This window comes from Spermophilus citellus (assembly GCF_964194105.1).
Source record: "Spermophilus citellus genome assembly, chromosome: 11".
In the NCBI taxonomy this organism is placed as follows: Eukaryota; Metazoa; Chordata; class Mammalia; order Rodentia; family Sciuridae; genus Spermophilus; species Spermophilus citellus.
The window spans coordinates 107,757,229-107,829,317 of record NC_138192.1 but is presented as its reverse complement, the minus strand read 5'-3'; positions in this window follow the sequence as shown (position 1 = coordinate 107,829,317).

Genomic DNA, 72,089 nt, shown 5'->3' with positions numbered 1-72,089 from the left:
CTCTGTAGTGGTCACTGTTTCCCAGTCGAAGGACATTCATTTTGCAGCAGAATTGGGGAATGGTGCTACTAAGATAATGATGTAGGTTGCTTTCCTGGTTATCTGAGATACAGTTAGAGAAAGAAAATGCTGGGTGACACCGAGGATACTAACACAGCTTCATTTGTTGAACAGTATACAAGTCACTTAAGACACATGTTATGTAAGATGTGTCAGTTACATGTTTATAGGTTTCAATGCTTCTTATCAAGACCCTTGAACAATAAAAGAATAATAATAAGATAGCTATCTGATAAATTATAGAGTCAAGATTATAATATAATCAAACAACCTTCTCCCTTAGTTCACCATCCTGTCCATTACAGTATATGAGGTCTTTGATTTACACAATTATTCTCCCAATAAAAATCAACTTCTACTTGTGCCCAGAAGCCTACTTTGTGCGGTGTTTCTTTTGGTGCTGGTAATGACCACTCACAGCAGAATCATTGAGGGTTCTTTCATAAAATGCAATTTTCTGATTTTTGTCCCAGACTTGAATTAGATGCTTTGGACTGAGGAGAGTGGTGGCCTGGACAAGTAAGTGTATTTTGACAGGTGTTCTCTGTGTCATTTCAGAGAGTCTTAGAAATACTTATAAAGAGGGATTATTTTGTAAAAGAAAGCAACATTTTAATAAAGCAAATAAACACTCTCTAGGTTTATTCTATAAAAATGAGGATTTTCAAACATCTGTAGCATGATGTGTTAGAAAATGGTGCATCAGTTCATTGGGCTGCATTTGTTTGGGGCCTGTCTCAGTGAGAACTGCCCTTCTACTACCTTCTGTGGGGTGACTTCAGGAGCCAACCATGTAGACACATGGGACCCCCTCCTGAAGGTGTTGTAGGATGTGCCTTCCCTGGATCTTATCTTAGAATAGACCTCTATGGTGATAACTGCGGATGTGGGTTTTTATTTTCTTTCTTTCTTTTTTAGTACCTGGTGCTTAAAACCTGAACCACATCCCCAACCCTCTTTTATATTCTATGTAGAGACGGGATCTCGCTGAGTCGTATAGGGGCTTTGCTAAGTTGCTGAAGCTGGCTTTGAACTCATGATCCTCCTGCCTTAGCCTCCCTAGCTGCTTGGATTACAGGGCATGTGCCATCGTACCTGGCTCTATTTTCTTGATTTCGATTCAGTCCTCTCCCTTGGACTTGACAGCTTGTGTATGGTGCTGAGATGGCCTCTGACAGAGCCCTCACCTGGACATAGGAACACCACTATGTAACCAAGACCAAAGGACCACTCTCTTTGGGGATTAAGATCACAGCTTGGGCCCCCCTCTCCCATGGCTTCAAGAGGAGCCAGTGACACCCTCTGTGTGTCAAGTCCTATTTGTTTCCTAAACCTCTGCCTCTCTCCACACTGCCACCTTTATGCCACTGAGCCTCATCTTTCAAGCAACAGTGACCTAAAGCTAGCTTGGAGGAAGCCCAACGTAAGACAGAGATCTTTAGGACCCATGTGTGCATTTGCCACTTTTGAACTAAGCTCAGTTTGAAGTCCAGACTTTATCAACTACACTAGAGGAAAGAATACATGTCACAGTTGGAGAATATGGGTTTTTCTATATTCTGAGAAAGTTATTCTAAAAATAACACCTCTGGGAGATCTAGCAGGAAAAAGCATGAGCAAAAGAGGAATTTTCAAAACGATTGTGAAAGCTCTTCCTGAAAATGTTCAGATACAGATTCCTGCTTATCTCCTTCCTCTGACCTGCAGGACCTCAGAGATGATGTGGTTGACTCAGGGAACAGGAAGGGAATTGCCATAAATCTGAGCTAATTTGGAAAGGGAAGGATGAAGCAGATACGCAGCAATCAATAGAGCCACGTTTTGTTTTGTGGTCAATGTTTACTGGCCTGCTTCTGGAATGTAATCCTGCTGCCTCCAAACATGGGCCTTCAGAGGTGAACTGAGTTCACAGAATGGCTCCCCATGTGGTTGGTATGCACTACTTCTCAATGCTCCACACTCCTTTCCAACTAGATAAGAGGCTTTAGAGGATTCTCTTCCTTGTCTTTGCCTTTCATTACTGTGTGATACCCAAGAAAGAAAGAAAAAAAAAAAAGTCTGATTTCTCTTTCTTTAGCGCATGTTTGCAGGACAGGATGTACAAATGCCACTTAATGTTTCCTTCCACTCCTGAAAATGCAAACAGGGAAACGAAACCACAATGAGAACAGGGACAGGATTGTTCCTTCACTGACCACGCTGAAGGAACGCTGCATTGCTTTGCCACAGAGGGGGAAGGAAGCAGAGCATGTGTTTCCTTGTCATGGAGAGGAGAGGGTATAAAAAATGCTTTGAAAGTGAGTGCACTAATTGATTGCTAATGACCGCACAGCACTAAATGTCTGGAATTTGGTTTAGATTCAGTATAATTTGACATTTGCCAACCATTATTAAATCCCTTTGATTCTCTCCCTGTGTTGCAGTGATGAGCAGCTGATTGCCTCTTGGGGATGAAGAATATAACTGGCCAGGCAGCCAGTCAATGGGGTGCCATCCTCACCCACCCCCTCCGCTTCCCCAGGCTGACTCCTGGTGGTGTTCCCCAAGCCTCAGTCTTCTCTATTCCCCTTTCCTGTCTCTGCAGCCTGTTACCTTTATTCTCTAAGCTCCATATCACTTGTGTCTTTGAAAGCAACAATATCTCCTCTATTCTATTGGTTTTCTGTAAATCGAAGTCCACATTGCTACAGAGAACAAAAACCTACTACAATTGTATCAAGATAAAAAAAAAGACTCAGAAACAAGATACAGAGGGACTTCATGAGACCCTACCATGGGAAAAATAGTCTCTGTGGGAATTTGAGTTATCAGGACCTCCCACTCTGTCTCATTTCTGTTTTGTTGTGTTCATTTGCTTTATATTTTCTTCTGCGAACTTCCTTACTTCCTCATCCATCACATATGGTCCAGTATAGCTTCCACCATAGCTAATCACAAGGAACTCCCTTAGGTCCATGCTCTAAAGACCTGTCAACTGTCTCCTCACAGAAACTGACATAGTCTCTGGGTTTCCATCCAATTCCCCATGAGAGAATTTCATTGGCCAGGCTCAGGTCTAGCTCATCATTGGCTGGATCAGCTGTTGCAAGACAGTAGAGCAAGGCATTCGTCCTGTTCATCCTTCCAGACCCCAGGGTTGGCCATAGGCAAAGAAGAAAGAATGGGCAACTCAGGTGAGCTTCGTTGGGGCAACGGGCAAGGGCCTTTCCCTTCATCTTTTGGGTCAGTTGTCTTTGAATATTCTATAGGGTCTTGCAGATAGTTCTCTTGTTTCTGTTGATAGTTTATAATTTATGCCAACACTTGCATTCACCCACTCACCTTAGAGAAACATTGATCTCTCCTTATCCATGCCTCTTCTTGCTGTATCTCCTTGCAAAAGAGCACTTTTCAAGACAGATCCATGAGACCCTAAAGAAAAGGTGCACAATGGTGAAAATATCATATGTTTTTAAATAATTCCATAAGTCAAGGATGGTCAAAAGGTCAAGGATGCTTTTCTTTATTGCTATGGGTGAGGCAGCATGGTGAACAGGCAGCAAGGATGGTGGGTGAGCGGTCAAGAATCATTTTCCTAGCTCTAGCTGTGCCTCTGCTGAGCTGTGTGTCCTTAGGCAGATTGCTTAGACTTTCTGAACTTTTCTACTACAGATGCAGAGAAGGGTATAGCTGAAGAGAGACACTGGGCCACATTTCCTTTTTCTTCTGTATCAGTTCTTTTAAATAGAACTTCCTCTTTCAGTTTAGAATAACTTCAAAACACATTCCAAGATAAATTATAAATTGTAAAAACACAAGGAAACAAGCAGACATTAGTTTGAATTGTCCACCATGTTTACTGTTTAGCCTCTATTAGCTCCTCAAAGATCATTGTAAGAATCACACTGGTTCACACACAGGAAACAATAGGTGATGGGCCCGACACATGCTACACGCTTTGTACTTGCCGCCTGTCATTGTTGCTGCTAATAGAAATTCTAATCATTTATGGGGAGGGTTTCAGAGACCCCCATCTAATCACAGTCCTTGGGAAATTGAACATGCTGCTCATGTTCACCCTAAGCCTGGGTCTGGTGGCCTCTGCTCTGGGCTTAAGGCAGGGAAGATGGTTGTGTGGATTCCAGTTGTGCATGCTGCCTGCTTTCCTGGACCCCCCCCCACCCCCACCCCAGGTGCCAAGGTCCCCACTCTTTGCAGAGCTGAGATACCCCTGAAGGGTGGGATCCTCAAGAGCCCCTGGGCGGTTGGATGTTTCGCACATGAAGCTTGCCCTCCCCAGGTTCCTTCCTGCTCTTTCTCCAGAGACCTCATCCCCGAAAAACTAATCAATGTGTTCTCAGAAAACAGAAGCCTGGTGGGAATGTTTGCCATTTTCTTTGCTAAGTGTTATTTGTTCCACACTGGAGGTCCGATTTCCTGCAATTCTTGGAGAGCACGGGGAGGAAGAAGGGCGAGCGAGCTGGAAACAGAGGGGGCCGTGATTCAGCGCCGCTCCCTTCCGTGGGGTCAGGGCTGCCCCGGCTCTTTTTGTGCAGGGAGGTCAGTGTCTCGGAGAATGTTCGTTAGATGATGTGAGCAGAAGAGTCAGCGTTTCCCCTCGGCCCCCGTGCTCCCTGGCAGCGTGGCTGGCTTTCGGGAGCCTCCGCTCACTGGGTCAGTTTCTCTGGCTGTGACAAGGAGACAATGCTTGCTTGTTGGACGATCTGAATTTCCTGCAAAAGAAAACGTCCTGTTAGTCCTGTTAGTATTATAGGAGGCTTCTGCCTGGGGGAAGTGGCGCTCAGTGAGAGGGGAAGAAAAGAGAGGGGGGGCTGAGAAAAGGGAGAAGCATCTCAGAGAATTTCAGAAGATCTTTCTGAGACATCCTGAGCGCTCCCCACCCTAAGAGGAACTTTTGTGAGTTCTTGAAAATCCATCACAAGTGGTAGCACTTACCCTGCTATAATGGTAGAGCTGATTTTAATTGATTTGGTTTGATGATTTGGATTTTTTTAATAATAGCTCTCATTGGTATAGAAGAAAATGAAAGCTATTGAGTGGTTTACCAGCGATAGGATAGGCTAATGGTGAAAGTGTCACCCCTTTAGCTATTGTTTTAAGAGCTGGACGAGATCTTTAACATATTATTTCATTTAATATCCACAACAAACCCCTGAGGTAGGAAAACTGATATTATCTAAGCCAAACTCCTTATCCCTTCTTTGTTTTTTGAATGAGGATCCTGAGGCCCAGGAAGATTGGCCTTAAGTAATAGAGCTGGAGCAAAAAGATTCCTATTAATTCTATTAATTAATAGAAATTATTTCTATTAATTCTGTTTCTCATCCATGTGCAGATTTTACCCTTCTGTGATGGGATATCCAAAGACTTGATCCACTTAATTTGATTCACTTAGTTTGGAAGTTTGCTCAAAAGGTGAGCCATACTACATGTTTGTAAGTTAGTGGTCCAGTTTTGACAGTTAGAACATAACTATGCTGTTATATTTGCTCTTTTTACAAAATGGGGGATTTTTGTTTAACATTGTATGACACAGGATTTGGGATAAGGATTAATTAATTCTCTAATTTAGTTAATGAGTATACAATGAGCTGAAGACTGTTAAACATTGGGGACTCAAAGATGCACAAGGCAATATATATTAGAACTGTGTATTTATATTTATTCATTTATTTTTGGTGGTGACAGAAGTTCAAACTGAAGTAGTATGTGCACAAAGGGGAATTCATTCTAAGGATCCTGGCATAGAATTAACTATAGGAATAATAGGGTATCTATATCTCAGCTGTTCTCCCCTCAGCTTTTTGTTTTATTTTTCTCTTTCTACAAACTCCCACTTCCTTTGCCCTCATGTCAGAAAAACATGGCTGCCAGGACCTTTGATGTTTATTGCTTCAGAACCAGAGACGAGTTCTTCTTCTTGTTTCTAATTCTGAAATCCCTAGAGAAGGCCACTGGCTGGCTGTGTTTGGACCAGGAGCTCATCCTATATCAGTTGGCTCTTGCCTGTGAGGAGGGCTCCTCTGCTTCAGTCCGGTGCCTCCTTCAGCCAGTCAGCATGCACAAGGTGTCAGATCACAGAGCCTACTGTGGGGGATCCTGTGAGAGCCACATGGGTGTAGGTGAGGATGAGACACCCCCAGGAAGGCTAGGCAGCTCCCCTTCTGGAGATCTCTGAACAGATCATGATACAATAACTTTAACTTGAGCTCCATTTCAGAAGTATATCATGTTGCTTGAAGAATACAGGAGAAAATGCCATGCATGGGCAGAGGAATCAAGGAGGTGGTTCAGAGAGAGTGAGGTTCAAGCTGGGTCTTGAAATATGAAAAATGCAACCATCGGTAAAGAGAAGGCAGAGGGAACAGCATAGAGGAGAATAAAGAGATGAGCTGAGAGAGGAGAAAGCAGTCAATACCCCTTTACCTACAGCCCACCCAGCTTCCCCATACTCTGGAAAGCAAACAGGATCCTGAAGCAGGAATACATAGATTCTATTATACATAGAATACACAGAAGCAGAATACATAGATTCTATGATGCCAAGCATTATTCAAGGTTGGGAAGAGATCTCAGAAAGCACAGGTGCCTGGGGAGGAGAGAATGAGCATCCAAAGGGAAAGCTGAAGAAGAGACTTTCCATGAGCAAAGCCCACAGAGGAGACAGGACTGCAGAGCTGGGGGAGGCCCAGTGGAGAGCACAGGGAGCAGAAAATAAGAGAGAAAACAAGGGAGAATTCCATAAAAGTGGAATTCACTGTGGCAGAGTTATAAATGTACAAAGCATACTTTTGTCAAATTCATTTCATATTTCTCTTTTTCTGTCCCTCCTGCTTCCTATTCGTTTCCCTTACTCCACTCCACTGATTTTCCATCTATTTTGTGAGATCTGTCTTTTCCCCCACCTTACTTTGCTCTAGCTTCTGCACATGAGAGACAACACTTGATCCTTGACTTTCTGAGTCTGGCTTATTTCACTTAGCATGATGTTCTCCAGTTCCATCCATTTACTGGCAAATGTCATAATTTTATTCTTTTTTATGACTAAGTAGGAAGAACTCCTTGTGTATATATGCCACATTCCCTTAATCTATTCATCTGTTGACATGCACTTAGGCTGATTTCATAGTTTGGCTATTGTGCATTGTGCTACTATAAACACTGATGTGCCAGTATCACTACAGTATGCCAATTTTAGTTCTTTTGGTTATATACCATGGAGTGGGATAAGTGGGTCATATGGTGGTTCCATGCTTAGTCTTTTGAGGACTCTCCATACTGTTTTCCAAAGTGGTTGTACTAATTCACAGTCCAACCAACAATGTATGAGTGTACCTTTTTTCCCTGTACCCTTGCCAGCATTTATTATTATTTGTATTCTTGATAATTGCCATCTAGAATGTTCTTATACACATTATCATTAAAAAAAAACTCCTATCCACCTGGTGCATTTCAATATGATAAAAAGATCAAAGGACTTGGAGCAGGAAACTTGAGTTTATGCCCTAACTTAAAAGAAGTGTGACTTTGGACAAGTCCTCATTTCTCATACCCACTGATTCTTCTTCTGAATGAAGATACTGGACACTTGTCATTTCTATCATGAGGGCCTTTGTGGGCTCCAGGTATGATGATGAATGTGAAAAGCTTTGCAAGCAGAAAAGCATCTTTTTGTGAGCAGTAAACTATATGAAATTTTATTTAATTTAGTTTCCTTCTGTACATGACCTCCCAGATTCATGTACTGTAAGACAACATAACAAAATAAAATTTATTATAGGGCATGGGGTTCCTTGACTGGCAGGGAGTCCTAGATTCTTGAGCCTCGGCCTTGTATGGCTCAAACTAATGCTTTTAAATAAATCTTTCTGCTAACATGGAAAGTTTGTTTATCTGTGTGGTCTAATATAGTAGCCACTGGTCATGGTGACTGTTCAGCAATTGAAATGTGTCTAATGTGACTGAGAAATATACTATGCACACATTTTTACTTTTGATTAATTTAAATGTAAATCTCATGCATGGCTAGCGGTTATTGGAGTGACCAGAAGAAATCCCCAAACTGTGTTTGCTCAGGGCTCTTGTCTACAAAATAAGGACCCATTAAGGTCTTTTCTGGCTCCATCTATGCTTCAACACATACAATTCAGAACTAGATAAGTCCATTTAGATACAATAAGGATTGACTCCCAAGCCAATTTTGAAATTTCTGAATCAAATATCATTCTAGACATTTTTAAAAAGTTCACAGTTTCTGTATCAACAAGAGGAAACACTTCAAAACAATTACAATAGTCTCAATAGTTAAAAAAACTAAGAAACATTCTCCTGGGGGTTGTATTTGGGTATGGAGTAGACTACTTGTTCCAGAGTTAATGTTCTCCCTTTCTCATTAAGAAAAATAGCTAGGGAAAAAAATACTTAGAGGTGAATAAATAAATGAATGCCTGCTGTGGGGATTGCTTTATAACGTGATAGTTTCCAGATCACGAGGGGCTTCCCTGATGAAGCTGCACTAATTTTGTCTCTTCACCTGAGGATTATGTTCCTATAACTGGGTTTTTAGAATGTAAGGTGAGATTTATAGAGAAATACAAAAAGAAGGTAATACAAATGATTGGGGGTGGGTGGGTATCAATAGAAAAGAAACCCCAGACGACCGAAAGAACTGGAGAAGAGAAACTGAAAGATGTGAGGAGCCTCTGAGGGCGGAGGGGAATGAAGGGGGAACTGAAACCAAGTAGATGGGAGAACAGATTGGGGTAGGCGGGGTGAGGATCAGAGAAGAGATTTCAGATCCATTTGTGAAAGACACCAGGAGCTAAGCTTGTCTGTGGGGGAAAAAATAAGGAACAAAAAAATGAGAAAGACCAGAACAAAATTACTCTGGAAAGAAAGATAGTGACAAGGTAGTGCAGACAAGGAGAGACATCCGTCTCCTCATTTAATTAAGAAATTATTAATGGAACAGACGGGCAGCCACAATGAGCCTTTGCTGATGAGATGCTACTAAAATTCGAAACAATAGCAGTGGAAGGCTGAAAAGTTATTGAGAACAAAAGTGGTAAGAATGCTAATGTAATTGATAATAACATTCTACTTAGCACAATGCTTAGGAATTAAAAAATCACACATTAAATAAGTTTAAATGACTCTGGTTATCATCCAATTATGGTTGTTTAAATAATGTAATAAAATTAATGCCAAAAAAAATTCCAAACCCTGAAACTTTTAAACAATTGTTCTCATGTTCTGAATTCTCCTTTTACATACTTGATGTTCAATCCTGAAGCCACATATTATGGGCACACATTTACCAAAAGGGGGTCAGAAGAAGATAAATGGAAAACTTAGCTTCTAAATGTTTTATTTGTTTTTCTCTATCCCTTATTCTTTCATAATCAGAAGAGCTAGCTTTTCTCCACAAATAGCCACTTTGTCTCCACTCCCCCCCCCAACCCCTGTCATCCCCCCACCAAACAGGATTCCTTGAGAAGACCTCCTGGTCCTCATCACAGTCTTATTAGGCTATACTTAAAATAGGTCATACAGGAGCTCAGTCAAGCAAGGCCACTTCACAAAAAGATGTCTGCACTGAGGAATTGAGAGAGAAGAGTCACAGACTTGTGGCCATGACCATGTTGCTACCTGATTGCAGGCGAAAAGGACAATATTTAGCACACCTGCCTCCTTTATGAACAGCCAGTCCTGAAATCCTTCTCACTCTGAGTAACAGCTTCTTAGTGGATGGGAAGAAAAAGACACAATTATTGATTCATTTGAAAATATCTTTATTCTTCTGGATATACATAAATGTTGTACATGATTTTAAAAAAAATACAGGAAAGGTTAAAACTCTTTGACCCCACAGAGACCAATACCTTAACAAATTTGGTGCATCTGTTTCCAGAAACTAACATATATATTATAAATGGGATCTTATCTATAGACTGTTCTGTAGAATCCATAAAACTTTGTGTGTTGTGGCTATATTTCCACATTAATATAACATACTTCACTCAATGAAAGTTACCTGTAATTGTAAGATTACATGCCCATATGAAGGAAAAATTGCTGCCAATTATAATTGGGAGACTTCTTTGATTATAAAACACTAATAGTTCATTTTTAAAGACATTAACAATAACAAAAAATGACAAATACAGTTTCCCCCATTAGTGGACATTTGGGTTGTTTTCAATAATTTCATGACTTCTTAACATGTGTCTTTGCACACTGTTCATATGACTTCCTCTGGCTAAATTGCTAGAAATAGAATGGATGGACTGCATATGTTAACTAGCTTGATTTAGTCATTCCCCCATGCATACATGCTGCAAAACAACATGTTGTGCATGATAAACATATAATTTTTATTTGTTGATTTCAAAATGAATTAATTTATTATTTCAAAGATTGATAGATAAAATAGATTGATCCTGTTTTACCAGGCACTACTGACTTCCACTCTTCCCAGTTCTGTTTCAGAATACACAGTTCAGGATGCTCCAGTGGCACAACTGGTTAGCATGTGGTACTTATACAGAACGTACTTCCACAGGCCCTCAACAACTGATGTATTATCTATTTCAGCCTAATCAGAACCTCAAATAAGAAAAGCCAAAGTCAAAGACATAGTCCTCATTTCCCAGTCATTATCATTCTTGTCTTTTGTCTTGCATTTCCAATATTCAAGAAATGTCAGAAATTTGAACTGGGGTGATGTCTATAGATAATTCTTTGGTAATGACTAAAGGCCAGATCTATTAATTTGCAGAGAGCTAGCATTAACAACAAGAATGTATTCACTGGTTGACTTTATCCTCCTTTATCTTTCTGCCAATTAAGGACAGGACCTTAGAATCATGAATGTTTGGATGTGACTTATATTAATAGCACTGGTAACTAGAAAGTAGATTTGGGCTACTTTTCTGAACTTTTATTCATTGAGTCTGAAATTGCTGAACTCACACTGTGCACCAGGTTGTGGGGACACAAAGATGGGCAACTGACAATTCCCCCCAAGGCATCTACAATTTAGTGGAGGAGGTGAGATACACTATAAATAGTGTATATGAGACACATATATAGTTATAAACAGCAGAAAGACAAGACCATTGATTTCATGAGACAGGATATGATTTAGTGTCAAATACACAGACATTAAGTCCAGAATTTGAATGCAATCTGGAGACAGAATGCCCTATCCCTCTGAAAAGTACTACGACCAGTGCTAATGTGCCGTGACCCTCTGGAAAGCACAAAGATGACACATGGTCAGTCCCTTTATGGGGAGCATCTGTGTGCTGTACTGTCCCTTAGGAGTGTACGGCACATCAATAAATGTTCAGTCTTTTTCCTGGAGCATCAGAAGCACAGCTGTACTAGCGACTTCTGTGTCTTGGAGTGGAGAGCAGGACCACTTGACTCCAGCTCCTTTTTAGGAGGAGTACCCTAAGGGCATGACATACAGTTCCAGGATGCCTGGAGCCCCTAACTCAGAGGCTGCTATGCTAAGAAGGTGGAAATTCACAGATCACTCTCTGGCCCAGTGGTGCAGGAACTAAAGTCCTGCCCATAAAGCAATCTTCTCAATTAATCACCAATTCAAGTTTGGGAACATGTGCTTCCCACATCAAATTTCATGAGAGAGACAGGGAGAGGGGTGGGGAGAGAGACAGGAGGACTATTTTATTTTGTAAAGTTGCTTCCGAAGCCAAATGCACATGGCTTTTGGGAAGCACCACATTTGTGGTCCTGCATCAGGGTTATGATTTAATAAGGATGGCAAGAAAAAAAAATGACTCACTTGCTCAGATTGAAAGAGCACAAATGCACCTGCCCCAGGCTCTCCTAACTTGGGCATATGTTGGTAAATGACATGCAGGCTGTGAACACATGGGTGGAGCCCCAGATGGGGAGGCAGGAAAGATAACTGGGTCACATCAGTGGATCTTAATCAGCACTGTGGACCAGAATACCCTAGGGCATTTCAGAATAGACACCAGTCCCAGATATACCCCAGACTTCCTGTCTCAGTTTCTAGGTGGGCGGGGCAATTGTTTTTCAAGAAATTCCACTGATGACTCAAACGTGTTCCTGTGCTTAAGAATCACTAAAATAGTTCATCTCTAGCCTGGAACTCTTGTTGGTCAAGAGAAAGCCAGGCAGCCTCCTGTATAGAAGCTTCTACCTAATGAAAACATGAAAAATCAAAATGGAACTTAAAAACCATTCAAATAGGTGAGCACATTGTGAATCCTGTTATCTGTATCTACATTTAACCTAATAACATTTATTATAAGATTGCAATGTACTTTAAGCTCACAAGATAATTAAAAGTCTTTATAAAAATAATACTCCTTGGAAACCATGGACAGTGGGATTCAAAAATGGAACCCAAGTTTAAGGTTGTGCAATGATGGCTTCCTTCAGTCTTGTGAGACTGAAGATACTACTTTGTTAGGCAACATAATTAAAGTATAAATCTGACCCTCTTCATTAATAGGAAGCACAGGCCTAATGACCATCTCCCCTCCCACTCACTGCTTCCATCCCCCAAGTGCCTTTGCCTTGAAAATTCTGGGTTTCAGCTGTAACCACCAACAATCCCTTGGATCTACTATTGGTAATAGCATTTCTGGGATGACTGCTTTAAACCCCAGGGGGAAATTGTTAATAATAATATTAATAAGAGCTGCAGACTTTTACTGTATTCTTGCCATGCTTCAGGCTCTATGTTAGGGACAGAAAATAGATTTTCTTCTCCATACCAGGGATCAGGCCCTGGTTCCCTCAACAGCCCACATGGGAATGGGGTCATGATTATGAGATATGGTTCTCTGGTATGCTTTCACAGAGTTTTGTCTATTTAGAGTACTCAAACACCACTCAGGGCCTAAGTTGGTGACACCAGACCCAATCTGAAGTCTTGAGGATCAGAAATACCTAGATCTGGAGACTCTAGTTAAAAGCAAACAGGAGCTTTGAAATGAAATGAGAACAAGAGGCTGGCAGGACCTGGCAGGTGTGCGGTTTGAAGAGTGAATCTGGCCCTGTGGGGCCAAATCTCCGCTGCGGCTCCTTTCCTTCCTTGCCACATCCTTGACCTTCCTTGGAGTCGAGCAATTATGTTCTCCTTGACTGATGTCACCTCTGTGCAAGTCGGTTTTCCATCTCTAGGACAAAATATCCCTCTGTGGACAGAGGTGCATCCCCATGTCCATTGGATTGCTCCACATACTTGCCAAGCCACTGGGGTACAATCTGGTTAGAGGAGGAAGGACATATTTTGGCTCATTGTTTCAGAAGTTTCAGTTAACTGATTCCATTGCTTTGGGTCTCAAGTGAGACAGGACATCATGGGAGAAAGACATGGTGGAGAGAAACTGCTCACAGGGCATCCAGGAGAGAGAGAGAGAGAGAGAGAAAGAGAGAGAGAGAGAGACCCTTCCAGGGCCTGCTCCCCAGTGACTTACTTCCTCCCACAAGTTTCCACCTCCTACAGTTTCCACTGCCTCCCAATAACGTCATCAAATATGAATCCCTCAGTTGATTGGTTCATTGATGAGGTCAGAGCCCTCATGATCAAGTCGTCTCTCTGAAGGCACCATCTCTGAACACTGCTGCATTGAGGACCAAATCTTCAACACAAAAGTCTTTGGGTGACATTCTAGATCCAAGCCATAACATGTCAGCAAAGAGTCCCTCTGTTGACAGAGATGCATCCCCATGTCCACTGGATTGCTCCCTCCTAATGCTCCTCTAGAAATGTTCACATCCCTTGTTTCTTCTATCTTATGCTTCATCAGAGTCCTCTCCACTGACACATACCCTCAAGGCCCCAGGTAAGAACAGTCTCCTCCTTGCTCATCAACTCTTTGTAGCTTCAGATGTCACTTTCAGTTTTTCTCTGCAATATCTGGGGAGGAGAGATCCAAAGGTTTCTCTGCTTACTGGCTCCACATACTTGCCATGCCACTGGGGTACAATCTGGTTTCTACTCCATTGTGCTCTCATGTCACCCTGACCTCAACACCACTAGCATCCCTGACCATAACCAACCAGATGGCAAAAGGAACAAGGGTTTTGAGGATCCGGAGTGGGCGATAGATCTAGGCCAGGTGGGAGAGGGAAACACATCATTTGGTTCAACTTCATTGGCTAGAATTTGGTCATGTGCCCTAATTGCAAAGGAGGTTGCATACTGTTATCTGGCTGTGTGCCCAGGAGGGTTTTAGTGAGCAATGAGTGGCCTCCTACTCTCCCTGTAATCTGTTTGCAAAGCCTTGAAGGAGATACTTTGTCCTCCTCTGATCTCCTTCCTTTGTCCTATCATTCACTGGCTCCTGTTGAGACTTCCTCTACGATACCACTCACCAAGTGGCCTCTCTTTCTCACCCTTGGTAGCATCACTTTAGCTCAGCCTTTCATCAGACAATTGTTATTGTCACCTAACTCATCTCCCCTTTCTTTTTTTTTTATAAAGAGAGAGTGAGAGAGGAGGGAGAGAGAGAGAGAGAGAGAGAGAGAGAGAGAGAGAGAGAGAGAGAGAGAGAGAATTTTTAATATTTATTTTTTAGTTCTCCGCGGACACAACATCTTTGTTGGTATGTGGTGCTGAGGATCGAACCCGGGCCGCATGCATGCCAGGCAAGCGCGCTACCGCTTGAGCCACATCCCCAGCCCCTCATCTCCCCTTTCTAATCTCTCATTTATTCAACAAACATTTATCAAGCGCTACACTCCAGGCAAGTTAGCAACCAGAGGGAAATGAGGAAATGGATAGATAGACCTTGCCCCAGAATTGTAATCTCATGAGGAACATAAATGATTAGATGGCTCTTATCACACTGCTGTTACCTGTGATGGGGAAGTGCAGCGAACAAGACAACAAGTGGGAAGCCACAAACTCCCTGACCACTCCACTTAAGCAGGACACATCCCTGCTGTCCTCCCTGCCCGCTCACTGCTCTTGGGATCACTACTCTATCTCATTTTCATCACAGTCCCTAACACCATCTGAAAATTTCATTTATATGTAGGTGTTTATTTGCTAGTTTGGGGAGCTCTCCAAAGGGCAGGGACCATGATTCTCATGCCAGCAGCATTGCCACAGGTCAGCAGTGCTGACATAGAGTAGGAAGGAATCTAGTCTGGGAGTTGGGTTAGGTCTCTGGAAGAAAGGATCTTTAGGTTGAAGCTGGAAAAATGCAGAGGGGTCAAGTTGGCTTGTGGTGCAGGGGAAGGAGGCGAGGTTGGAGGGCGGGGTTTCCTGTTCTAAAACAAGAGAGAATGCATGGCTGAAATTCAGTGCTGGGGAAGGCAGGAGCTGGAGCTGGCCCAGAGTTTGGACTTCCCTTTAAAACTAATAAAAAGTCACATGAAGATCCAATTAGTGTTTTCCACCTCCTGTCTGCTCTTTCTAGAATGATGAGCCAAGACCCGGATGGTGGACGAGAACATGAGAGAAAGCCTGGTGACCTTGGTTTCTCCATGTTTCTTTGACCACGTTTCTCCAGTTCAATTTGTACTTCTCTTCCAACTCAAATCTTACCTCTTCTTGGAGGCTTCCATGATTTATTTCTGCTCTAAACCATTGTTGAATCTACTATTTACATAATTTATTCCACATGGACACACCATTCTTTATTTTCTATGGCCCTTGCATTCATCCCCAGCCTTCCCTCAATTTCATTTCTTTCTTTTTTTTTTTTTTTTTTTTTTTGTACCAGGGATTGAATTCAGGGGAACTCAACCACTAAGCCACACCCCAGCCCTATTTTGTATTTTATTTTAGAGACAGGGTCTCACTGAGTTGCTTAGTGCCTCGCTATCACTAAGGCTAGCTTCAAACTTGCAACCCTCCTGCCTCAGCCTCCAGGGCCATTGGGATTACAGGCATGTACCACTGCGCCCAGCCTTCCCTCAATTTCTAGAACCTACAAGAAGTGACCCGCGTATTCTATTTCTTAAAAAATAAATGCTTATAGAAATGTAATTTGAACCCACTAAATTATACTAGGATGTTTGTCACCGATTATGACAGCATTCCCCGTGATACAGGAATCCTAAAAGAGGAAAAAGAGTTCTTTGGGGGAAGGGAAATGGTATTTCTGAAATTCTATCCCCTTAGGTTGTTCCAAAGTTCTAATATATGACCCACTGCTTTACCTCAATAAGACAAATCAATCTTGATGGAATTTCTGGCACCCTTGGAGAAAGAGTTTTAAGTTAAAGGAGATGCTGCCACCCTAAGGGCAACACCACCACAGAGTCCCTGAAATCAGCACCCTGGTACCTTTCTGAAGGTGAGTGTTACCCTCCTGCCTCAGGAACATTCAGATTCTGACAATCAGGTGCTCTAGCAGGTGGGAAGTGGCTTCTGGAGCAGGTGGCCCTTTGTCTGTGTCATTGATTGACAAGCTCATGGAGCAAGGTGGCAAGGGAATATGTTTTAATTCTAAGGGAGATCGGAGGACTGTCTGATTCTGAAAAGTCGATTTCTTCTGATCTGCAGCCTCTCTCTTCCTGTTTCCAACCTCCAAACTCGAGATAGCAAGGCCAGACTTTCAATGCAGAGAAGGAAGAGCTCTGGAGAACCCGGTGGGGTTGTTTTTTAAGTGCTTGTGCTGAGAGGGTCAAAGGAGGGAAGAGAATTATGTTTGGAAGAAGCTGAGTAATTGTCACCTGGGAAGCCAGTTATTCACAAACTGTAGGAAGTACAAATGGAAAAGCCCTTTAATATCAAGTCATGTCTCTCTGTGTCAGGGCAGAATATGCCAGTGATAATTGCTGCAGAGGGGAGACCCTTAATGTTAAAACATCATTGATTCCCCTTTCCTTTGTCTTTCAGACTATGCTATGTGTCTTCTATTTTCTCTACCTGCTATTTTTTTTCTTTTTAATAATAATTAAAATAGCAGGCCCTTATCTTTTATAGGTCTTACCTTTGGATGTTTTGCTTTTCTCATTTCACACCTCATTTTATTTATACTCACATGCCCCCTTTTCATAAAACCTGCATTCTCAATAGCTCTTATGATTGCAGTGTTAAATCATTGCAGCATTTGCTGGCTATGAGTATAAAAAGATGTGTGTGTATGAGGCTGCTCAGCACTAACACACGGGCCATTCACCAGTTTGTGCAAGAAGGTAAACAAGAATATCTTTCTTTCTTTTTTTTTTTTTTTTTGGTTTTCCCTTTTACATAGCCAAATTGAAAATGTGGTATCTGTTCGACACAGATCTAAACTGGAATTTAATTGGAAGGGTCACCAATCTCCCAATAATTTTTGGTTTTCAAACACAATTTTTGTGCACTCAGAAGAAAATAAAAAGGGCAGCTAAACAAGCAACATCAGAGTGGCTTAGAAGGAAGCAATAATTGGCCAATCTGCTGATTTTCTGAATTCTTTTCCTTTGCCCACATCTTTGGAAGGGATCGAAGGCAAGTAGTAAACAAAAGAAAACAGGAAAATCAAGGAATGTTTTACCAACCACAAACTGGGTAAGTTGCTCCTGGATAATAGAAAATGAACAGTTCTTTCTTTCCGGACACACCCTTGGGCCAAAGCAAAGGACCAAAGACATTCTGTCCCCTTCAAAGCAAGCTCAGAGCTTGCACGTTCTACTCTGCCTATTTCCCGGAGCCCAATGTGGCATGATAACGCTCAGCATGGCCATTTTGGACTTCATACTTGGCAGATTGTCATTTCTTTTGCTCAAAACCAGACCCTGAGAGGAACATGAACTTGATCCAAGCCATAAATCAAATTCTAATACAGGGTGAGAGTCTTAACCCCTCTCTTCCCAGCTCCCCCTCCTGTGGAGCATTCGCATGCTTCCAATACTATTGACATGATTCAGAGAGGAAACTGGGCTGTTATTTTTATCACTTGGTCCTGAAGGTAAAACGTTTGGCTCATTTGGTTCTTCTTTCTGACCCCCCTTCCCTCACCCCATATTTAGACATGGAGGGAGAAAGGCTAAGAAAGGAATGCTTAGACAAATCAGTCTGAAAACAAAACTTAGAAGAAAAGGGGGGGGGGGAAACAGAAAAAGAAAGGATTTTTAAAAGGCAGAAGAGAGGATGTAACTGGTGTCTAGACAATCTCCCTTTGTTTGCAAAACCCTCCCCTCCTCCTCTCAGGGCTGTTTCTTCCTTTGCTCTTATTAATTTTCTCTGCAGCTTATCTCTCAGCCCTTAGGTAAGGAAAGATCAGAGCTTGTGCACCTGCTCCAGAGGCTGCAGCTCTTGGCTCCTCTCAGCAGCTCAGGCCTGCAGGGCACTTGGGAACCCAGAGGCCAGCAGGCATCCCTGGCACTCAGGCTCCCTGGAAGAGCCTGAGAACCGTTTTCTCATCCCTTGCAAGCATCCTGAGGGAGATTAATTGTCATCCTCAGCTTTGAGCATTCATTCTTTCCCTTGTGTCCTTGAGATGTAGAAAATATCCATTTTAATGCTTCTGTGCAGAGGGAATGACCTTGAAAGTTTAGGGTAGGAAGTGGACAGTGTTATTAAAAAATGCACTGCTTGGGATCTTTAATGATGCCTCTGTGAAGTGGCTGTATCTTCCCAATGTGATTGTGGGTGGGTTGTCATCAAAATTTTCAGAGCCAGTATGACCCAAGAGTTAAAAGCTAGGGGCTTATAATGAACCTACTTTCAAAGCAATATGTTGACACTTGTCATCTGTCTAGCTGTGATCAATTTACTTAAACTGATTCAGACTCAGTTGCCTCATTTATAAAATGAGGGTGCTAATACTTAGCCCAGAATGTTTTGAGAGAATTAGATGAGCTAACATGAGCAACCTGCTTAGCATGCTATACTGGCTGCATGTAAGGACCCCCGGAAACTGTGGTTGAATAGTTGAGAGATGCTATTGTCCTTGTTTGGCTCTTAATAGTTTTAATTATTGCTGAAATGTCTTGAAATCTGAATAAAGATTTAATCCATACCTGTATCCGATGAAGGTTACCCAGAAACAAACAGAATAGGCTAGGATAAGGTCAAATCAGCAAAGTAAACCCCTCCAAGTATTCCAAATAGAGTAGAATGGATTGTGCAGGTGATGTAAGAGATAAGAAGCCACACAAGAAGTGATAAAGTGACCCAGACACTAATACCAACAGGGAGCTGCTGCCAACTTTGTCTGAAGAGATACAGGGAAAGGTGATGCTCCAGAGGCCAGAAGCCAGGGAGGGACTGTGAGAACCACAGACGAGACAGAATCATTGCTTAAACTGCCACCTAAAGCAGAAAGAGAGAATCACCTCCTTTCCTCCAGCCCCTGGGTCCTCTCCATTGCCTGAACCTAGCTGGCTGCCTGGTGACAAAGACAACTGGGAAATGTATGCAGGGAATCGATGTCTGTTGAATCAGGGGAGACAGGTTTCCACCTTGAAGGAGAATGAGTTCTTCATGGTTAGGAGGGAGAATGAGAAACTGCTGAATATGCTGAAAACAGCCATTGAGATCCAGCTTCCAGCTTTTCACTGGAGTGTCCAAAGATCCAGAAATGTGAAGCTAAGTGAATAGTGTATAATAAACAAATATGGGGTGTAGGATATCAGGAACTGACAATCCCACACTTTGGGGGGAAGCTCCTTTTCTTCTCCTTTTCCTGACTTATCCATAATCATCTGATTAACTCATCAAAAAAGTTCCATTATTATTTATTGATGTTGGTCATGTAAGTTATTGATCAAACCACTATTGACCATCGTGAGAGTAAATGACTTTGCCATATGGAAGGCCAAGACTGATTCTTTGGCATATTGAAGGGCACAAAGGGGAGAGAAAAATGATAGGTCTTTGCTTCCTGCAGAACTGCCTTCAAGTCCTTTTGCAAACATATTCATCTGAAGTAGGAGGGAGGGCAATAGATGAAGATTCAATCTGATGCATGTCGGAAATGCTTAACTAGCACCCTGGCCTCAGCTATCTGTCCTAGGCCATAACACTTGTTTCTCACCAAGTGCCAGGTTCTGGCTGTCTTCCCAGCACAGAATGGGCTCCCTCGCCATTTCATTACCAGAAATTACAATGATCATCTGCCTAACTTGGAATAGCATTATCTGAAACACAATTAGAAGTAAGCTGAAAGTCTAGGTGGCCTGGTAATGACTAATCAGAAATATCACTGCCTGGCATGTCACGAAAGTTCACATCTCAGGTTGTTTTCATTTTCAGAAGGACCTCAATTGCCCTTAACATGGCCGGAATGAACAAAGTCATTATCAACATCCTCAACTTGAAGAACACAGAAACCAGGGTCATCAGAACTGAAGACTCTGGTCACAAAATGTTTTGTAAGCCTCTGGAATATCAGAGTGATTTAATCTGGTCTGATTCCAAGTCTGAAATTCTCACCCAGTGGGAATTGGAAGAAAGGAATCTGAAGAATGGAACTCATCAGGGATGGAATGACACATGGTGATTTAGTGAGGGGGGCAGGACACATGCTCCAAGAGAAGCAAGCTAGGGGAACTTTCCTAGAGACACAAAGCACTAGAGTGTGACTCTATTGCACCTGAAGTAAGTGCAGAATAATCACCTCCATATGAGTAATGGGGACTGAGACGTGAGGTCACTGACTCTACCAAGACAAAGTCCTTTCTGTCTTGGGCAAAACCAATAAACCAAAAAAGAGACTGGACATTTGTATGCCACAATGGGAAAGAACGTTCCCGAGTATGTTATATGTGTTTAGTTTTACAGTATTGCAGCCACGTGTGATGGTGAGACTTTTGGTCCAAGTTTGGTTCAAGTTACCCCAAGAGGCTGAGAACTAAATGGTCAGACAGGAAATAGCTGCCACCTCTAATACCATTCAGAAGAGGATTAAGAACCTTGATCATCAGCGACCCAAGTCACTCCAGATTCTCTTTCTCAGGGCTCATTGGAAGAGTGGAAATAGCACTATCTAGCTGTTACCCATAGCAGCATCTGATGGGAACATTTCTGAAGTTGCTAAGGACAGCCATGGTGACTGGTGAGCAAAGCCATTCATGTGACCAGATCAGGGTAATGAATAATACAATGAAGGTTTATTTTGTATTGGCACTCCCTGTACATTAAATATAAGAGACATGTCCCCAAATGAATTGCAGTCCTTTCGACAATGATGCTCTAGGAAAAAAAGCAAATATTGACACTTCAATAATGTTTGCCCAGCAATCAGTGAGCTGTATACAGCACTCAGGGTATCTATGTTACTGGAATCAATTAGGAAAACGGAGAATTGATATCCTCCAATGAGAAATATATGGTAACTGCTGACATTACAGATAACGTTGGCTCTGAAAATCATTTCTGAAGTCATAGGCCTGCCAACACTGTCACCGGTGCTTAGGGAATCTGAGAACAGCTCTCGATTGAGTTCTGCTGCCCACATGCTCTTACCAGACATGTCCTCCAATATGCAGTTTCCATCTCCTGCAATGAATGCTTCCTATTCCTTCCTTCCTTCTTTCATTACATTTGGAGAGAACCTTGTGCTAGCACTATTTTAGGATGGACAGAGTTTCTGGGTTGGGGGCAAAAAAGGTAAAAAAGGTACAAAGTAAGATATTTTCATCTTACGATGAAAGAGGCATGTGAAGATTTGGGTAGCATGTCATCCAGAGGATCAATAAATCCAAAGTCCCTGAGGTATACAGTTGTCCCTTTCATATTCTAAGAGGAATATGTTCCAAAATCCCCAGTAGATTCCCAAAAATCACAGATAGCACTGAATCCTATATATGCTATGCTTCTCCTATGTATACATACTTACAGTAAGGTTCACTTTGTAAATTAGGCAAAGAAATTAACAATAATAATTAATAAAATAGAACATTATAAGAATATATTGTCAGATCTTGGCGGGCAGCAAGTAACTGAAGCCATAGAAAGGGGCCTCGGCTACGGAGGAGCCCCTGATATTCACTGCCTTCTCCTGGTGTGAGTGGCTGTTCTTCGGTCTCTGTTGTCTCTCAGACTGTCCTTTTCTTCCTCCCTTCCTTTCTTCCCTCTTTCCATTTTATTATTTATTTAGATGTATTATCAGAGATCATTTAAGGTGGTGTATGGCCATGAAGACTCTATACCTTGAAGAATTATCTCCCATTCAATGTTTGCTGTTTCTCTCTGTCTCTCTCCTCCCTCTCTCTCTCTCTCTCTCTCTCTCTCTCTCTCTCTCTCTCTCTCTCCTTTTTTCCTTCCCTCTCTCTTCCCAGAAGAGTTTTGACTTCCTTTATGGTTAGGAAGGACACATTCAAGCATCTTACATTTTCATGAATTTTCCAAAGTATCCACTATTACAAGGAGCAGGTAAGAGAGTTTGGTATAATAAATGTCAGCTCCAACTGAAATGCCTGTAGCTGGAGAACTTTGTTGATGTAAATTTGTCCACCAGAGATATTTTTTGGTTTATGTGTTTTTCATTGCTTTCCTGTTTGTTGTATATATTCAATCTATCTCCAAAAACCTAAAAATGTTTAATAACTTCTTGGCCTTAGATGTTGCAGACTTTTGTTGTTGTTGTTGTTGTTGAGCTGCCTTTGGGGTATCAATTCTCATCATATGAAGTAAATATTAATGTCTATTGATAAAGGCAGATAATTCACAAGTCGTTTTTAAGCAAGGGGTACAATATAGAATGCAGTCAGGCTGGGTATAGTTGAGAGATAAAGTTCATTAACTTCCCTTAATAAAGGATAATTCCAACAAACCAACCAATGATTTCTGTGGTGCTTGGGGAAAGCCCTAGTTCTTAGCTTTTTGGGCCAATGAAAATTTTATCCACCACCTCTTTTGAGAGAGAAAAGATGCTATGCCCTGATTGAGACAGAAGGGTGCATGTAAATACTTAGCCTATGAATTTCAGGACCACAGCTCTTGCCCACCCAACCTACAACCAATGCAGATAAAAAAGGGTTTTTATAGCAGGAACTAGTTCCATAGTGATAAGGTGGTTGCTAAGGATGTCATTATCACTCTGATTGCAGGAATTGGTGCATTAATTGGCATGACCTCATTGAGGTCCTCAGGGCTTACCTGTTCACAAATTATGAAGGAGACAAAAAGTTGATCTTTTTATAGTGTCAGGAGGCAGCACCTGTTGTTAACATTTGAAACAGGCTGGAACTCACAGCATTTATCTATCTGCCTGTTATCTTCTTTCACACTCTGCCCTTCTCTTGACTATATAGAATTAAGACTTATGACCTGTCCTTCCTAAACTTTTTTTTCCTTTTTTTTTTGGTCTGAAAATCAGCCATTAAACTGAAGAAGGCTCAAGGAAATGAACTGAAATGTCTCATAGGAAGAAAAATAGCACTATGAAGATGAAAAGAAAAAAAAAAGCCCAGGATAATGGAGATTGATTGCTCGATCCATCTATGGCCTCAAATAAAACTGATTGAATTTAACATGTTAGGTTACAGTTAAAAAGCTTAGTTGTTTCAGTTGGGGTAATATAGTTTCGGATTTTCATAGGCAGCCATTTATTTATTTTCGAATTTGTGAGTCATTTAGTCATTCCCTTGTGAGTGAGAATACATTTATTTTCCTACTCCCTGCTGTTAGGCGTTCTATTAATACCACACTAGTTGAAATAAATGGAGCAGTAGAAACTGGTGGTGAATTTGTTTTTCGGATTTTTTTTTGATATTGCTATTTTGGTAAGTCGGTTTTCCAACCCTTCCCCTTGGTTTAAATAGAGTTTTAACTTCTCACCCTCTCCTCTCTCGAGCTTCATATTTTATTGTTGCTTTTGCCTCAGTATTGACAGCATCAAGGCCATGTGAAGCCTTAGAACTCAAGAGAGCCATAGGAGAGAGCGAGTGACTGGTCACGTATTCCTAGTCAAGCAGTGGGTTTGTCAAAAAATTAGGGACAAAGTGGCAGTTCCCTCCTCCCTTTTGAACTGTGCCGAAAAGGGAAATCCAACCTGATAAATATGGGAATTGGCTCTATAGGTTATAAGGAAGTGACAAGGGTCGTATTTTCCAGAATCCTAAAAGTGGATTTTCCAATGTCCTTTATTGTGCTGAAGCACAATAAGATTTGCTCATGCGCCTTTGCCGTACAGCTGAGCAAAATATAATGCCCTTGTTATTCTGGGCAGCTAATTACTATCAGTGATTGTTGTTTGTAACCAATGTGATGAGGGATAAAGGCACATTTTGTGGGGAGGGGTGTGGGCTCCTAGTCTCCTGGCTTTGAACCACATCCAGCCCACTGAGGCTGATTCAACCGAGAGCGGCAGGAGGGCTCCTACCCAGACAGGGTCAGAAAAGTCCCAAAGGGGGATGGAAAACAAACACTGGGTCCACACTTCCCCTCGCTGGCAAAGGTCAGGTAAATAATCGAATCACTCACTTTTCTTCAGCTTTCATTTCATTGACTGTGCAGATGAGATTGGGGGAGGGGGATCCTGGAGAGAGGGTGGTAGCCAGTGGTCCATCCCTTGTCTTGGGGAGGGGGAGGGGGCCGGACAAGGACATCCCATTCTATTCCTCCTCTCACAGAAACCTCGAGAAGGAACAAAGAAAGAATGAAAGGAAGATAGGCATACTGGGTACGTGCATTCACACACACACACACACACACACACACACACACACACACACACATGCCACTTGCAATAGGGTGTCAATAAAAGCAAGGATTATTTATGCTTAGGCTTAAATACCAACCCAGAAGTATAATGTAGTAGGAGAGGAAAAAGAATGAAGGCAATCCCTTGCCTAGCTGAGGATTTGGTCATTCTCTAAGATCTTAAATTACCTCTATGCCTGAGATAAGTATGAGAGGACATCACTTGAAACTGACAAACAAGGACACTGAGTGAGTCTCAGAGAAAAAGAAAGGAACCCCCAAGGATGCTGATCAAATATCCAGCAAGGGAAAGATCAAATCTCAGGTCTGTGTCATGAGCTGATGCTCCTGAGACCACAGAGTCCTACACAGGTATCATCAGATAAAGGCAGAGCACACTAGAGGGAGGCTGGGAGCCCGGGCGCCCACATGGTCCCCCTCCATCTACTTCATGAAGAGGTTCGCATGGCCTAGATCTGGAACTCTCTCTGATTTCTTCCACTTGTTTTATGAAACCAATAAAGTCAAGTCAGTGAAACATTTTACTGGCAGTTCTGGGTGTGTTCTAATTGGTCTGTACTTGAAATTCCCGTTATTGCCAGGGAGAAAGCAACCGCTCTAATTCCCTGAAGATTACTTAGGGGTAGATTTATGAGGGGGAAACAGGAACAAGATTTGAGGCTCAACTTCCTAAAGCCATTTTCTTTGATACGGAGTGGGGGGAATTTTTGCCACTAATTTCCTGCCTTCATCCCTAAAAACATTTTTATGCTCATTTTTGTCAAAGAATGTATTAGAAATTCCCAAGGCACACCTTTCAGAGTCTATCTCTACCAAAGGTGAATCAGCATGGAAGGCCCGTAGCAATCATATCCTGCCTCTGTCCCCTGACCAGGCTGATTGCTGGCTGGGAGAACCAGTTCTAGTGTTTTCCTCACCCCATCCCCTCTCAAGGTTGGTTAATGAAATTGAAAAGGAACTCTCCTTGCCTCTGCTGCCCAGGGCCACGGTGACTTTGCATTATGCTGGGGACAATGAGGGTAGTGTTTGCTGGCTGTGTGTCTCACAGGCAAATGTCACTGAATACGTTTGGAAGGAGCATGCTTAGTTGGACACTATCAGGCTGCAGGAATCAAAATCAATTGGAAAATGAAGAAAGAGTGTAAAAGAGTTTTTGTTCTTAGTGTGCATGGTCTGGTCTCTGGTCCATTTTCAAATCTCAGCTACTGTAGATTTTGAATCTTGGTCAAGTTATTTAACTTCTTTTCTGTCTCAGTTTCTTCATCTGTAAAAATACAGTGTTAATAGCTAGTTTACAAGTTTATTTTGATGACAATTATATTGTGTGGGAAGCACTTCGCAGAGTTTGAAATATAATTAGTACTTAACAAACATTAATTTCAGAGCCTTCTTCCCAGCAATCTGGTATTTCAGTTGCCCCTATAGCTCTGTGATTTGAGGAATTTAACTAAGACCTCCTAGGTGGAGTCATCATGGTGAAGAAACATGGTTAAACTTTTTTTACTTTTGTAATTTGTTCTAGATTTTTTTTTCTGAATACCACTCATTGATACATTTGGAAGGAATGACTAATATAAGAGCAACTTGCTTCTAAATGTTGACTTTCTATTCTGCTTAATCTTAAATACAGTCAGATCAACACCTGTGAATGATGGGATTGTCATTATTAAATAGATATTAATCATAGGTGCTAAATGCCTCTTTAGTGCCCACCTATTTTTAATGTTTTGGCAATGCGGTCAAAATGAACAAACTCATTTGGGTGAGGTGTGGGAATACCTGGTCCCACAGGTAGACATGGCTCTTTTCACTGCAGGAAACCAGAACAGACAGCAGGGTGGGGAGGGGGCATCTCAGGGACAGTCCAGCTGCTAAGATGTGGAGCTAATCCATTCTGGCTGGCTGCAGCAGGTGACAAACATTTGCCATTGTTTGAGTGGTTAGCACAGAGGTTCATAAGGTCACACCATGAGAGGGGGACCAAGGATACAGAGTTCAAAACATCTGGACATCCTGCAGGTGGGTAACTTTAGGGATGTCTTTGGGAAAATGGCAGGGCCACAGACAAAAGGTCCCATCTACTGAGAATGAGGAAAAGGTGCAGCGAGAGTCTGATCCAGGTCCTAGTTCTGGAGAATCTAAATATTAGGCAAGCTATCAAGACAAGGGCTTTAGGAAGTCAGCAGCCAGTGCTGGAGAACAGTCAGGGTGACAATAGCATCAGAAGTAATAGTCACAAGATGTCTCAACCTGACCCATCACTTTAGTTATGGTACCTAGCTTGAGCAAGATTATCTCACCAAATCTGCACAACACACCTGTGACTGGGGTATGCCCATTTTTTCAGAGGAGAAAACTGAGGCTTAAAGAATAACTTGCCCATCTGGCTCCAGAGTCATTCTCAGCCATTGCATCAAACAGACTTTCAGAGCACAGCCCCCTTTCAAGGGCTCCAGGTTCCCAGAACCTTGACTGGGACTGAGATTCAGGTGAGAAGGAGAGGTTCCAGCTGTGGAGAGAGAAGGGCCCAGGGTGCAGGAATGTGGCCAGGCCTGACACTGTGTCCCAGTGTCTCTTTGGAGAAAAGTTTTTCCCAATATATGGCAGTTTATGTTTCAGTCAGTCATTTCCTCTGGTCTAGTTCAGACCTTCGAATTGTGGCTCAGTCCACAGTCCTAAGCCCTGAGATCCCTCAGAGGTCAGATCATTTCTGGCACTGATTTATAGAATGTAAGCCTGATCCAGCAGATTCAGAGGTGCATCAGCCATGTGGTTGGATCACAGCAGAGTTCAAGAGAGAAAGTGAACAAGGTGTGTCTGCTTTTCGGCATGAAAGTCCTTCTCTATGAAGACAAGGACTTAGATTGATTGTGGGGCTGCTGTATGCTTTGTATAGGTAATTGCTTTTAATATTTCCAATATATTAATTTCCTAGGGCTATTGTAATAACGTACTGCAAACTGGGTGGCTTAGAACAACTTAAATTTATTGTCTCACTGATCTGAAAACTAGAAGACTGAAATCAAGAAAATGGCAGGGCCTTGCTCTCTCTGAAAATCCAGCAGAAGATCCTTCCAGGTCTCTTCCCAGTTCCTGGTAGTGTGCCAGCAATCTTTGGCATTCCTCGACTTGTAGGTTCTTGATTTTAATCCTTCATCTTTGCATGATGTTCTCCTGGTGTCTCTTCATATCATCTTCCTCTCTGTGTCCAATTTTCCCCTTTTATTTTCACTTTTGTAGTCCTGGGGATCAAATCCAGGACCTTGTGTATACCAGGCAAGGGCTGTATCACTGAGCTACAGCCCCTGCCCAGATTTCCCTTTTTGTTTAGGTACGTAGTCATATTGGGTTAGGGCCCACCCTAGTGGCCTCATCATTATGTAACTACATCTGCAAAGATCCTATTTCTAAATAAGGTCACATTCTGAGGCACATTCTGAGGTCATTTGGGTGGGAATGGGACACAATTTAACCCAGAACATACAAAAACTCCATCCATTTAGTATCTTCTCCTCTCTACAGAGAAAAAAAATGAAGTTCAAGGTGACTCAATCAGTAATGGGGGGAGTCCAAGAATTCAACCACATTTAAATCCTGTTCACATCCTGCTGCTGCCTCAGGACAGATACCTTTTAAGAACCAGTATATTAAACTCACAGAGAGAGTCATCTGATCTTTGACTAAGGCACCACAAAAATACATTGGAGAAAAGACAGTCTTTTTCACAAACGGTGCTGGGAAAACTGGTTATCCATCTATAGAAGAATGAGACTAGATTCCTACCTCTCTCCCTGCACAAAAGTTAACTCAAAATGAATCAAAGACCTAGCAATTAGACCAGAAACTATGCAACTCCTAAAAGAAAAATAAAGAGTCAATACTCTAATATATAGACATGAGGCAATGACTTTCTCAAGAAATCTCCTAAAGCTCAGGAAATAATACTAAGAATTGATAAATGGATGGCATTACATTAATAAGTTTCTGCACAGCAAAGGAAACAATTAAGAATGTGAAGAGAAAAACTACAGGATGGGAGGAAATCTTTGCTAGTTACTCCTCTGAAAGAGGATTAATATCCAGAGTATATAAAGATCTCAAAAAAAAAAAAATACCATCACCATCACCACCAACAAAGCTACATAACCCATACATGGTGAATGAACTAAACAGACACTTCTCAAAAGAAGAAATACAAGTGACCAACAAATATATGAAAAAATGTACAACATCATTAGCAATTAAAGAAATGTAAATTAAAATTACATCTCACTCTGGTTAGAATGACAGTCATCAAGAATACAAGCAATAAATGCTGGAGAAGATATGGGGGATGAACACTTATACACTGTTGGTGGGATTGTAAATTAGCTTGGCCCCTATGAAAATAAGTGTGGAGGTTCCTGAAGACTAGGAGTGGGACCACCATTTGACCCAGCTATACCACTACTTGGTATTTATCCTAAGGAATTAAAGTCAGGACTGGGGCTGTAGCTCAGTGGCAGAGCGCTTGCCTTGCACGTGTGAGGCACTGGGTTCGATTGTCAGCACTACATAAAAATAAACATAAAATAAAGGCATGCTGTCCATCTACAACTACAATTTTTTAAAAAAGGAGTTAAAGTCAGCATACTAGAGTGATACATGCATATCCAGGTTTATAGGAGCACAATTCACAATAGCCGTATTATGGAAGCAGTCTAGGTGGCTATCAATGCACAAGTGGATAAAGAAAATGTGGTGTCTTTACACAATGGAGTTTTATTCAGTCATAAAGAAAAAAATAATACCATTTTCAGGAAAATGGGTAGAACTTGAGTGCATTATGTTAAAAAAAATAAGGCAAACTGAGAAAGTCAAAGGTCATATGTTTTCTCTCGTAGGTGGAAGCTGGAGAGGAAAAAGGGGGAAAAGTGGTGGTGGTGGTGGTGGTGGGGATCTCATGAAAATTGAGGGGAGACTAGTAGAGCAGAAGAAAGGGGCTCAGGAGAATGAGGATGAAATGGAAAGGGGAAATATTGTTGTATCATGTACATGTCTGAATATGTAACAAAAATTTCCACTATTATATATAACTACAATGAACCAATGAAAATATGGAAGAAAAAAAGAACCAGTGTATTTGCTTATGACATTCTCAGTCTTGCCAGTGCCCACTTGATGCCACTGGTTCAACAAGTCTCCTGTGCTTGCTTCTGAATAAATGTAATGCTCTCCCCATGTTATGTGGGAGAGTCATTGATGAACATGTGCTGGATGCTTCCAAGGGCAGATGTGACATCCAAAGAGGTCTAGATTGCACTGGAGAGTTTCTTGTACTGTATAAATAGCAGATGCCATATGATGTGTTATACCATGAAAAGGTTTATTTGCTGTACAAAGAGTCAGAAACTTGGAGAGATAATCTCATATTGGCACCTGACACCTCAAAATGAAGTATGTGGCTTGAGGCTACTCATTTAATTCCTCAGCCTCACCATCTGGGACCTGGAGGTCATGATGACCTGCTCCTTGAAGGCAACATTTGGGTGGTTTGCGAAAATATCTTGGAAGACTTTGGCAAATGGAAATGCTACACTGGCAGCAAAAACAGAAAAGAAAAGAAAACCCTAACTGAAAATAGTTGATATTTGTAGAATATCATTCTTAGGAATCCCCAATTTTTTGTGGCTTATTTCCATTCCCAAGACTCAGGAACTGAAAGAATTGCCATGGAATGTGGCCAAAAGTTAACTCCTGAATGTTCTGTTTTCAGTTAGAATCACAATTTGGGTTCTCCCTGAAATTGAACACTAGGTCAGGGGGGTATTGGGGGATTATGAACTCCCATCAATCTTCTGAGAGAGAATGTGCTTCTGTATCAGATTTTTCTTTGGATCTCCTTTTTTGATAAAAATCTATGCAGCCTCCAGTATCAGAGAAAGACTCCTTTAGTTTTCCCACTTTGTTCAAGTTATTTAATTATATTGTTTTCACTATCCCTTACTGTCTGGCTTTCAGATATCCATGTAATTATCAGATTAGCTCCTATGTAAACTCCCTGTTTTGGGTTTTCCTTCCAATAGGCTAAATATACGTCTAGTGGCAAAAAGCTGGCACTAGCACATTAAGCAACCCAGAATAGAGTAGAGCCAGATGTAAAAGGGTCTCATCTCACTCTATATTCCAACCCAGAGCAGAGGGTTGGGGGATAGCTCAGTGGAAGAGCACTTGCCTCTAGTGTTCCCTGAGTCTGATCTCCAGCCCATGAAAACAGCTACCACCACCACCTCCAGAACATTAGATACTCTCACCCATGTTGGAGCTCTGCTTGGAAAACAACCACATCATAGCACTATTTTGCAGGATGAGTCTCATTTATATTTATCAGTAAGTAGCACACTTACAGGTTCCAAATAAAGATAGAAATGCAACTGCATTATGCTCATGTTCCCTATAATGAGTCGGAAGATGACTCGTTAAAATTATTTGAGGTGCCATCTTTGCTAGTCAGTCTGAATTTATGGGTCATTCCCTTCTCAACATCTCCATTTGTTTGAAAAGAAGATCGAGAGAGATTTGGAGCTGCCTGACTTGTGTAGGAATGTTTCCAGCCTGCTCAATTCTTGGCAATCAGCAATTTGGTCAGAAATGTAGAGCTATTTGATAGAGTGTTTAGTCCTCAAATGATGGTCACTGCATGAGAACAAAGAGAAAACAATTTAACTTACACAAATGCCATTGTTCAATCACTCATCTGCAGCACACTTGCTAAAACCAATAGAATATCTCCCTAGATCAGCAGTGTCCCACGGCTGCATATAAATGAATGATTAGCCAAGAAAAATCTATAAATGGCCTTGTTGTCTTCAATTCTTGTGTGCTTTCTGCTGTTGGACTTCTTCATGAACTTGAAAAGATAGTTTCTGATCACAGCACTTTTTAAAGCAATAGAGAGAATTGTGAGAGGAACCCAACTGCTATTCATTTATCACAAGGTACATGGTGGAGACAATTCATGGAACACTATTATCCTTGCAAAGCCCTCTTGTTTGGTTTTGTTTCTCTCCTAGTCTCCATCCTCAATCACTCTCTGGCATTTCCATCAGCACCTTCGCAATTGTGTTTTACAGATCCTTTTAATCCACCTTCCATGTGTTTACTTGGTTTCTTAATGTTTATTTAGAAGAATGAATAGTGTCACTTAAATATGTTTCTTAAAGTTAGGTAGATGGTAATGTGCTGTATTCTATCATTCTCTTTCTTCTTTTTTTATCTAACATTGTGTTTTTGAAGTCTAAACATTTTTCTCTGTATTCTTCTGCGTCCTGTAGACCATTCTGAAATATGCAGAGAGCATTTCGGACTCTTCATGTAGCACATTTTACTTCTTCATTTCCCTAGTGGATTATTTAAGGGTTACCTAGATTCTCTAATGGGATTCTTTAATTGCTTCCAACTTTATGGTACCATAAACAATGCTACAATAATCCTTCATGAACATGTTTCCTGGTGGATCTGAGTAGGCGTTTCTCTAGAGCATATTCCCTGAGGGAAATCTCTGAGTTGTGAAGGTTTACTCATACTTTTTTTTTCCACTAAATACTTCCCAGATTGCTATACAGAATGTTTGCACCAATTCTTAATTCACCACCAGTGAGGATGAAACTTCCCCATATCCTTGCCAACGCTTTCTAATTTTTGCCAATCTGGTGGGTGAAATTTACAAAATGGCATCTCATTTTGTAAAAAGAAATTTGCATTTCTCTGATTACTAATGAGGATGTATATCTTTCATATATGTGGTAGCTGTTTCAGTTTCCCCATCTGTCCGTTGCCTGTTCCTGTTCTTGCCCATTTTTTTTTCTTTTGGATTTCCTGTCTTTTTCTTGCTTGTTTGCAAAGTTCCTTATATTTTAGGTATCAATTCCACATTGCTTTGTAAAGATCTTTTCCCAACACTTTGCTGATTTGTCTATGGGTAAATGTAAGTTTTCAGTTTAGATGTGATCTCTTATGGTTCAGATACGAGGTGTACCCCAAACTCCTGGGTTATTGCAGTAATGTTCAGAAGTGAACTGATTCGATTATGAGAGCTGTAACCTAATCAATCAGTCCATCCATATTTGAATGGTCTGACTGAGTGGCAAGTGTAGACATGGCTGGGGAGGTGTGTTCCTGGGTACATGCCTCGAAAGGTTCATTTCCCCTGTGGTCCCTCCTCCTTCCTCCTCTTTGTTTCCCAGGTGCCACCAATAGATCAGCTCCTTTCAGGCACACCTTTCTGCCATGATGTGCTGTCTCACCTTGTGCCCAGAACAATGCACTTGACCCCCAACAGGTACTGGACCTCTGGAACTGCAAGCCCAAATAAAGTTTTCCTCCTTTAAGTGGTTCTTATCAGGTATTTTGGTCACAGTGAACTGAAGTTGTTTAAAACATGTTCTAACGGAATTTGTTTCTATTATTACATTTTCATTAACGGCCTTCAAGTAAATTCTTTGTGTGATTTTCCTTCTGGTATGCTAATTATACATCTGGTTGCAAAGGATTGGCTTTTGTACATTAAGCAGCCCAGAATAAAGTAGAGCCAGAGTGGATTTTACCTCATTTTATACATAAAACTTAAAAAGATCATAAACATATAGACTCTATGTATCTACATATACATAGAGCACAGAACATTTGACTTTCTTGACCATGTTATGTTATTTCTTAGAAAAGAAGCACATCATAGCTCTATTTAGCAGCATGGATTCCACTTATCTTTGAAGGAAAAAACACAAAACAAAACAACAAAAACAGAAAAAAAAACCCTATATATTGACAGATTTCAAATAAAGGGGGAAACATTCTTTTTGTACTCTTGTTCCCTGTAATGAATATGGAGATGACTAATTTAAGTTATTTGCAGTACTCTTTCTCTGATGCTTAGTTTGAACTTCCTACCCACTTATTGTTCCCTTCTGTTCTAGTGTTGTTTGGTAGTTTTTGTTTTTTTGTGACTTAGATGTAGAGGAGTGATTAATCATGTTCCTTAGTTCATGGTTTATTATCATTATTTGTTAAGCAAGGATCCTTCTGTTGTTTTTTTTTAATGAATGTGTTTATGTACTTAAACATATATGCACGTATGTAACAATAATCTGTTCATCTATCTACATACATTCATAACTATCATTATTGTAGATACTATTGTAGATTTCAAATATTTAACTTTTCTGTAGGGAGTGCCATAGTCTCAAGGTGGGTAGGACATTTTTCTTGCACTTGACTTTCGGGTTGGCTGTATAACTGTATAACTTTGGCCAATGTGAAGTTATAGCCGTTGCATTAGCATAGTTGTGTTCATCCACTTGAGCTCCTGCCCTTTATCACAAGAACATACCTTGGGTAGCCTTTTTCTAGTTTGAAAAGAAACATATGAAATGGCCCCGGATCCAACTTGTAGTTTGTGATTAAGTTCCCAGCCTCCGTCAGTCATCTCCCAGCAGACCTACCAATATTTATTGTTGTAAACCACTGAAATTTTAATAATTTCTATGTAATATTATTATAATGATAGCTAACTAATGCTTTTCCCTCCCATCATTCTTTCCTTTCTCCTCCCTCCCTTCTTTATGTCCTTCCTTTATTCTTTCTACTATTTATGTATCCTCTTTTATCCTCACACCACTACCATTCGCTTCCAGCCAGGTTAATGGTCTTTATGTGTATCTTTAAATTCAACATATATATTTGTGTGTGCGCACTTTTTAAATTTTGTAGGTGATATTGGATTACATATCTCTTTCTGTTTCTGACTTTTCCTCCAAGTATGTGTACATTGGATTCTTTTCTTCTTTGATTCTTTTAAAATTTATTACAATCAGCAAAAAAATACACCACATATTTATGTAAAGAGTTCATTGTCTTGGTGCTAAAACATTGAAGAAACTGCCTCTACTCTGGTTGTTGGTACTATTTTTATGTCATAAGAAAAAAGCTTGAATGAGGAGCTATGGCATGAAAGACTTACTAACTGTGACCCAGACTTCAGGGATGAATGCACCTGGGTTTAATGCATGGCTCTGCCATTTATTACTCTTGCTCTTTCTCTCTCTCTCTTTTTAATGTGTGTGTGTATGTGTGGTGCTGGGTATTAAAAACAGGGCTACATATATGTTAGGCAAGCACTCTACAGCTGAGGTACATTCCCAGCCCTCATTTTAGCATCTTGGTCATCATTGCATCTCCAGGGCCTAGCACAGTTCATGGCACATGCTAAATCTTCAATAAATATTTATTGAACAAAAATTATTTAGCCTCTCAAAAACCTCAATTTCTTTCTCTTAAAAAATGTGGACAATGAATTCCTAGCATCATGCTTGGCAAAAAATACGTGAAAATTTAGTTCTTTTCCTTACCTTCCCCTCCCTGTGTTCTCAACTACTAAGTAGCTCCAGGAGTTTATTATCTGAACACCCAAGAAAGCCCTTGTTAACTTGCTGTTATCACTGCAATTCTTAGAGCAGGGAGGATGATCTTCTCCAGCTGTTATTCACACAATAATTTCCTGAGGAGTAAATTATGAATGAACCCAAATTATAAAAAGCAGCCTAGAGTCTGAATCAGGTTAGAAAATACATTAAAGTTAATGACATATCTTGGAAACAGATTTTGGAATCTGCAAAGCTAAGGGGTTAGCATGGTTTAATACAGATTCAAAATTTATTTCATTCATAATTTTCCCAGGTTGCCTTTTGAAGGGACACTGATAGTAAATGTCATTTGGAAATCATATCTGCTGCTTATTTTTTTTATATTAGAATTGGCTTGTATGTTGAGGCTGCTATCCAGGGTACAGAGGCAAAAAGGCAAATACCAGAGAAGGCTAAGACTTGACACCTTCTTCAAGAGCATTTTGGCTAATTGAGAAATTCCACTGTAATTTTTTTCTACCCCAGATATTTCTAAAACAATACAAGGGAGAAATGAGTTCAAAGCCCAAACTTTTAAGTAAGTGACCCAGGTAATGGGTCCAGTTAGACCTTGGTCATAACATCATTGCTTCCAGCTCATCTTCACATTTTCAAAAAGACAGAATATCAGAGTATTTCACTGCAAACAACAGGAATGGATTTGCATTCATTTATACAAAATAAGGATTTGCTAAGTAAGTGTAGCATGGTTGGGGGAACTCAGAGTATTGAAGAGAAAACTGAGGAACAGAACTGACTGTGAAAAATAAAAGACGCAGATTGTTTTAGAATTCTGTTTCCAGACTTACCTAAGAATCTCACCCTGCTCTGCTGCCAGGACCGGTAAGTGCCACCTAAGTGTGTATATAGAGGGGAGGCTGCTCTGGACCTGGTGATGGTTCCACCATTTACTTCATATATTATGTGAGGGTAGGCATCATTTATGGCCCCACTTAGTCTGTATACCTATGGGAGATATTCCTTCCCTAAAGGGAATTTGAATTCTGTAACCAGACATATTGTCTACTAGAAATATATATATATATATATATATATATATATATATATATATATATATATATCATTCCAAAGAAATTTTAAATCAAAAAGCTTCTTAATGTGTCCATTGGTAAATCTCCAGTCAAATGTCAACAAGTCATGACTTAAATTTAGTGTTCTCTTATTTGAGTTATTGGGATAATTTGAGGAAAAGCCATAGTCTTTATAGATTGGATTAAAGATGAGAGTAATTTCCCCAAAGAACAATTTCAGGTGGAGATAAAGAATAGTAGTTGTAATGGTGAACAGGTTGACCCTCTGGGCTTCCCTACTAACCTACTTTGTAATCAACACGGAGTAATTTAATTTATCCAGCCTGGCAAATCATTAAAAAATAAATAAATAAGTAGGCCTGCAAAAATTCTGCCTGGCCTGCAAAATGTGCTTGACTGTCATCCATATTTGCCAATATCCCCCTTGATCCCTCTGGCTTCTCTGATAGACAAACTGGGAACATATACACTTCTGAAATCTGCAAAGCTAAGGAGCTGACATGGTTAATACAGAATTATTAAGTGTTTTCCAACATGGTTTCCAGGTAATCAAAACCCCTCATTAACATACAAACAGAAATGTTGGGGTGTGGAGAGAATGGGGTGACTGTTTTCTCACAAGGCTAGCATAATTTCTTTTCCACCCAGAGTTGGTGGCAGGAGGTGATTTTTGCAAATAAATTAACCCCTCTACTCTTTTGGGTCAATAACACTTTCTCATTTTACTGGGGAATTTGAATTATTGACTGTCTTGTGTCTTCATTCCCTAGAAGGCAAATTGGAGGAATTAATGTTTTTGAAGTAGTTTTTTTTTTTTAAAGTCAACTCTTTTTTTCTTTCTTTCTACCAATTACAATTGTGTGAGTATTGTTTTATTAATCTGGCTCTTTTGCCCAAAAAGATACTGACCAAAATTATTAATCCTACTTTCTAAGTAGTCACAGGATGGGTAAGTGGCTCTCAATGTCACTCAGCAAAACGGTTTCAGAAGACATCAAACCTTCTAGCACAGCTGGCCCAGCATAGACTCGGTTAAGTGTCCACTAGCTCACCATCTACATCCCCATGTAACTATCAGCTGAAACAGGGAACATCCTGTCTTCCAAACAGCACGTACCACTTTCTAACTAGTTGTGCCTCTAAAATCAAACTTAAATATTTGGAGCACTCTGAGAAGGAGAGAATAAATGATCAGATGTCTCAGTACTTCTCTGGGAGCCTTGAAAGTTACTTAACTCCAGAAAAACACATTTTGGAAGGCCATATTTGAATTTTTTATTAAAACAAACAAACAGCACCACCAACAAATACCTCTAACAAGTTGTTGGAAAATGCCTGTTGGTGACGCAGAATGAAGAGTGGGAGGCTGGGAATTCCAGATTAAGTATTTCTGTGCTTCCTTTTGATAGCTATGGTCAAAATTACATATTCCTCTTCAAGCTTCCATTTTCTCATCTATAAAATGTAGGACATATATATAGCAGGTTTGTTTTTTAAAAATAATGCTAATATATGCAATGGACTTTTGAACTTCCCTGCACATAATATGAACTCAACAAACGATAACTCTTAGAGAAGAGAATGCAAACCTTATATACAGATTTAAGTATCTATTGGCTTTTTTTTTCTTCAGTAAGTGCATTCTTTTCCTTCTGGAGAAGAGCACAATAAAGCTCTGCTTCACTCTGTGACAATCCTCCAGGCAAGGGAGGCTTTGCCCTTTTTTGCAAGATCAGACTCTTTTCATTCTCCTTTCCAAAGGCCCCCTCACTCTACACCCACCTCTCCTTCACATATTATTAGCTACTGCATGGCTCTTTGTAGTCTGTGTTTTATGCCTTCTTTCTCCCATGCAAGAAAGATAGTTTATTTGATGATGTTTCTCATTCACTAAAGAAAGTGCTAAGTCAAACAGCTATAAGGTCTGAGGGGGTGACACTCCTCCTATCAGGATAGCCGATAACTAATAACCATCACACTAACTTTAAGTATAGATTATTATTATTATTGAGCGAATAGCACCTTGGCTGTTTGCCCAGCATGTCCTTGATAACTCGGGGTCACACAAAAAAGTAATTCTCTACCACAACTCAATAAGACATGGGATCTGCATGATTAAAATGACCTTCGAATTTGGAATCCTGAAATAATGGCACTCCAGATTAAATTAAAAATGGGTTAGATTGCTTGCGGTGAATAATTGCTATTACCATGTACCATTCTTCTTGTTCCCTTCCAAAGTCTTTATTGATTTCATTGTTGCTCAGATGCTGAGGATTTCTGTCCTATTGTTTGGGGGAATTTAAGATGCTTACAAAGACTTACAGAATTAATGAATTAATAGGAGGGAGGCTGAGGAGCTAAGAAAATGAGGTCACACGGAAACACACACATACACACACACACACACACACACACATACCCTTCAAAGAGGTTGTTGCTGTGATAGACACTTTCTTTGATAAAACCACAGCAGACTTCTTTGTTCAACAGTCACTTTCTGAGTACAGATGCTTAGTCAGGACATGAGGCTGCTGGCCCTTGGACAACTCCAAGTCATTTGCCCCACAGCCGCTGTGGTGCCCATCAGACCATTTTGATAATTAAATTCCCAGAAAACCTGTTCTGAATCACCCAATAATTAACTAAATTTGTATTTGGAAGCTGCTGCTGATGAGAATAAAGCAGCATGCAATAATGCTTTCCGTTTCACCATGGTTTTATTACCTTATTGGACCACCAGGGACCTTGTACATCCCCGGGGGGGCGGGGCACTTTTCAATTTAATTAACTTGCTGTCATTTAGCGTAAAGAGTAATAAATAATAGACAAATACTCCCCTTCCCCCAATTTGTCTCATATGGAGAATTACTATTACTAATAAAAAAATAATTGAAATCCAAAATAAAACCACACAGCCAAGGAGGCAGTTACATGATGAGGAGAGAAGCTTCCGAGCACGGTTGGGGACAGGTGTACAGTAGATATGGCAACATAGTATTCTCCTTCACTTTAAGCTTCACACCAGAGACAAAAGAGACAGAGAGGGAATTATGGGTAGGGTTTCAGGAGTCCCAGGCAGGGGCCCTGCTGTGCATTGCCTCCCAACCAGCAAACCAGCAAACTGAGCTTTTAACCAGAGGCAAAGCCACTCTTTCTATTGTTACGTGGAAGGTTTGAAACATGAAGTCCCCCTAGGCAGGCCAAGGAGGAGATGATGTAAGCTCATTAGTGAAGAGATGCGAAGGATGATGTCATATCCTCTCCGGAGAGCTGATTTTGATGATGAAAAGAGGAGAGAAAAGTTCAGGGTTTGAAGAGGGATGGAGAAAGAAGCAGAATCAATGCTGACAGCTTTACCTAGAGTAGTTTTACTGGTAAAAGAAACATCATCCCCTCCTCATTTGAAAGGAAGGCTACTGATGCACCAAATGAATTAAGCACCCACTGTATTCCAGGTTCTTTCCGATGCAGTACCTCACCATACTGCTCAACAAGATAGGACTCCCCGTCCCCTTTGGCTGAAGAAGAAATTGAAGCTGGTACCCATAAGTTAATTTATCCAGGATCATTGCATTTCTAAATGGCAGTGTAAGGACTGGAATCAAGTTCAGCTGGATTCCAAAATTCAAATGCTTTCTAATCCTACCAGGATAGCCCATAATAGACCCTGATCTAAAGTTTGGGGATGGTTAATTTCAAAATAATACCAGTCAAAATTTTGCCATTCACTTTGAAACATCTTGACGAAAGGGGTCAGAAAAATTAAATTCATTTTATGGATGAGACTGATTAAAATAGAGATCCAAGTTTCTGCTGCAAAGCAGCTTCCGCTTCAATCTGTGCAAAACCAAAATCATCATCCTGTATCAGCTCATTACCTGTGCCCTTTCCAACCCTAACTTCTTTCTTGCATGTCCTTTCTTGATTAATAGACGTTGTCTCCCAGCTTAGTCACTTAAGGCTGTGTTGGAACTCAAGAGGACAACCCCAAGTATGGCCACATCACACTCACACTTTAAATTGAAGGACACTTGAAGGAAGAGGAAGCAAGGCCTACCCAACCTTCTCCTGCCCTCTTGTCTCCCAGTCCTCCTTTTTCCTGTCTGTCATAGAAACCAGAATTCCTCTTCCCCTAGACAGATCCTAGAAATCCTCCTTCTCAAAGCAAGCTTTAGAACCTAAGGAGGCCAGTTTTTCTTCTCCTTTGATGACTCTTACTCCAGAGGGGTTCTGACCCATACCCAGGAGGGAGGAATGCTACACAAAAACCCAGAAAGAATCCAAACAGGCAGTGCTGCTGGGTACTCCCAGAATCTATTACCATTTAGTCATATTTCTTTTTTATTGTTGTTCTTTTTGCATACACATGACAGTAGAGTACATTTTGACATAATTGTACATGGAATATAACGTGTTCTAATTAGGATCCCATTTTTGTTGTTGTTCATGATGTGGAGTTACACTGGGTATATATTCATATATGAACATAGGAAAGTTATGTCCCATTCCACTGTCTTTCCTATTCCTATCCCCTCTTCCTTTTCTTCATTCCCCTTTGTCTCATCTGATGAACTTCTGTTCTTTCCTCCCCAACCCTTATTATGTGTTAGCATCCACATATCAGAGGGAACATTTAAACTTTGTTTTTTTGGGGGGAATTGGCTTATTTCACTTAGTATGATAGTCTAGTTCCACCCATTTACCAGCAAATGCCCTAATTTCATTCTTCTTTATGGCTGAGTAATATTCCATTGTGTGTGTGTGTGAGTGTGTGTGTGTGTGTGTTCTTCATCCATTCATCTGAATCATATTCTTTTTATCCACTCACTTTTCTATGCTGCCCATTCTTCCTTGAACCAGAGCATTAAAATAGACAGTTTTTCCTAGGTCATTGGGTCTTTATTTCTGAAGTCTCCTATGTCATAAAACTTTGATTAAATAAGTCTGCTATTTTTTTTTCTTGTTAAACAATCTTTTGTTACAGGAGTGCCACCTGTGACCTTTCTAATGGGTGACGAAACCTGTCACACACTTCTATCTTCACAAGGGAGTCCAGGATGTTTCTATGTTTCTCCCTCTGTCGTTCCCTGGTCTGTGTCCCGTGTCTAATTGTCTCTATGGCACAAGAGCAGCAGCAGCATTTCTCTCAAGTTCATTTCCTCTTCCCTCTTCTCCATCTCCAATGTCAGTTCCTTGGTTGGTGCCCCAGTCATTTCTCCTCTGCATCAGAACATCATCCACCACACTGCTTCTCCCCATGTCCCCCTAGTCCTATTCAAACTGGTGACAAGTTGGTGTCTCTAAACCCAAAGCTTGGTACATACTTGGTGCCGAATGAATGAATGAATGTGTGACAATACAAACAATCAAATAATAAAAACTTTAAGGAAAAATCTACTCCCATATACAAATAGTAGAATAGCAGCAAGCCAGGGAGAAAAAAATAAACTGTTTGTATACCTTTAAATTTTGGTAAAATGCACACACACACAATGGGGTATAGATCTTGAGTGTAAAGTTAAATGAGTTTTGTCAAAATACCCACCTGTGTAAACAGCATTCAAATGTAGACATGGAACATTTCCATTATACTGGATACTTCCTTCATGCCTTTCCCTGATGACTAATAACATTGGGAACTTTTCCACATGCTTATTGGTCATCCAGATATCTGTTTTTGTGAAATGTCTATTTACATTTTTTACTTATTTTAAAATTTGGCCATCTTTTAATTGTGGATTTGTAGGAGTTCTTTATAAATTATGAACAAGAACTTAGATAAAACTAATGTGAATAAATTTTCCCAGACTCACCTTTATACTTAATTTTATTATTATCATCATTATTATTATTACTTTGTTTGTGGTACTGGGGATTGAACCCATGGCCTTGTGCATGCAAGAAAAGCATTCTACCAACTGAGCTATATCCCTAGCCCTTAATTAATTGTAATTTTTTTTGAGGAGGAAAAACATTTGAATTTGATGACTTTTATTTTGTAATGCCCTTTCTTTTATGAGTAGTACTTTTGAATCTCCTCTAAAAAAAAAAATCTTTGACAATCCCAGCATTCTGTTTTATTCATGAAACTTTGTAATATAAGCCCTTTGGTTTAGATGTAGATGCCATTTTGAATTAATTTTGTGTATGTGGAGAGGAAAAGGTCACAGTGTCTTCTTCTTTCCCCAGCACCACTCACTGAAGATATTTCCTTTCCCTATCAAAATGCCTTGGTACCTGTTATGGTTTGGATGTGAGATGTCCCCCAGAGGCTCACGGGCCAGACAATGCAAGAAGATTCAGAGGAGAAGCAATTGGATTGTAAAAATCTTAACCCAATCAGTGAATTAATCCCCTAATGGGGTTAACTGAGTGGTGACTGAAGGCAGGGGAGGGTGTGGCTGGAGAAGGTGGGAATTGGACATGGCTTTGGGGTGCATATTTGTATCTGGTGAGTAGAGTCTCTCTCTCTGCTTCTGATTATCATGTGAGTTGCTTCCCCCCCCCCCCCGCCTCGCCACCCCCCACTCTTCTGCCATGATGCTCTGCCTCACCTCACGCCCTGAGGAATGGAGTTGGCCTTCTATGGACTAAGACCTCTGAAACCATGAGCTTCTAAATAAACGTTTCTTCCTCTACAATGGTTCTGGTTAGATCCTTAATCATATCAGCAAAAAAGCTGACTAAAACAGTACCGTTGTTGAAAATCAGTTGGTTTTGGTGTTTCTGGATTCTGTTCTGGTCTAGTGACCTTTCTGTCTATCCTGATACCAATTCCATACTGTGGCTGATTTTACCCTTAAAATAAATTTTGAATTCAGGTTACTAATGTAAGTATCCCAATTTTCTCAAAAAATTTTTTATGTATTCTAAGTCCTTTGAATTTCTTTTAATTTTATAAATTATTCAATTTTCAAGAAGAAAAGTGTGTTTAGATCTTGATTGAGATTGTGTAGAATTTTGAGAAATATTTGGAAAGTATTGACATCTTCACAATAATGATATTCCCATCCATGAATGGGGCATATTTCTCCATTTTTTTCTGGTTTTATTTATTTTTTTATAGGTAGAAGTCTTACACATATTTCATTAAATTTATTGTTGGGTATTTGGTGTTTTTTGATGCAATTTTAAATACAGGTTTTTTTAAATGTTCATTTTTTTGCCATTAGTATATAGGAATATACTTAGAATGTTATATATCATCATGTGAATTCATGAATAAACTTGTTTTGCTTTTCTTCCCTTCCAATCTTTGTGCCCTTTATTTCCTTTTTTTTTGCCATAGACTTCTATATTAACTTAAATAAAAGCAGTGAGCATTTGCATTGCTCCTGACTTAGAAGAGATTCAGTGAATCACAGCTGAACATGGTAGTAGCATCAAACTTTTTGAGGATTCCATTTACCAAGTTGAGACAAATCCCCATCCATTTTTAGTTTCCTGACAGCTTTTATCACAAATGAGTGTTGAATTTTGTCAAAGATATTCTTGCCTCTATTAAGATGATCGTGTAGTTATTCTTTTCTTCCTGTTAATGTAGTGAGTTATATTATTGGTTTTAAAATATTAATTCAGTCTTATATTTTTGGGCTAAACCTCACTTGGACTAGGTATATTATTCTTTTTCTGTTTCCCTAATTTCAATTTTCTAATATTTCATTCAGGACATTTTGCATCCATGGTTATTAAAGATATTGGTCTCTAATTGTTTTGTAATTAATGTCCTTTGCATTTTGTATCAGGGATATGTTAGCATTATAAAACCAGTTGAATGTTCCTATAGGTCTCCTTATTTCTCTCTATTATCCTAGAAGCATATCTTTATAATCTTTTTGGTTTATTATTGGCTACTATAAGACAGTGGTTCTCAAACCACCTGGAAAACTTAAAGGTAAAAGTCGGTAGACCTTTTACCCAGAGTTCCTGATTTAGTGGGTCTAGCAGAGACCAAGAGTTTGCATTTTTAGCAAGTTATCAGGAGATACTAGTATTTTTCATCTGCCAATCAAGCTTTGAGGACCACTTTTCTAGAGATTAAAACACACAACTTTATTTTTTCATAATCTACTTGGAGTTTATATTCTACCACTGCACATAAAACTTATGAATGTTTCAATAAAATATTACTTTGTGTCTCTATCTTTTGTGCTCCTTTTGCCATGTCTATTACATGCACCTAAGTAGTAAAGATCAAACATAATATAATCATTTTTGTTTCAAAGAGTGAACTATTTTTCAACAAAATTAAGAGAGGAAAAAACAAATTTTATGTTTAATTCCATATTTACTATTTAATATTCCCTTCCTGTTCCTGTGGATCAAAATTTTTAATTGGTATACTTCAAGTAGATTGAAAACAATGTCTTTGTTATTTGTTATACTGCCCATATGCTGGGGTTTTCTCAAATTTCATTGATCTGAAAATGTCTTCATTTCATCCACATTTTGGGGGGATAATATTGATTTTATTTATTTATTTATTTTATGATTTAAAAATATTTTCTAATTAGTTATACATGATAGAACACATTTTGACACATCACACATAAATGAACTATAACTTCTCATTTTCTGGTTGTACATGATGAAGGGTTACACTGATTGTGTAATCATATATGCACACAGGGTAATAATGTCCGATTCATTCTACTATCATTCCTACCTCCATACACCCTCCCCTCCTTTCATGCCCCTCTGTCTAACCCAAAGTACCTCTATTCTTCCCTAGCCTTCCCTCCTTATTGTGAATTAGCATCCGCATATCAGAGAAAACTTTCTGCCTTTGGTTCTTTGGGATTGGCTTATCCACACTTTTAAAGAATATTTTCAAAATGCGTAGCTTTTGGTACAGAGCTTTTTGTTCTATCTGTTTGGGCCACTGTATAGTGGCATTGGGTTGTCTTCACTTTACCTATGTCTAAAATAAGTCATTTTTTCATTTTAGTATTCTCTTGAATGTAAGGTGTCTTCTTTTTCCCTCTGGCTGCCTTTAAGATTTTATCTTTGGTTTCAATAGTTCAGTGTGACGTGTTTATGAAATTTTTAAAATTTATGTATGTATTTTTTGATGGATACACAAACATTGTACATATTAGTGAGGTAAGATTCATGCAAACATCAAGTAGTGACTGATTCAATAATTAATGAATGCATCCCCTTCGATTATTACCATTTCTTTATGGTAAATACAAATTGTTCTATTCATTTTGAGATATGTAATATAATCTTATTAATTATAGTCCATACCATAGAACACCAGAATTTATTCCTCTCCTCAAATAATTACACTGCACCTGTCTTAGTCAGTTTATTCTCTGCTGTGACCAAAAGACCTGACAAGGAAAATTTGAGAGGAGGAAAAATTTATTTGGTGCCCATGGTTTCAGAGGTCTCAGTCAATAGGTAGCTGACTCCATAGTTATGAGGCCAAGGTGAGACAGAACATCCAGGAGAAAGAGTGTGGAGGAGGACAGCAGCTCAGGACATGACAATCAGGAAGCTTAGAGAGAGAGCTCAGCAGGGACAAAATATATACCTCAGAGGCAAACCCCCCAGTGACCTACCTTCTTCCGCCACTCCCCACCTGCCTACAGTTACTACCTGGTTCATCCATATCAGTGGATCAAGCTATTGATTATGTTACACCTCTCATAACCTAATCATTTCTGAACGTTTTTGCATTGTTTCACATTTGAGCTTTTGGGGATACTTTATATCTAAACCATAACAGTATTGATTGACCCTTCCCTTCTCCATCATCTTCAGCCACTGTAACCACTACTCTGCTCTCAACTTCTATGGGATCAACTTTTTAAGATTCTACTTATGAGTGATATTATATGGTGTTTTTCTTTTCTTTTGTCAAGTTTCTCAGATTTATCTATTGATATTTTTCTCCACGTTGGGGAAACTTTTGGCATTAATTCTTCTTATACATTTTTACTCTTCCCCATTTTCTCTTTCTTTCTTTTTTAAATCTCCACTTACACATATGTTATTATATGTTATACTACATGTTAATGCCTCAGAGATCAGTAAATCTTTAAATCTTTGTTCATCTTTATCCTCTGGTTTTTATTTTTAGATTGGATAATTTCTCCTGATCTGTCTTTATGTCCACTAATTCTTTCTTTTTTTAGACTCTAATATACTGCTAAGCCTATCCAATAAATCATTTATTTTAGATATTTCATTTTTAAGTTGTAGAATTGTATTAATTCTTTTGCAGTTTTCACTTCTCTGCTGACATTTCTTATTGGTTCAACCATTATGACCAAGTTTTCTCTTAAGCCTCTGGACACATCTACAATAGTGGCTTTCATGATTCTCTCTGTCTTGTGGAGGTTGATTATTGATGTTGCTCTTTGTTATGAGTCACATTTTTCTGCCTCTTTCCATATCTATTAATGTTTTTCTGTATGATGGGACTTATCAATGATACACTTTAGAGATCAAAATCATGTCACCTTTTTTTTTTTTTTTTTACAGAAAAGCAGCTAAATAACTTAGAGAATATTTTTAGGTTTTGTCAGGTTTTTCTTTTTAGGTCAGATCTATTTTTTTTTTTTTTTTGGTTTTAACCTTAATATTGTGGTGTGGTTCTTTCTCTAGGATATGATCCTCACTTCTGAAGTGTGGCCCTTTAGGGTCCTCAACTGAATGCCCCAAATGCTCTGTGAGCTCTTTCTACCTTGATGTGCCAGAACTCTTCCTTTTCCTAGGACTATACAACCTCCTATTTCTCCATCCAGTTCTCAGACCCATAGGAGTCACTTCTCTTCTGGATCCAGTTAAATCTTTCCCTGAAAAATTCCAACCCAGCCGGTAGCCGGGGAAAAGCCTATGTTGAATCCCTACCCAGACTCCTCAGAGGCCCCTTTTTGGAAGTCCCTCTTTTTTGGTACCATGGCCTGAAAATTCCTACAGTGTGAGAATTTGCCTTTTCAACTCAGCAAATCTGTTACTCCATGAGGGCTCAAATTTTTTTACATTGTAGAAGGAAAGTAAGTTCCAGGGAAAAAACCATGAAAACCTTGTGTGTTTCCCTTCTTTCAGGGATCACATTCCTTCACTGCTGGCTCAGGGCTTGAAAACAGGCACCTCATATGTTTTGACCATCATTATACTTGTTTTAGTGGGAGGAAATGCCCAGTACTAGTTATTCCCTTAGGATTGAAAGCAGAAGTTTCAAAGTTATTTGTACCTTTCAGAGGTTCTGACTAACCACAATGTGTTCAGTGAAAACAATGCATTAGGAACTAAAATCTGTCTCAGTTCCACCCTATGTTCCCTTCACCCAACCAATCATCTGCAAATTCTGAGTTCTGATTACTTCCGGGTGTTCCAACGTAGCTATGACTGTGGATGAGACTGAGTATTATACTTTTTTTTCTTTTTGCATGATTTTCCATCAAGTAAAAGTTGATAAATGTTGGCAAGGATGTGGGGAAAAAGATACATTCATACATTGCTGGTAGACTGCAAATTGGTGCAACAATTATAGAAAGCAGTAGAGGTTCCTCAGAAAACTTGGAATAAAACCACCTTTTCACCCAGCTATCCTACTTCCTGCTATATACCGGAAGGACTTAAAATCAGCATACTACAGTGATATAGCCACATCAATGTTTATAGCAGCTCAACTATGGAACCAACCTAGGTGCCCTTCAACAGATGAATGGACAAAGAATATGTGGTATATGTACACATGCAATATTATTCAGCCTTAAAGAAGAATGAAATTATGACATTTGCAGGTGAATGGACAGAGCTAACTAGAGAATACCATGCTAAGTAAAATAAGCCAGTCTCCAAAAACCAAAGGCCAAATGTCTTCTCTGATATGTGGATGCTAATTCACAATAAGGTGGGGGCTAGGGAAGAATAGAAGTACTTTGATTAGACAGAGGAAAGTGAAGGGAGGGAGGGGTATGGGGGTAGGATAGATAGTAGAATGAATCAGACATTACTAACCTTTGTGTATATATGATTACATAACCAGTGTGATTCTCCATTATGTACAACCAGAAAAATGAGAAATTATTCTCATTTATGTACGATGTGTCAAAAAGCATCCTACTGTCATATGTAACTAATTAGAATGGCTGGAGAATCACAGATTCGAGGCTAGCCTTAGAAATTTAACAAGTTCCTAAGCAACTTAGTGAGACCCTATATTAAAACAAAATTTAAAAAGCTGGAGTGTAGCTTAATGGTAAATTGCCTCTGGGTTCAATCTCCAACAACAGCAACAATAACAAAAAGTTGAGAACATGGATATAAAAATCTAGGGTTTCTACCTTTTTTTTTAAATAAATGGAAAGATAATTGTATTTCATTGAGCATGGCAGTGATAGTCTGAATCAGAGTAATGGTGGTATTTTTTGATAAAGTATATGTTTTCTGGTCTGCCCAGTCCCATGCCAATCCATTTTACTTGATTATTTACCTGCCTGATGCCTACAGCTATTTGTGTATGTGACCCCAGCATGTTGGCAAATTATCTTACACATTAGTCTTCACAATATCCAAAATGATCCTCCCTATCCCTGCCATTTTACCCATGGCATCTTTATTTCATAAAAGCACCCAGAAAAGAAAGAAAGGAACAGGGAACAGAGATATGGAATGAAGTGGAACTTGACTGGCATATCCTGGTCTTTATGCAGGTGGAAGTTCATTAATAAGTGGTCAGAGGCCAGCCATGCTGTCTGCTGCCATTCTGATTCCAAGGCTAAGATGTGTTTATGCCTTTCAGCCAACAAACCTCTCTCTTGCTTAAAAGCTTCTCAGATATTGCTTTCCTGGAAATTCAATTTGGCCTTGCTCTGAATTTTATACCCATAGTTTTGCTTGAAAACTCAAAGAAATGAAAAAACATAATTGTTTTGCTTATGTAATAAGGAAATTGGCCTTTGTGTTTTATAATCAAACTTTGCTTTTTCTCTAATTTTGAGTGTGTGTGTGTACACGCGCGTGTGCGTGCGCGCATGCGTAGGAATAACAACATTAACTGCAATACTCTGAAGAGTTTCTGTGTACGAGGCACTGTGTTAAGCATTGATTATGAAATATGCCATTTTATTTTCAATAACAATCCTGTGAAGTAGAAAAGCATATTATCCTCTTCATACAGATGAGAAAGAGAGGCACAGAGTGGTTAATTACATGGTCTGAGATCAGATGGCAAATAAGTATTGAAGCTATAATTTTAACTATCTGAATTGAAAATACCTGCACCAAGTACTGACCAGGTCATGCCCTCTGATTGCCTGACCATAAGGGTGACAACAGTGGTATAAAAGTCTGCTGCAGAGTGTCCAATCCACTACTGGTTGCATGTTCCAGAGAGTTCCTTCATATCATACCTGGAGTGGTACAGCTTAGAGGACCTCCTCATACAAGTATTGTCTATGAAAAGGAGCCCCTTAAAGTTCATGTCTTTTTAGAGTAGAAGTCAGGAAAACATGCAGAATCAACCACAAAATGTCACAGTGAAATGTGCCAAGCGTGTGGGATGCAAATATCAGTAGCTCTGCTCTGCACTGACTTTGCAGCCCTCCTATATATTGACCTCACATCTGTTAGGCTCAGAAATCAGGAAGGACTAAGGCTTGCAGAAAACCATTTCAGTGTTCTCTGTGCCAAAACATCCTGGCAAGGTTTGCAGAGAACAGGCAAACCTTAGGGAGTGTTCTTTCCTCACTCAGGACTGTGAACCCAAAAGCTTGTAAGTGCCCAATAATTATTTTTCACTAACCAACTCAAAGGCCAACCGAAGGCCAGAGATGGCATCTATTCCCCAGATACTACATTGGAAATGGCAGAGTTAAGACTGGAGCCTAGGGTTCAAGATTCTGCAGTGATGCGCTCTGCAAAGCACTGGCTGCTTAGAGCTTTGTGGTCTGCTCTGAAGTTGACCCCAGCCCAGCTTCTGGCTATAGAAGCAGGGAATATAGAAGCAATACATACCAAAAGCAGGAGCTGGTAGTGGGAGAAAGGATGATTCAATCATGAGCCCAAATACCAAGTTATTAAAAATAGAGCTAACTTTTCCCTTCTGTATCACCAAACTTTCACAGAAATTTCCAAGCTGTCCTTAGAAATTAGAAGTCCAGTGAAACTGAGAATATTGTTTTATTTTATTCATTAATTCTTTAACAATGACAAAAAAGGAGATTGAAATTTGAGGGTACTAAGAAAAAGCCACTTTCCAGGCTGCATGATACTGCACGTGTTTCAGGACTTTGACACGGCACCCGTGGCTGGAAAATCTTATGTGTAGTGTCCCATTATCATAAATGAAGAAAATGTTTTTTTCAAAGATGAACTGATTTTTCCGAAAGCAGTGTTAGACCTACTAATTACATAGGTAGGTCCTAGAACTTGTATATATTTTGTCATTCTTTCTGTGGATCTGAAACCATCAAATCAAATACTATATATTTAAATTTAATGGAAATGTCAATATAAGGAGGCAAATGTTGAGCAGTGGACAAAACTGGTCATAGACAAATCTCCATTTGTTCTATTAGCTTACTAGCTGTTTTACTATGATTGGCCATACAATTTCCCTAGGCTTTAATTTTCTCATCTGCGAAATAACAATAGTATCTGTCTCATGGGACTGAAACAAGAATGAAATGCTATCCTTACATTACATAAAATGGTTTGCATATAATAAATGTTTGAGAAGTTTTAGAACCTGTTCTCTCCAATTTCCTGCATTGACAGAATTTTCAAGTGTAACAAAAATAAAAGATCAATAATTGATTAAGTATAATTAAAGATATCAACATAAATATCTAACCATGACACAGTTCACCTTCTGATCAACTTCTCCATGACACTTATTTATTCCCCTTTCTAATGACTTTTCAGATATCCCTATAGGCATGAAATAGGTATAATATGGCTCTTCAACCTATTTATCCAGAATTTAAAATCCTTCAGTTAAATCTTTTCCTCTACTAATTTTGATATGCTTAGTATGTATATGGGTTAGTAAGAGGGAAGAGTTGAACAGACTAAAGACTATTAATAGGCCTTTTTTCTCCCTGAGAATATAGACTTTATGTATACTTAGATTGATTATGCTCTCCTGTTTTGGAAATGGGAACTAGAGATAAAGCATAAAGATAAGGATAAAGTCATCTCTTATAGCTTGCAATCACAGAAATATTCTAAGTGAAAGACTGTAGTAAATTGCTAACAATGAATATAGTGAATCGAAACTAGGTTTGTAGTAGAAGATCTTTTGGGATATCTGCCCAGCTCCTTTTCTGACAATTGTCTACTCCCCAAATGGGTGGACTCTAGTAACTATATTTGAATGGAATAATAGCTCCTTTACTGGTCACAGGTGATAGGAACAGAGATGAACACCTGATCCAATCTGGGCTAATGAAATTCTCTGCTGGGAGTGTGGGTGATAATCAGTTATTTAGGATTCTTGATACTGGAAGATGATATGGTTTTAGAGTTGGGCCAGTGATAGCTCACCATGTGCAAAAGAAGCTGGTGTGAAGGAACTTGGGGAGAAGTAGAGACAAATGACCCATTGTCACAGAAAGAGTGACAATAGCTCCCTAGGTTTTTCTGATTTTCTAGTTCCTATTTCTTTTTTTTTTTCCTAGCGTGTAAGGGTTGTCAAGTTCTATAAGATACTCATGGATCCTTCCAACGAATTCTTATTTTCACACATCTGAGTGTGTGTATTACCTACATTTTTTTTTAAAAAAAATCTTTTTACTGAGGTAGTATCTATGATGAAGTGGCCCAGGTCATTATCCACTTAGTATTGGAAGTATCTCATTAAGTCGAATTTTGCATGTGGTGATACAAGCGAGTAAGACCAGGGCCAGCATATAGTCATGACAGTCTCCTTATTCAGTTCACCTGCCATGTAATTCTGTTTTCTTTTCAGGTTTGTATATTCTTGCCTAACTAAACTTGAAGCTTCTTCAAGGAGATGATTCTCCTTATTCATCTCATCATCCCTTGTAGCACCTGCACTGTGGTGTTATTGAATTTTCTGATGGTGTTTATGTAAAAAGAAAAAGAAAAAAAATCACCTTTCTACTTCAATAATTTTCCATTTGGGCAAAACTTCTCTTGCCTCGATTTAGGAAATAATCACATTTCTTTCTTTTTGTTGTAACCCATCTCTCTTCTCAGCTTTGTGTCAATGAGGAGATAGGTTTATTTAGCCAGTAATTTCCACTGCAGAAAATCTTGGGCCCAGATTGCCCTGCAAAAGCAATATGTTCTGTTTTATTTTTATATTACATTATATTTATTTTAATTGCATTCTCCATCTGGTCAAAGATGGCATTAGGCACGGTAAATGAAGAAAAGAAACAAAGAGCTATCTAACCACGATAATAACTGAGATTATTATTTTAAAAAAAATCTTCTAGGGGCACTAATAACTCCAGGCATGAGGCAAATTCCACAGCCCTAATAGGAGAAGGCTCTAGAAGAATTGTGAGAGGAAGGAGGCCGAAGATAAATGGACTAGATCATGACTCCTAGTGGTCCCTCCATGACTCAGAGGGGACTCGTGCACCCAGCCTCTTCCTAAAATCAGTCTTAGGTCAGTGTGAGGCTCAGCACAACAGGACATATGGAACTCCTAAGCTCTCCTGAGCACTTGGACTATTTCCAAGGAGTTTCAGAAGGACATGCTGCACCATTTCAATCAAATATCTTACAAATAAGCTTTAGAAGTGACCCTGAGGGGAGAGGTCATTTTCCGCTCATTTCAGGAGATGTTTTTGCAAAGCTCTGCTGACCACTGGAGGTCTTCCAAAGGGAACTGATGTTATTTTGATGGTTTGGTACACCAGAAACCAAACCCTCAAGTCAGACGCCTGTGGGGGAAGGTGAGGCCCTTGCAGCCAGGTCAGGATGCTGCAGGGGGGTTATGACGGATGCCCAATCATCTGTTCCTGCTTTTAAATCTGAACAAATTATGTGACTGAGGGGAGGGTTTACACGTGAAAGTTTGCCAAAAACAAGTGGGTGGTGACATTCCCTGACTGTAATCCATTCCTCTCCCACTCCCTGCAGTCTATCACTTAGGATAGTTTATGTTTCAAAAAACAAACCTGTTTGAAATGGGCTTAAGCAAATAATGGAATTTGTCGGTTCACTGCACAAGGGTTCAGGGGAATATGGCTTCAGGTGTAGTTTAAGGCAGGGATTCACCATAATTTCAGAGGCTCCATGGTTCTGAAAACCTTATGTCCACTTCAAGTGTCAGATCTTTATTTTTAGGCCAGTCCCAGGCTCAGTTTCCAGAAATGGTTTCACAGCTCTGAATATCACATCCTTCCCCCCATTCTGGTCGAGAGAGAGAGAGAACATATTTCTTTCCTAGTCTGACCAGGACTAAAGAAGCATTTTCTCCAAATCCTCTAGGAAAAGTCTCCTTGAATTTTACTGATCCAAATTGGGCCATGTTTTTGTCTCAAAGGCAACGCTATGCCTAGGAAGAGGTGGTTGGTTTGGGCAGATTAGCTTGAGCGGATCAGAGTTCATCCCTGGAACAGACTGGAATCTCTTCCAGTCTTTGGGGAATGGGGCTTTTCCACAAAGGAAATTTGGGATGCTGTCATCAGGAAAGAGGGAGAAATGGGTCTATGCAGCCGAGTCCCAGGTACCTGCTATAATGTGGAGAAGAATGACAGGTACCACCACCCACTCCTGCCCTAAATGGGTTGCTTTCATCTCACAGTTTTTGCTCCTGATACCAATTTCAGGGTATTTCACAGAATAATAAAAGGATAAATGTAACAAAAAAGGGCAGAAAGGAAAACTGGTATTATTTATTAGGTTCTCTGTGTCCTGAGAGGTTTGATAGAAAGTGTCCTTGAAAGAACATGCTAGATCAAGGTTAGAATAAGGAATACTGTTGTAGACCCTATTAGTACCCCCTCCACATCTCTCTTTCACCAGACTTCAGGATCCTTCCCCAGCTGCTAGGAGTATTGGCTAAGAGCTTGAAGTGCTGCCCCTTCTCCAGGGAAATGCTATTGGTTGACACGCATTGCCATGCCCAGCCTCCCTCTCTGTCCCAGCCGATCAGTTTGATGGTCGTAAAACTCCAGCCCCCTTTCTTTGAGGGAGGACCTATCTGTGGTGCAGTCTGTGTTTTGATCCTCCTGTGCCTCTGACCAAGTCTAGACTTCACCCTTCACCCAAAACCACCTCCTCCCAAGCTCCTTCCTTCCCTTTTTCACTTCCTGGGGCCATTACAGCTTCCTGAAAAGTACCTCCTCAGTAAATTATGCTATCTGGATCTCTATCCTAGGCTCCTATTCTAAAGAAGCCTGACTTCAAGCAGAGGTCACTTGGTGTAGATGGGAAAAACAAAGTCCAATCTAACAAATAGATGAAATGGGAGTCGGGGGAGGCATGCCCCTTCCTTTAAGGTTGGTTTGATGGCTAAAGGGTTACAGAAATTAGAAGGCACTTGAATTAATTAGGGCTCTGTTCTTTTCCGGTAACAGTTATTCCCACTAAAGTGACAGTATAAAAGAAAGGATGTGCGTCCAAGAATGAAGTTGCTACAGAGGACTGCAGGCAGCCTCTGCAGAGGCCAACCACAGTACCCTCCCCTTCTACAGTGGCCCCTGCTACGGTTTCTTCTCTACTCTTTCCCACTCTGTGGGAAAAAACAGAGTCATGACAGAGTCCTGAATTTTTCTCTCCTTTCCACTCAGGAGATGAGCTAGGACTCCATTGTCCCAATGTTTTGTTCCAGGAGAAGGCATTTTAATTGGCTCACTTGTGTCAAGTAAGCCCTTGGCCAGTCAGTCTTAGCTGGGGAGCAAAGGTTTGGGACAGATGTGGCATTGTACAAACACATCCTGGAAGCCTGCCCTTGGGGATCTGGAAAAGAGATGAGATGATTCTCCAAGAAAGGCCATTGACAGACACATCACAAGTGACCATTATAGTAGTGAAAATAGCATACCTAGGGATGTCACTTCATAAACTCTATCTCCCTGAAGACTTCCATCTCTTCCCCAATCAACACAGTTATTAATGATGAGGTCCTAAACTGACAGTATACTGACACTCCAAAGTAGAAGGGCTAGCTACTATGTTAGGTGAAAGAACAGGACTCTTTCTCTTCTCTTTCTCTCTCTCTCTCTCTCTCTCTCTCTCTCTCTCTCTCTCTCTCTCTCTCTCTCTCTCTTTCATAATTTCTTTGGTAAACTTAGTGTCCACGACTATAGGATTATACGTAATGGGATTAATAAAGACTCTAGTTAGTTAACAATTGATTTGGTGATACTAGTTTGAAAGAAACCTGATTTGACAAAGGTTAGTTAAAAAAAATTTTGAGAATTTCAGTTGACCATGAACTGCTTGTAGCATGACTTGGCTTCTTAAAAAAGCTTTGCCATCTCAAGCTGCATTTATGAGTCTAGTATCCATATCAGAGTAGGGAACAGGAAGTGGAGAGAGGTCAATCCTCCTGAGCTCTGCACTTGTTAGACACAGGTATGTTCAGTTATGGGTACTGCCCTTTAAAAGCCATACAAATAGGAATTCAGGAAGCAAAGGAATGTGGATTTATGTAGTACCTACTCATTATAAGATATTGCAGAGTTTTAAAATATGGTTTGAATGTTGAGTGGGTTGTCCAGAAGTACATCTTAGGAGAAATGGAACTGGGAATATTGGAGAAGAAGAGAGAAGACTCTTGAAGGAACAGAATAGTCATGTTCAGATATTTGATAAATTGCACTTATTGAAGAAGTGAGGAAGTCTCTGCTATTAATTAGAATGGGCTTGCTCCCAAGCAGTGAGTCTCTGGTCTCTGGAAATGCCCAACAAGAGACAAAGGGTTAAAAACAATACTTGCTGCTCTTAATTAAACATGCTATACACAACAGGTTCCATGGTAAGTGCTTTCTATTCACAGTCTCAAATACTCACAATAGTCTTGCAAAACAGAAAAAAAATATTATTCCTATTTCACAAATAAGGGTCATGAGGTGTAAAGGGGTTAGTGGTTGCTTAGGATCTCATTACTTGTGAGTTGAAGAGTCTAAATTTGAACCTGCCTCTATCTATCTAACTCCAAAGTAGGATGCAGCCAGGTTGATTTTGCCTTAGAGGAGGTTATATTAGATTAGTGCACTCATGTTACTAATTTACATGGACTTAGCCTCAGTTGCTACTCAGCTAAGTCCATGATCTCTGAGATCTTTACCAAATATAACATACTTTGATTTTAAATAGGACTTTTGGGTGGAAGAACAGACCAAATATTCTTCTTCTATGAAGTCAAAATAAAATCAAATAGATTATGGATAATTGTCTAGGTAAGAATGCAGAAATGAACAAGCCTCAAACAGCAGTGGCTTACCCCCATAGCTTTAGCAGGGTTGGCAAGGAGTCATCCCACCATAGTTAAGGACCCTGACCAGTGGAGGCTTTCTCTTGCCATGTGTTTGCAGGAGCCCAGCAGCAGCAGACAGAAAATGGCTAACCACTTACAGGTTCTTAAACCTTCTTCATGAAGGTAACACAAATACCTTTCAATCATGTTTCTTTTTTTTTTAACATCAGAAATTTATTGGTTGCTCAAAACATTACATTGATCTTGACATATTATATATCATACATTTGTTTCAAATGGGGTATGAATTCTTATTATTCCCACGTGTACAGATTGCAGGGTCATGTTGATTATACAGCCACGTTTATACATATTGCCAAACTAGTGTCTGTTGTATTCTGCTGCCCTTCCTATCCCCTTCCTAACCCCCCTCCCCTCCCCTCCCTCTATCCCATCTACCATAACTCATTTCTCTCACTCTCTCTTATTCTTTTTTCCTCCCCTTCGCCTCACATCCTCTTATATGTATTTTTGTATAACAATGCGGGTCTCCTTCCCTCTTCCATGCAATTCCCCCTCTCTCTCCCATTCCCTCGGACCTCTTGTCCCTGTTTGATGGTAATCTTCTTCTTATGCTCTTCCTCCCTGCTCTGTTTTGAGTCGCCCCCCTTATATCAAAGAAGACATTCGGCATTTGTTTTTAAGGGATTGGCTGACTTCACTTAGCATAATCTGCTCTAATGCCATCCATTTCCCTGAAAATGTCATGATTTTGTTGTTTTTTAGTGCTGAGTGATATTCTATTATGTATATATGCCACATTTTTAAAATCCATTCATCTATTGAAGGGCATCTAGGTTGGTTCCACAGTCTAGCTATTGTGAATTGTGCTGCTGTGAACATTGATGACGCTGTGTCCCTGTAGTATGTTCTTTTTTAGGTCTTTTGGGAATAGTCCGAGAAGGGGAATAACTGGGTCAAATGGTGGTTCCATTCCCAGCTTTCCAAGGAATCTCCATACTGATTTCCAAATTGGTTGCACCAGTTTGCAGTCCCACCAGCAATGCACAAGTGTACCCTTTTCTCCACATCCTTGCCAGCACTTGTTGTTGTTTGACTTCAGAATGGCTGCCAATCTTACTGGGGTGAGATGGTATCTTAGGGTGGTTTTAATTTGCATTTCTCTGATTGCTAGAGATGGTGAGCATTTTTTCATGTATTTGTTGATTGATTGTATATCCTCCTCTGAGAAGTGTCTATTCAGATCCTTGGCCCATTTGTTGATTGGGTTATTTGTTTTCTTATTGTTTAATTTTTTGAGTTCTTTGTATACTCTGGAGATTAGGGCTCTATCTGAAGTGTGAGGGATAAAAATTTGTTCCCAGGGTGTAGGTTCCCTATTTACCTCTCTTATTGTTTATCTTGCTAAAAAAAAAAAGCCTTTTAGTTTGAGTAAGTCCCATTTGTTGATTCTTGATTTTAACTCTTGAGCTACAGGTGTCCTGTTAAGGAATTTGGAGCCTGACCCCATGAGGTGGAGATTAGAGCCAACTTTTTCTTCTATTAGACGCAGAGTTTCTGGTTTGATTCCTAGCTCCTTAATCCATTTTGAGTTAACTTTTGTGCATGGTGAGAGAAAGGGATTCAGTTTCATTTTGTTGCATATGGCTTTCCAGTTCTCCCAGCACCATTTGTTGAAGATGCTATCCTTCCTCCACTGTATGCTTTTATCACCTTTGTCTAATATAAGGTAGTTGTAACTTTGTGGATTGGTTTCTGTGTCCTCTATTCTGTACCATTGGTCTACCTGCCTGTTTTGGTACCAGTACCATGCTGTTTTTGTTACTATTGCTCTGTAATATAGTTTATAATCTGATATCGCTATACCACCTGTTTCATTCTTCTCACTCATGTTTCTTTGGCCAACACATGGTCACACCTAACTTCATAGAAGGTAAGGAAGTACAGTCATTTTCTAAGACTGGAGATGGAAAGAAAGACAGATGTGGGATTGCACTAAGGTCTTTCACAATAGAATTCCCAGAAAATTTTGGGGAATAATAAATTTGATCTCATAATACCAAATTGTCAGAAGATAAAGCCAGTTAGTGTTTTTCATTCTGTATTGTGAAATGCCTCAGATAAGAAGTAAGGATTGGGGGATCTGGGTCCCATTCCTCTCTCCTCAACTACTTTCATCTGCTGTACTCAGTGGGTGATGGTGGTGGTGTGTATGTGTGTGTGTGTGTGAGAGAGAGAGAGAGAGAGAGATTGATTTTGACTTCTCAGTCCCCGTTCCTCCTTTTGTTTCTTTCTTTTCTTTCTTTCTTTCTTTCTTTCTTTCTTTCTTTCTTTCTTTCTTTCTTTCTTTCTTTCTTTCTATTGGGGATTAAACTCAAAGGAGCTTAACTACTGAGCAAGTGAACAAGACACATCTTTAGTTTTTATTTATTTATTTATTTATTTATTTTTGAGACAGCGTCTCTCTAAATTGCTTAGGGCCCAAATTGACGAGGCTGGCTTTGAACTTGCAGTCCTCCGGCCTCAGCCAGTGAAGCGCTGAGATTACAGACCTGTGCCATTGTGCCCAGCTGGATACTTCCATGTTAAACACATAAAACTCTCTCACAAGCCTAAATCCCTTCCCAGTAGTCATCCCATTTTTCCTTTCTAACATCACCCTAATGTCCATTCAGAGAATTATTTTCTCCATATTGAATGCAGCCTCAAGATGTCCTGATTACCAGCCATAGTGGCTATTGACTTCTTCTACCAGAATTTCCTCACCATCCAGGTATAGCCAAACATGGGGCCCACACTTAGACTTTCTCTCCAGATGTTTACCCCTGGAACAATAAGAGCAAAAGGAATGGAGAGAGTTCATTCATTGCCGCTCCTCTTCCTGTTACCTGTATACCGCATGTCCTATGCTTCTGTCCTCCCTTGATCATCTAAAAGCACTGACATCTTTTCAGTAAATTTTTTTTTGCTTTAATTAGCTCATTAGTTTCTCTTGCCTACAACCAAATAACACTAAGTGTATAAAGTTTCACTAAGGTTTATTTTTGTTTGCTTTTTTTTTTTTTAACAAAGAGTTCCACTGCTAAAACACTAAAGTTTGGACCAGATGACTTCAAAGGTTGCTCCTAATGCTGTGCTTTTAAACTTAGAAAACAGCAGAAGAAAATGGTTTTTTGCAGTTCCATCAGCTGACTCAAGGCAAATGTTACCAACAGGAACCACAAAGAAACCTAGGTCAGTAATATGCTTGCTTAAAAGATATCTTAATATCTTTCCCACCAGTCTTCCTACACAGTGAGATTTAACTCTTTCTTAATATCCAAGTGTTCAAAAGCTGCAAGCTTGCTCACAGGCAAAAGCTATGTGAACCTGAGTTCCCTTATGAACCCCACTTTATGTGTCTCTCTGTGATAGAGAGAAGGAACATTGTCTCCTGACTCTTTGACTTTGAAAGAGGTGCTTTTTAGGTTTGTGCCCTTTCTGTGCAATGGTGACATGATTTTCCATGAATAATTTATATCATCCTGGCACCACCTCCTCAATCTTCTTGGCTGATATTTATGAGTTTAAATATGGCTAATGATAGAACATGCCTGCCAGCTGGTCAATAGGAACTACCTGGGATATTTGAGCATCAGGCAAGTGCTTGATTTCTTGGATTAGGATATGAATATAATTACATTTGGAAAATAATTCAATACGGAGATTCATAAACATTATAAGAAGTAAGCAGAAGTGACCCACACAGATGAATGAAACAAGAATGAGCGGAGGGCGAACCACAAATTCTTCTCACTGGGGTAAGTAGGTGGTATCTCATAGGGCTGGTTCATGTCCATGTTGTAGAGTTCTATCTGTGTGTTCGGCTTGGACTCCTGTTGTTGTGTAGACTGCAGAAAGTTAATGTGCATTTCCTAGGAGCTTGCTGCCTCTCCAGAAAGGTTTATAGGTTTTCTTGATCATTTTTATCACCTCCATGTTCTCCGCTACATTCCTTCTGTACAATTTGTTGTGTGGTGATCTAAACATTGTGTCCCCCCCACCACCCAAAACAGTTTTCATTGTGCTCCTACTTTTTGCTCAGTCTGCATACTAATGTGCACTGTTGCATTAATTCTCCCGGGCTCCCCTGCTCCCTGACTCTGTCACTTGATTATTGATGAACTCCTTTGAGCTGCCATTATCCCCATTAAATAGTTCATTCTGCCCTTGGTGAATTGTTTCTCCTTCTCTGCAAAATGGGCACTTCTTCCTATTCGTCTAGAAAGCAGCATGGTTTCTGCCAGGAATGATTGACTTCTTGGCAGAGGATTGACAGAAAATCCCAACACTCAAAACTAATTTTTTTCCTTTGTTTTCCAATTAAAAAAAAACCAAAACACTTGGCTGTGACAAATGCAGGAACATTTCAAGGACTATCAGCAAAGCATAGAAACACTTCTCTCTGTATTCTACGTGTGCATTGCTCTTAGAACTAGGTATGAATGTGGAATGGAGCTTCACAGAAGAAGGGACTAGCGGGAAATATAGAACTCATTTTCAGTGTGAGAAGGTTAAGAAAGACAGAAAGCAACTAGTTCTCTGCACAAATGAAAGGAAAACCCCACCCAGTCTCTGGAGAAGTTCAAAGACATTTAAAGACTGGGCCTCCCCCCACCCCCGACCCCACCCACCCTGTCTCTCTCTCTCTCTCTCTCTCTCTCTCTCTCTCTCTCTCTCTCTCTCTCTCTCTTCCTTTCCTTAAATGTCAGTTTCCTTTGCACAGATTTCCCAAGTGGTCCACCTGGCTGACCTCAGTGTTCTCTCTATCTGTATGAAGATCTCTGGCCAAGTCCAAGGAACTATAAGCAAAAACAAACAAGTAAGAACCCTGTAAATAGAAACTCAGGTTCCCAAGCTAGGGACACATGTTGTAAATGATGTGACAAAATGGAAACATCACTGCAGTGCTCCTTCCGATCCTATTGGATCCATTCATGCCTATACATGAGCCTGTAAAACCCAGCAACTTAGCCCACGGCCCCTTTCAGGGGAAAGACCTCTACCAACCCTGGGTCTCTTCTGGTTATCACTGCCAGGCATTGGGGATCGCTGTGTGGGTCTCCCTACCTGAAATGTAGTAGAGCTGAATGTGTTTCTTCTCTCTCTCTCTCTCTCTCTCTCTCTCTCTCTCTCTCTCACACACACACACACACACACACACACACACACACACACACTCACAGAGTCTGTCAATGGCCAGTGTTGTCCTTTCTCCTCTCTCTTCCCATTACCCACTGTCTCCATGCCCTCACTGCCTGGAATCTGGGGCCCGTTCTGCCTCCCAGGGGAGAGACTGAATTGCTATGCTCTTCACCCTGAACAAGGAGACCTTTCATTTAAAAAGGAAAGAAGCTTTATTTCTCCCTGAGTTAGAATAATGAAATATTTCTTGTAAACCTAGAAATTAAAATGCAGACAATGCGAGTCCTTCAGTTTCCTTTTATTGGTCTTCAGAGGTGAACTCGGGAACAGTCGTAAATATGGATCAGGGTAGCTCCTGGCCTTCCGGTAGTGAAACTCCACTCACAGTGATGCCAAGTGTCTTCCTCTGATTTGTCTCCAAAGCCCCCCTCCTGTTACTCTGTTCCCTCCTGCTCACTTCTATCTCCCTACCCTGGTTACAGTGACTTTGAAACTGGGGAGAAGCATTCTGAGGTGACACTGGAAGCTGTGTGGCCTGGAATGCATTATAATGTTATGTCTCAATTACAATATTCTTTGGTTGATAGGGAAGCAGGCACAGCCTGGATCCAGCCTTAGAGCGCACTGCCATCTCCTGGAAAGCCCTCTGCACGCGGCGCCTGCTGTCATGCCTCCTCCAATGCCACCAAGAAAACAAGGACTTGGGCATCATGGCTTTCTATGTTTAGAACCTGAGACCTGGGCTCACAGAACTGTCTTCCTTTGCCCCTCCAAATTGGAATGCACCAATTCCTGAAGGAGACCAAAAGGTGTCGCAGTGTCCTCTTAATTAAAAGCAAGCAACTAGGTCGGGGAGGCCACTGGTGTAGAGAGCTGTGATCATTACTCCTGCTTTCTGCTCCTGAGGCTGTAAACAGACTCTGCTTACTGTAAATGAGAACCTGGCACCAATATGATCCTGCCCGTGGGATCTCTGGAAGAGGCGCCAACCTTATTTACATCATTAGGGACTATACCAAGGACAGGGAGCAGAAGTCACATGCATGCACATGCAGAGCGTGGAGTGGGGACAGTTCTGAACTCTTTGGCCCTTTTGCTCCATAGAAATTGTTTCTTGAGATTCCACTTTATAGGCATGTGGAGATCACTAATGAGATGTTTAAGAAAGCACTAGAAGATTCAGAAAAGCATCTGTGGGTTTCCACTTACACTCACAGCATCCAAAGGCCAGCACACACAACTGTCTTTGAGAAACAGCTTTGCAGGCTACAGCAGGTTAGTGGTCAGATTTGGGCCACAAGAACAAACCCATCTAGGAAGGCTTGTTATCATGAAAAGAATGAGGTAACAGATTTCTCTGTCAACCACTTTCCTTAGAAATAAAAAAAGGGGGATTATCTATTTAAAGATGAATAAGAAAATATTTTCACTAACTGAATTAAATATCAGTTAATTATCCAGACTACTTAAGTTCAACTAGTGTCCCTCTGAGTTGGTAGCTCTTATCTTTTGGAAGGGAAGTTGTAGTCCCTTCAAAAACTATTTTTAAAATTTGAAAATTTATACATTTTTTTTCCTTAGAAAAGCACACACACACATTTTTTTCTATGATCTAAAATAGTCCATGAAACCCTGTCACTACCTCACCAAATCCAACTGATCTTAACATTTAATTAAAGATGCCCTTTTCAGCTGGACTTCTTTGTAAGCCTGGGATTAAGTTTGGAGCATCCTGGCTACTTGGGGAAAAGAGAAAGGCCATGAGAATATTTGCAAATGAGCAGAGCTCTGGTTTGGGCACCTATAAAGAGCATCCAGGGGTACTTCCACTTCTCTTTCATCCCCCTGCCTTATATTGAAAGCAGTTTCAATGTTCATCCTTTAAAAACCCTGGACTTTCAGAAGCACACAGCTGAAAAGCTCTGATAACACCTGGCTTCAGCCTGGCTCCAGGAAAACAAAGCCGGAGCAGGGGTTCTGCTGTGGCACCTGTGTGGAGTGTCCTTTGTCTTTACCCCTGGAGAGAAATCCTAATGAAAGGAATTGGGAACACAGCCTTCCTCACAACAGGAGCATCTGACATTACCTTTCTGACAATGTCATGGTGGTAGCCCCACACCTCCAGGGGACTCCAGTAATGAAAAAAGTGTGACAAGGCACGGAGTCTGATATGAATTGCAGAAACTACTTTAAAATAGTAGTAACATACAGACCCATAGGACTTATTCCAGGGTCCAAGAACCTTTACCTTTGGACCCAGGTTTTAACCAAATGCTCTTGTCTTTGGTCCATTGTTTGCATCATTATCATCAATTCCTGGAAAGATGCCTTTTGTCTTCCTTCCTAATCTATTGGCAGAAGCGATTTGGTCTCATGGATATTTTTGGATTTCCATTTTGTATATGGGAAGAACTGAAACATAGATGGAAATAATGAATATAAACCCAAGCACACAGCAATAATAATAGCCTAAGTGCTGACTGATTCTTGCACATCAGGCACTATGCTTAGCACTTCATAAGCATTGTCTCACCTACTCCTCCCCAAAACCCTATTACAGTTATGATCCTTTATTCTCAGATTAGGAAACTGAGAGACAATTTAGTTAGCTATTGTTGTAGTGCTGTGTAACAAAGGACCACAGATTCTCAGAGGCATGCACAGAAGCACTTCTTTAGGTCACACATCCAATGGTTTCCAGGAGGCTGGCCACATTGAGCTGAACTCAGTGGAGGCTCAATTCCGTGCATCTCTCTTTCTTCTTAGGCCGACTGGGCCATGTACTTATTTCCCATGATGACAGCCTCAAATTGGCAGATGAGGTTACTTAAATCTTGGCTTAGAACTAGCACAACACCCATGTGAAATTAGCCATAGCATGTCATATGGATGAACCCCAAATTAAAGAATGGGGAAGTACAATATCCTGCTTAAGATGAAGGCATGGCAAAAGTGGATGTAGAGAAGGGTGAACAGAACCCAAACTAGCTAAGGGGTGTGGTTGGATTTTGAGCCAGTGTTTCCTGACTTAAAAATCCAACTTCTTAACTATAATGTTATATCAACAAGGACTTAACAATGAGCTACTATTGTGATCTTAAGAGCTCAGTTTGATTATTGTAGGTAAATGAATGAGAGTGAGTAAGGAAAGCTATAAACAAGAAATGGTGGAAGAATAAGAAATGGGCCACAAGAGGAAAGATGGAACTGCAGTCACCTTAATCTACAATCCCCAGTGTTCACTATTTACAGCATATTTGCTCATATTTATCCACACTGTTTCTGAGCAAATGAACAGAATACCTCATCTCATCTTCTGAGATATCTGTATTGTCATGTGTCAAAAGCTTTTAGATTCACAGTCATCTTAAAGCAATAATTTGGGAGATGTGTCATTATAATATCATGCCTACCTGTAGACATCAGGAACACTCCTCTCTTGACAGCATCTGACCTCAAGAGGACCAGGAAAAGAACAAATGCAGGCTCAATGAAGCAGAGGAAGACAAACTAAGGGACTGGGACGATGCTTCAACATGACCTTGAGAACAAATGGGATTGCAATTAAATAACAGGCAATAGATAAAGAGTAATTAACTGAACATACAAGAAATCTTCACCTATCAGGGATCAGAAAATCTATCTTGTGTAACTTTGGACCTCAACCTGGAGTGAGACAGCTGGTGCCAGTCAGAGATAATCTCACTGGATGGTGACCTTTGTCAAGATTAGGAATCCAGATGATCCTACAGAAAAAAGCCAGTGAAGACCAAAAGAAAGTCACTGCCCAAGGGAGGTGACTGGGTCCCCTGACATTTAGTGCCTTCTACTGGATTTTCATCCCTCCCTCATTTGCCTGTTTTGGAAGCAATTTTTTGGATAACCTCACACACTCATGCTGTTTTCCATGTTATCCTAACTTTAAATAACTTCAAAGGATCTACTGAACCTGCTCTCTGCTCCTCACTGGATATGTGGGTGCTTCATGGCTATGATACAAAACTTGTCTTACAGAGGGAAATGGAGAGATAGACCATGAAGACCAGAAGAAACTATGGGATCAGCCTAGGGAAAAGACCATAAGGAGAGGGATAATGGAAGGTTCTTAGAAGGGGAAGGACACTGCTCTGTCCTCCTGGTGACATCAGTGAAATGTGGGTCTAAGTGTAGTCCAGAGGCCTGTCAGACAGCCAAGATGGGGAGGACCGATGGGGAGGACCTCCACTTCAGTCTTCCATGCCAGGTGTCTTTCTTGCAGGGACAAACACCTCTTCAGTGACGCCAAGGTGAGACACCTTATAGACCCCAGAATAACTGAGCACTGGGAAAACCAGGAGTTAGAAGAGGGAGTATTTGGTCACCAACAATCACATCAGACCTCAGCAAGGCATGTCCACATAGGAGAGGTTGGTGAGCATCCTCCAGAACACTTTTCTTCTTATCCTTCACTCTGGTGAAAGTTTTCCTCCTGTATTACAGCATTTCCCAAGAGAGCTGGTGCTGGGACAGGAAATGGTGCTGTGGTGATAAGAATTATAGTTACCCTGTGGCTAGTGGAGGTGTCCAGGGTCATTCAGGGACTTTGCCCTGGAAAATCAATCTTATTCAGAACACTTTACAAATGTTAACTTCCTTTTTTTTCTCCAGGATTGTAGAGAATCAAGGATTGTAGGATCAAGGCCCAGAGCTGGTGACAAACAGTGTCATTACCTTGCCCCACATCACATAACCATGAGGGGACTAAGTGGCACTTTGGAACCTGGGCAGCATGGCTTCTGAAGTTTTGCTATTTGACACTTCCTGAGTGTGTCTTGGACATACACAAAACCTGGGAATAGTCCATGAAAATAGTTCCCTGAAGAATTTTATGTAAGGGCACAGAGACTTGGTTGCTACAATTAAATAGATGCCATGAGTAGAGGACTTTGGCTCTGCTTTGGGGGACCTTGAACCTAATTTTGGATGAATGCCCAGCACACAGTTGAGAAATATTTTTTTTTTTCTTTTTGGAGAATATGACTCTCTGAATCTGCTAGCAGGGATTTTGAGATTTGAGGAAAGACCTTGAGTTTTTCCTGGTCTAGTAGGCAGCTGTTGCTTTTTGAGTGACTGGTATTGTCTCACTCTTCTTCCAATGCAAACACCCTGATTTAATTTCCTGTCCCAGTCTGTGTGATTGGGGGAGCTGGTCTATGAGTGGGCCTGTGACCTGGACCTGGACACTTGCATATTCTAATTTCTTAACCTCAGGAGGCCCATCTAGTCTCTTTGTGGGAAATTTATCAGAATTAATGGAAAAGAGATTTTATTTTCCTCCAGGGTTGTAGAGAGGATAGAATCAAGACCCAAAGCTGGTAAAGGGGAGTTACCCGTAGAAGGACACTGCTTCAATAAAACTAACACTGGAGAGGGAACAGATACAAAAATTAAATTTGGAAACTCACTATTTCTCTAATCCTTTTGGTTAGATGAACCAAAAAATTCATTGCTCTTTTTGGGGTTAACTCAGTTTGGGAGTTCCAGTCCCCTGTTTACAATAAAATTATGCCCAATTACATTTATGGATTTTTGGAAGCAGGTACATCCTTCAGGCTGGGGCCTGAGAACTTCGTTTCTTCAAGAGTGAGGCTGTGAGGATTTCCTCCTGTAACTGGGAACAGTAGCTGTTTGACTTTCTACTAGTGAAGAGCCAGAAACAACTAGGCATTGCTTGGCCGAACTGTCATTTCAGTGTCTTCTTTAGTTTGAAGGAAGTTTTGTTCAGGCTTATCCCCCTCTTCTATTACTCCCTTTGCAACCCGACCTCCCTCATGATGGAGTGGAGAATCCATAACTGTTATTGGAATCTCAAAGTAAACAATGTGTTTTGCAGGGATCACAGATTATTTAGGCAGTCAACATTTCCAAGTTCTACTCAAGTTTTAGGGAACCAGCTGACCCTTTCCCTAGCCCCCTCCCACCAGCCCACAGAGGCTGAACCAATGGCTCTTTTCAGCTCCATACACATGATCTTCATTTCAGTATTTACTGTGTGAAGTATTTGTTTTCTTATCTATATTTTAAATTTGATTTTAAGATCCTCCTGGAAAGAGATCTTTCTTCTTGTGTTTTACAAACCCTTTTATTCTAATTAAATAAATAAGGCACTGTTTCCTGAAGAAACAGCATCCACACCACCTGGGAACTTGTTAGGTGTGCACAGCCTCAGCCCCTACCTGCTGAATCAGAAACTTTGGAATAGTTCAAGTTTAAGCAAACCTTTCCAGATGAGTGACAAATGTTAGGAAGCTGTTGCTCTAGCTTCTTGATGCTCGATGTTCAGTAGTAGACTGAGGACTAACAGGTTCAACATCCCCTGGGAGCTTGTCAAACATGCAAAATCTCATGCCCTGCCACTGACCTGTTGATTTGGCCAAGAATTCATGTTTTAAAAAGACTTCCAGGTTATTTATATACTCTAAAAGAGTGCTACCTAAATTTTCAAGAGCATCAAATTACCTAGGGATTTTGTTAAAGGAAAGCTCTAATGTCTGAGAATTGGAATTACTACCAAGCTTTTCTAGCTAAGACCACATTTATATTAAGTACTTCATAACTGCAGGGAAATTTGGGGAGAGGAATTATCCCCAGTTCTGACACCCAAATCTTCTTCCCAAATAATGCAGGATAGTTTTGTTTTTAATCTGATTTATATATCATACTTCAAGGTAAATTTTTATTTGAAATAAAAAGTCTGCTGTAAAACAAATCTTTGAAGCAACAGCCTTAGAGAAAATAGTCAACCTTTAAAGTGATAGACTTGCAAACCTAATTAGAAAGTAAATGTCATAGGGTAAATCAGCGTATGTGCAAGAGGAAACTGGTAGTGATTATAGTTTTTAACTTTTTAAAAAGCTTTTGCCAAGTTTCCCTATTGAATGAAGTTTGAAATATGAGATTGAAATGATGGTTTTCTGTGACAGGACACCTGATTTAAAGATACAAAATCAACCCTGGCTTTTCAACTGACAATTTAAGGTGGCAATTTTGCATTTCCTATTTTCTATTTGAAGCCAAATGTCTTCTTCTTTTTCCATCATGCTCTCCTTCTGGCTTCCATGGATCTAGAAGTCCATTTTCAACATGATCATACCTCTCCAGTCAGAGATGAAACACAGATGACTGAAGAGACGTTCTCACTATCTTCTAATACCACAGTTTTTCTAATCAGTGACTCTCAATAATTTGAACCGTCCTTTTTCACATCTCCAGATTCAAATACTGGCCACATTAAATCTTTTTAAATAAGGTCTGTGGTTTTCATCCATTTGTTTTCATTTCTAGGGGTACCAAGTCAACTTAGGTCTTATTCAATTTACGTGTCCACAGTACATTTAACTACATTGCTGCCCATTCCCCCTCCATTATCTCACTCTAGTCTTTACAGAAATGTGTCTAACCCTGTCCCCTGTACATAAGTGCTGGTGCTCTTCGTGACCTATAGAGATAATATGTAGACTCCTATCTGGCATCCAGGACCTTCACCCCCTGCTTCTACCCTATCTTGCTGCTTCTCCTGCTCAGATCCTCTTCCTAGATGACTGAGTTTTGGTGGGTTCAAACCCATGAATATACATGATTCTTTATCTCTTCTATATTTCTGTGGTTACTTTTGCACTATATATGTGAAAAGAAAGGACACTGTTCAACCATGATGAGAAAAATTATTTTAGAACTGACTTTCTCAAATCTGTTTGAGAAAAAAAAAAAAAGGAAAAAAAATCCTCAGGAAACACGATAAGAGCTCCATAGGGAAGGACCATGCCACAGGATGGGAGTGAGCACCATCCCCATTACAGCTCTTCTGAGTTTATTTATTTATTCATTTTTATTATTTTAAATGAATGAATCCTTAGAAAGAAAGAAGATTTCTTTTTCAGAGTAGCTAAGAAAAGACTGTGTAGCCTCAATTACAGCAGAGTGAAAAAATTCTAATAAGTGGCTATTATTTTCTCATAAAGTCTTATTATAATGCCAACTACTTCAAAATTTACAAGTCCATAAAGGCTAATCTTTCTTTTTACTGTGTCTTCAATGAGCAGCCCAAATGAAAATGCAACTGTTTTCTCTATGTAAAAGGCTTCTCTGAGTACAAGGCACCTCATGACCTAGAATGATCACATCTTCAACATAGAAATATTTCTGTCCATATAATATTTGGAATCCCCAGGCATATTCTGGATATTAAGTAATAATGATAGTTGTATTAAAGGTCACTTTAAGAAATTTAAAATGCCTTTGCAATAATTCCAAAGAGGGTTGGGCTTCTCAGAGGCAGTTCCAGAAGTGAGGATTCATGTTGGAGTGCTTTATGAGGAAGGTGCTCTCAAGAGAGACTGGTAAGGGAGCAGGGAAGCAGGTCAGGGGAAGGGAGCAAGCCACACAAGAGTGCAACTTTCCAGAAAGTTCTCTGGAGAGAAACTTCCACCTTATCCCACAGAATCTCTGAACATAAATTACATATTTCACTGCAAGGGAACTAGGTTTTCATATTCCTGGGTGTTATCAGTTACCATCCAGGCAGGGGCTGGAGGTTATGGTGGTAGGTATAATTCCCACATACTTCTGGCTTCCTGTGACATCAAGTAAAGTTCATGCACTATCCCAAGAAAAAGAGTCACACAGCTGTAAACTGTTGGAGGCAAAAACCCATTTCAAGGATGGGAAGGGATACAGGAGAAGGGACTTGAAGGAGTCTTGTCAAAGCACCCATAGCATCCATTGGAGAATACTTCTGATGGCCTAGAACCAAAAATTCCCATCCCACTTTATAATCTAGTCAATCAATAGTTATTAAGAATAGTGACTACAGGCATGTTACTAACTTCTCTTTGACCCAGCTTCTTCCTCAAACATACAGAAATACCTAATTTGGGGTTCTAAGGAATGTCACCCAATATAACACATACAATATTTTAATCAGTGTACATTGCAAAAGAAATGAATAATTACAAATTTTTTTTAAACTCCTTTGTATTTAGTATCACAATTTAAAATTTGTCAATGGGCTTCTCTTAGTGCCACAATAAATTTGAGAGATTCAAATTATATACACAAAATAAAAGAAAATAGAACTTAGTAATACATAGTAGAAAAAAACCTATAACTTGTTTCGACTCCATTTTAGGAAAAATTAGAAGCATGAACAACATCTGAATTTCTCATTTTGCATCATTATAAATTCTTAATTCATCTATAGGTCAGGAAGACCTAGATCTTTTGTAAGATTAGTTATGGAAAAAAAGCACTGACAGAGTTTGGTGGAAAGAAAGAAATTGTAACAGAAAACACAGTCTTATAAAACTTCCTAGAAAAAGAAAAAAGGCATTGTAGAAATATTTTATTAGCACTGAGATAATATTAAGTTGAACCATATAAAAGTCACCAGTTCGTAAAACCCTTTTGAGCTACAAAAACAGTAACTTCATATCATTCAACCTGATACAAAAAGTCTATTGGGAGCCAGTTCTTTATGGATTCCTTTTCTTCTACACATCCCGCTAGCCATGTTGAGAATGCAAGACTCTAAGACTCTGACCACTGCTTACCTGGAGTTTTGTTTTGTTTGCTGCAAACAGACCAGCTTGCATGAAGAGGAAGTTTCTGTCTCTGGAATAAAGGTTAGGCTTGCCTACTGCTTGCAGTGGATTTCCAAGCTCATGTTTCTCTCTTGCCACATACTTCTCTGAGCATACACAAGGCATTTGAGCTCTTTCCATTATCCTCTTGGAACTTGGGAGCAAAGGGAACCAAAGTAGATGTACCAGGGTTTATGATGCTTAATGTGCCATGAGGAATACTGTCCATTTACTCTGACCCAGGAGTTTTATGCCTTCTGCTACATCCATAAAACTGTAGCAAGCTGAAGTAGGGTAATATTAAATCCCAGACAAATGCACAGAACAGGACATTCTAAAGATTGATTAGTTGTATTAGTGGTGAAGTTTTCCCAAATGATAACTATCTTAGACCAGAAAGTAGAAAACATCCTTAAGAGAGATCAAGTGTGGTCATTCACCTTTCTATCCTTGTTCTTGAAGGAATTTTTTTACATTGAGAGAGAGAGAAAAGAAAAAGGAAAAAAAAAAAAAACATCAGGAGAAACAAAAATGTCCCCCAGTACCCTGAACCCTCAGAGGGTAGAAAGTTGGAAGCAAAGGTTGTGTCCTGAAGTCAGAAAAAATTCATGTGGGAAGTTTCAGCAAGGTGATGGGTTTGAGCGTCTATCTGTTCTCTTCCAACATTTTTTGCCCATTAGCTCAATCATTAGACATCAAATAATAAACTTAGTAGTTAAGGCTCTTTTAGTACTCAGAGGCCCA